This window comes from Mustela lutreola, chromosome 3 (genome assembly GCF_030435805.1).
Source record: "Mustela lutreola isolate mMusLut2 chromosome 3, mMusLut2.pri, whole genome shotgun sequence".
NCBI classification, from domain to species: Eukaryota; Metazoa; Chordata; class Mammalia; order Carnivora; family Mustelidae; genus Mustela; species Mustela lutreola.
In genome coordinates this window covers 192,648,940-192,721,028 of record NC_081292.1, presented here as the reverse complement: position 1 = coordinate 192,721,028, position 72,089 = coordinate 192,648,940, and the positions used below count along the sequence as shown (strand labels likewise).

Below are 72,089 nucleotides of genomic sequence, written 5' to 3'. Positions count from 1 at the left end.
GCTAGAAAAGGAGGTTGGCCTGGATTTTTTCTTTTCTTTTCTTTTCTTTTTTTTATTGTGGTAGGGCAATGGGGTCAGGTTGAGGTTCCTATGCAGTGTCACAAGAGAAGTTCATTCACTTACGTTAAAGAAATTCCAGGTACGAGGGGCCCCTGGGTGGCTCAGTCTGGTTACGGCTCTGCCTTCAGCTCGGGTCATGATCCCAGGGTTCTGGGATGGAGCCCCGCTCCAGGCTCCTTGCTCAGCAGGGAGCCTCTCCTTGTCCTTCTTCCTGCTGCTCCCCCTGCTTGTGTATTCTCTACCTTTCTCTCTCACTCTGTCAAATAAATAAATAAAACCTTTAAAAATTAAAAAGAAAGAAAGAAACTAACTCCAGGGAAGAGAGCACCAGAAGAGTCTCCAAGGAAGCCATGGATGCATCCAGAAAAAGAAGAGAAATCCTCAAACATTTACTAAGTCCTGCTTTGAGCTTCAGCACCTGAGGAGTTGGAAAGCAAGGTCAGCAATATGAGAGTAAGGAAAGCAGAAAGAGGACCACACCCCTTCTCTGATTGCTGCCTTCTCTTCTGTAGCTGGCCAGACCTGCCACATGCAACAAGGTGTGACCTATGGGAGGTTCACACCCTAGGTCTTTAGACCTAGACTGTAAAGAAAACCGGACATTGACAGAATTCCAGTACCACTTTCTCAGAGCAGTCCTGGTCCAGCACAGAATGAATGTGTGATAACTGAGGTAAGCAGAGCCCCCTAAGGGAGCCCCAAGAAGATGATATCCATACAGAACCTTGAAGAACAGATCACATTCCAGTTGGAAGAAAGAGTGTGCAAAGGGAACTACAAACCCATGATGGGTTCAAGGGTTGTAAGACATTTCGCATGCATCCTGTACTCTTAACCAGCCAAAAAACAAAGTTAGGAAATGAGACATAGGCAAGAAGGAGAGGGTGCAGCACCTGGTTTTTTAAAAAAAAAAAAAAAAAAAAAGATGACTTTACTTGGGAAAGAAATAAGGAACCACAAATGGATTTTCAGCAATGTTGACAAAAGAGGTTTGCATTTTTTTAATGTCCTTCTGGAAGAGGTATGGATGACTGAAAGGGATCGGATTGGAGATAGGGAGACTTAGATAAGAGACAGTAATATTCCAGGCAATGGGCCATGAGGGCCTGAACCCATTTCCACAGGGAAAACTAATCTTACATTCTTCCCACAGCATCCTGAAATCACTGCATGTCTGTGATTTTATCAGATTCACTAATTTTTACTATTTCCCTCAACACACAATCGAGTGAAAGTATATTGTAAGTCACCAATTTTTCTCTGAGAATCAAGTTACCTGTGGTTTGGCAACCAGGTGTCACCTCTTTTAATCAGCAAGAAGTGTATGTCTTCAAGGGTCAGGCACTGTCACAGTTTTTAGAAACGAGAAAGAGCCATGTTCTCATAGAACTTACAAAGAGGGTAGATGTTTTCAAAAGACACAAAATAATTTCAGGGCAACAAGAGCTGTGAAAAACAATAAAACAAGGTAGTGAGAGGAAGAATGATGGGGCATTCTGACTCTGGGGGTTTAGGAAGCTGACACCTGAGTGACCCTGAACATAATCTGAGGACAGAGGACTCCAGAAAGAAGGACTGCCTGGTTCCCTGCTGAGCCCTTAGCTAGTGTTTCCTCAGTATACTTCCTAAACCTGCATCTTGCAGGATGACTCACAAAATCGTTAACAACACAAAATTCTCTCTAGTGGCATAGAGTTTTAGAAAAATATAATTTAGAGTCATCAAGCACTTGCCTTGTAGATACCACATGTATGCCAAGATTCAGCCCATTGATGTGCTGAATAAAAATCTCTGAAGACGCATGTGATCATAATTACTCTTTCTCCTTATGTGTCGCTGATATGATGTGACTTCAACATATGATGTGACGAGGAACTTTTGCTAATGTCCTGTCCTCTTTCTCTCTAGGAATGCTGTTTTAATTAACTTTGTTCTTGGCAAAAGCGTGATCTGTCACAATTTTCCTACAAGAAAGGAATGTGAAATATGTCATTCTCTTCTCTAACCTGTAGAAATGAAATTACTTGCTTTTGTATCAGGAATTATTTTCCAGTTATTATGGAAAAACTCAATTGGTTCACCAGAGAGGACAGTGGATGCACCCAGAAGTAACAATAATTATTATTTTTATAATAACTAATACTTTTGAGTGCATGCTATATGCCAGGTATTGTGCTAAATGCTTACGTGACTCATTTATAAATCTCACAACAATAAAATGGGGAAGGCATTATGATTTGAATTTTACAGATGGAGAAATTGAAGCTTAGAGAGTTTGAATACCTTGTCTAATACCACATTGTTCTAGGAGCAGAAACTGAACTCAAGCAACCTAATACCACAGATTTGGCACAGCAAAAAAACAAAACCTGATCATCCCCCAACTATACCACACCATTTATATGGGAGTGGTATTGGAATTAAGGTGAAAGCCCTTAGAAGTTGGAAGAAAACTAGCCAAGGAAAGTAAAGCTCTAAGAAGAGGGGTTTTAAGAAGTTGTCAATAATGTCACACGACCCTTAGAATGAGATCCTTCTTAAATTGTGCACCCCTGGCCCCTCTCTTGCCTAATGCTAGTCCTGGTTCTGGGGAGACAGAAGTTGACAAGATGAGGACAGACAGGTACCCAGGGGAGGACCAAGTAGGGCATTGTGTGTTCTACTAAGATTTTGACTTTCACTCAGCGTGAGATGGGAAGTCATTGGAGGGTGTTGACGAGAGAAATAGCATGATCTAATTCAAGCATTAAACCCTTTGGCTGCAGGTTGGTCACAGGTTGTAGGAGGACGAGGGCAGAGCTGGAAGACCAGTTAAGAAACCATTGCAATAATCCAGCAAGAAGTGATAGTAACGTGGACCATGTGGCAGTGGGATGGTGAGAAGCGGTTGAATTCTAGATGGATTTTGAAAGTAGAGCTGAGAGAATGTGCTGTCAGACCAGATGTAGGATGTGAGAGAAAGAGAGGAGTCAAAATGACACCAAAGATTTGACCCTAAGAAACTACCCCAGAATGTCAAGGAATACAAAGCCTAACAGAAAGGCCATTGGATTTGGACTTCAGAGGATGCTGGCTGATCTTGGTGAGAGAATTTCCGGGGGGGCAGTGCAGATGGGGGTTGAGCTAAGTAAAAAATAAAGCATAAGGAAATAAAAGTAATAAGTATGATCTACTCTTGTGACTTGTACAGAAGAGACTTCTGGTAGCTAGGAAATCCTGGGTCAAGGGAAAGTTGTATATTCCTTTTTAAGATGGGAAAGAATTAAGTGTGGTTATGGACTTAGGACAAAAAAAATTTTATTTTTCTTTAAAGAGTGATTGAAAACACCTAGTAGAGAGGGGATGATTAAGCCAAGAAGGAGAGAGAAGGGTGGGCCCGACTTCAGCCTAGAGCACAGGCATGGGTGTGAACAGAGGAGGAGTTTGCAGGAAAGGAGGGAAGAAAAGAAGGAGGAGTATTGCTGTCACTGTTTCTAAGTGAGAGGAACAAGAAATGGAGATCTTGCTGGACAGATGATGCATTTTCTGTGAATTAGGAGATAATATCATAAGCCAAGTGTGAGACTGTTCAGAGTGAGAACAGTGACAATTTTGAATCTTCTCTTGGGGAAATGCAGCATAGGATCGTGAGTGGTGATGAGGACCCAGCAGAAACTGGAGATCATAAATATGCAGCTAAAACAACTCACATGGTTGTCTGAAACAGACTTACGTGGCAATAAAAGGCTTGTACAATAAAATCTCCACTCAGGGACATTGTGGACCTCATGCACATTTCTTAAGAACTGATAAAACATGATCTAGGGGGCGCCTGGATGGCTCAGGCAGTTAAGCACCTGCCTCTGGCTCAGGTCATGATTTCAGGGTCCTGAGACTGAGCCCCACCTCGGGCTCCTTGCTAAGCAGGGAGCCTGCTTCTCCCACTCCCCCCTCCTTGTGGGTGCTCTCGCTGTCTCTGTCATTATCTGTCCCTCCCTCAAATGAATAAATAAAATTTTTTAAAAAATGATTTTAGAAGGCCAACACCACAACTTTAAATACCTAAGAAAAAATGGTGCCAACTTTTCCATGCAAGTGATACATAGTCTACCTCAAAGCCTAGTGCTAAGATAGATTTTAGGTCAACATCAGATTGATTTCACCAAAGACCCCAAATCCCCTGCCTCTCTCACACATTGTTTTATAAATATATCTACTTCTGTTTTCAGCCTTGTGCATTTCTTCATCCAGTTTCTCTGACGACATATGTCATACAATTATGAAACTTTTAAATCTCGCCTTTATTTTTTCAATAGAGAGAATATTATTTTGTCTTTACCTAAAACATGAATCTTAAAATTCAACTTTTCTTTCTTGAAACTTTTCCAGCATACTTTAAGATTTCGTCAAGTTTTTCCACTTAAGAAAGAGATAACTAAACATGGTTGAAAACTGCCTTATCATTGCAGTAGTTGTATAATTTATTTTTTTTCCATTGGGCAATGTGCTTAGCAACTTGCACATTAAGCCTTCTATTGAGATTATATTAATATCATAAATATGCAAAACGGAAGCCACTCTGAAAGTTCAAAATAATAGCAAAAACCTTTCCCTCATATAAAACCTTTTATCTCAAGATCTCCATGCACTTTTCCAACAAGCATGAGTACCCTGCCCAACCATTTTTGCAAGGGGCCAATTAAAATGCCAACCTCACTTTATCTCCTGATTCAAAATGCTAGTAAGGATCACAAAGCAAACGCCCAAGATAATCATGATTTTAATTCTTAATGTTTCCTACGGCAGCATTTATAATCTTTAAGAAGACCAAACCTCTAGTCTGTAAGCAGTCCCAAGTGGGTGTGTGCCTTCTTTGCTTTATTCTTTAGCTATAACTGATGGAGTGTAATGGGGGTAGGGAGTGGGGGTGGCTGTAGCTCAGGCAAACTCTCACACATTGACTGGAGAAATACCCACATCTCTCACACAGAGACACCCATGCACACTGACGTAATCATGGTTAGAAATGAATCAGGGCCCTCGAGACAAGAGCTCATGACTAATGCTCTCGGAGGAGCCCATGGGACACCTGGCAAACCAGCTATGTCAGAGCCATTATCAAACAAAGCACAGGTGAGCTGTGAACAAAAGGAAAAGGGAGGGGCTGATGCATTTGTTTCCAGGGTTTGGAACACGTCATCTTGAGGCTATTCCCAGGTAATTAATCATAGTGTTTCAAAAAGGGAAACTGAGCCTTGGCCTGAGTCACACATGCAAACTCACTTTGAGATCTCGGGTGATTTCCGTTACTTCTCTTGGCCTACTTTCCTCATCTCCAAAGATGAGGACATTGTACAGTTACATCAGAAAGACTCCTTCCCTTTCCAACACCCTATGAAATATTCATGGTCGTTATTTCCTGCTCCCTCCAGAGAAGTAAGAGTTGTCACAGGAAGAAGTGGAGGGAATTGTTCTTCAAAAAGTATTTGAGGTGTTTGAGGAACTACAAGTTCCCTGGCTTGTTTCAGCACTACTTCCTCCATTTGAAATGACAAACCAGAATTAACAATGGACAAGAAGAGCCTTTCTCTCTTCATCCTTCAGTCCTGTGAACGTCCATGAAAGGCATTTGACCAACATGTACACACTTCTGTGGACAGAATCAATAGGAGAATTTCTGACAACCTCCAGCCTCCTGGAAATGCCCAATGTGGAATATTTCTCACCATAATGGCTAATTCAGTCCAGTCACCACCTTCTGAGACATTATGCCTCCAAGTGTCTCTTTCCTGAAATTGCATTCCTTTAAGAGGAGGTAATCAGGAGGACGTGACCACTGGATGACCCTGGAGCCAGACAGGGGCTCCTTACCACCTCCCTTGTCTTTGGAATATATGTTCTGCCCACCTTTCCCACTGTGGGAACTGTTCCAAGGACACAGCCTTGAAGCACAAAGTGTTGTTGAGACCATCTAGATGGTCTATGTGATGAAACCCAGATAGGGACTCTCTACAAATGTCTAAGATTGTGGCAGTGGATGTGGAGATCTACTCAAGCATCAGATGTAAATTCTCTTGCTTTAATCCTGCCACCTACCAATCTGGAGTGGTCTGCCTGTTTCTTCAGTCTTTCCTTGCCCTTTGCGAACAGGGCCAGTCTTTGAACCAACAAGCCCAAGAAGTCATTTATTAAAGAATTAACAAAACTCCATAAATATCAGTCTTGTTTTTTCACCTGAAGGAGAGGTGAAAAAGAAAAATGACCTTCCTCACATTGGGCCAAGGCAAATTTAGAACTTTAAAACAACTATAAGAATGTTTAGAGGAGAGCCAAGGAAGGACCCTTGAGAGAACCAGCAGATACTCCCACCCAGACAGTGGCTACAGTGCACATGAATGTTCCAAGCTCCCTTTTTTTTCTTTTAAGAAAGGAGAAGAAGAGGGTTGTCCCTGATTTTTCCTTTTGATTGTTGCCACTGGAAACTAAGTTTCTTCGACTGTCGAGAGCATCTAAGGTCTTAGCTACTCTTTCCAGATGGAAGAACAAAGGTTCTATCAAGTAACTGAAGAGAGCTGAGCTATACCCAGCTATAGGTTGATCACATTTCAGAGTTTGCTTGTTTCCGATATCACTTTGTTCACCCGCATACCATTACTGCAGGAGAAGCCTCCTCACAATATCAAGATCCTACCTGGCTCACAACCACTTCCTGATGTTCTTTGAAAGCTGTACTGTAAAACGAAACAAAATCCAGACACATCACACCAGAAAGATGAAGCACCAAAAAAACTTGGTAAGTTAAGAGGAAGCAGGTGTCTGACTTGGATTGGGGCGAGAGAGACAGTCATAGAAGAAAAGGAAGTTGGTTTCTTCTATTTCCAGAGAAAACAGGAAATTATTTTGCTGAAGATTTAAACCAATATATCAGGACAGAACCAGACCCACCAACTTTATATTACTCCGGAAGTTTATTGTTCCCAAAGTGTTTCAGCACAGGTATTTTCCACTTCCACATGACACAGTAAGTGTATGTCTAAAACCAGCATTTGCAAAGCCAACCAAGCTATATTGACTCTATAAAATAATATCCCTAATGCACTGAAAAATATGACTTACAAAAACCTACTTTTTCAAAGAACCCTTTAGAAATACAGTTTTTATAAAAAGTGAATACTCCTGGACTCAGGCATAAAAAAATTAGACAAGATATGTAATTTAGTGTGGTTCAAAGAAATTGCATATGTATATAGAAAACAATGGCTTTATATTTAAAAAAAACTTCACTGTTCATGGATTTGGTTTTACCTAAAATTATATTATTTGCAATTGTGCTTATCCCACAAATATTGATACATGAACTGCTGTGATATTTATATATCAAGTCAACAAATATTCCATGCATTTTATATGCCCAAAATTATACCATCTCTGTAAGAGGTTTAGAGACAGGTTATGCATAGTATACATGGATTCCAACTGTATCCCCCAATGACCCAGGTTCTTTCAGGTCATAAATGGATTGCCTTTGTCTTTTAATGATCCATGTGATCTGTAGCAGAAATTTTCCAGATAGCAACCAATGGAATGAGCAGCTGTCCAGATTTGCCCAACACTGAGAGAGTTTTAGGGATGTGAGACTTCCAGTGTTAAAACTAAAAAGGTCCCAGGCCAAGTTGAATAAGCTGGTCAACTTAAAGAGTTGAGGAAAAAATGAAATTAGTTAATTATATTAGTGTAATACTTATTTTAATTCTCGTCACAAATTCCAGTGTGTGAAGATTTTTCCCACACCACCAAGTAACTCTTCAGCTGAACATCCTACAATTCAACTCAATCTGATACTATGTACCCAGGGATAGCATCGTATTTCACAGAATGAGGGCTCAGTTCTACAAGTCTACACTGCCACTTCAGATGTTCATCATAAGGCTAGATTTCTGACCCACCAGCTATAGTTTGGAGGTTCCAACGACTCTAGGTTCAATTAATTTGCTAGAGCAGGTCACAGAATTCAGAGGAACACTTTATTGACTAGATTACTGGTTTCTTGTAAAAAGAGATACCTCAGAAACAGCAAGATGGAAGAGATGCAAGCTGTAAGGGAAATGGCATGGAGCTTCCACGACCTCTTCAACCCACCACTCTGCCTGCATCTCCACATGTTCACGAACTCAAAAACTCTCCAAATCTCCCTCCTATCCCTTTGGATTTTTATGGAGTTTTCATTACAAAGACATGATTGATTAAATTACAGGCTTTTGGAGATGGAACTCAATCTCCAACTATGTTCCCCTCCCCAGAGCGGGTGTGGAGGAGTGAAAAGGAGTGGAAGTCCCAGCTCTACAACCACAGGACTGGATCCTCCCTAGCAACCAGATGCCACCTGTCCTCAATTGCTTCCAAAAGTCACGTCATTAACATTAACGGATGGCACCTCGATCCTTTCTCATCCCTTAGGGAATTCTAAGGGTTTTAAGAGCTCTATGCCAGAAACAGAGATAAGGACCAAATATATATTTCTTATTATAAATTATGACACTCAAACACATGCTTGTCCTCTCTCTCCTTCTCTCTCTCTCTCTCTCCTCCTTCCCATCCCACTGCACTGTCTTAGAATCAGAACCTAGCTTCCAGGTAGATCTAGGTCTAGGTTCCAGCTTTGCCATGCCTTTTTAAAAAATCTTGAAGAAATAATTAAACTTATCCAGTACTGTGTCCTTATTTGTGAAAATACCGAAAATTACTGGGTCATGACAACTGAGAAAACGACTGACACATCCACCACGTTTTTGTATGTTACACATGGTTATCCCACAGATCATGCAGTCATGGTCACAAGACTTCAGTGTTCTGGTTCGAGTGAGACTGTGTTCAGTCTACTCAGTGGCCAGCTGGGATTAACCCTTCCACACAGGGCATTTGCTGGGCCGTAAACAGATCAATCCTTGGTCCTTTCATTAGTATAAAGCCAAGAAATGAGTAGAGCCAAAGCAACATCCTGTTTACCCAGAGCATTTTCAGTTTTTCTGCCCCGGTCTCTTCAGCCGAGGTCCTTGCATTATTGTTTACATATGCATCACACACACACACACACACACACACACACACACACACACACACACAGGTTTTTATACTGTTGGGATGGCAGAAGCCAAGTAAAAATGGTTTAGCTCTGTTTCTTGACAATTTAGGAAGTATGAGGAAAATGATGTGGCACTCAAGAGGGACTAAACAATTGGCGAGATGGGGCCAAGGGTGGAGGAAGGCTAGTACCAGGAAGAGAACGTGCAGAAAGGAGATACTTTTGCCAGGGTTCCCTCTTAAGAGCCGCGAGGAAGCCCCCACCGTTCAGTATGTGTGACTTCCTGGTAATTTCCCTGGAGAGTCCCCCTCGGAGAACCTTTACCCCCAGATTCAAGAGGAAGCTGAGCTAGGTAAATTCCCAAGCAGGGGTGCCCGGTGGGCGGTGACCTAAAGAAAGGCTGGGACAAGTTTCCAGGCGGGTTTCCCCTTCCTGCTTGGACAGCCACAAAAGTGAGCTCAGCCAAGAAGAGGGGGGATGCCGTGGCCAGGGCCTATGGGTGGTATTTTCCTTTGTCTCTCAGCTTCCTGTGTTTGAAATGAAGGAATCTGAGGCTTTCTGTGACCGCTCTTGTTGTCTGAGATTCTTTCCTCAAGAGGTGTTCATGAATATGTGAGGATTGCCAGGAAACAGTGTGAGTCACGGCTTCTGAGCAGACAACATTGGGTTTTAGAAATTCCCAGAGATATGACTTGTTTATAAGAAAGGAAACAGCTATTCTGAGCTGCCAGGAGAAGAGGAAAACACTGCTCACTTTTTTTTAAATGCCATGTTGAAAGGTCATCCAAGTGGCCGGAGTGTCAGCAAGAGCCTGGTATAGACACTGATGTTAGCAGTTCATTTGTCTACATTTCAGAGGGTATTTTGGGGCTTGGCATTTAAAATGCAAGACCCATGGCATTGAAATTCCACTCTTGAAACCCGGAGGCACAAGCCAACTCCACAGGCACGCTGAGGGGTTGTCGGGCAAGGCTGAAGGAGCATGGCCTGCTCCTTCATTTGCAGGGAGAGATGCACCAGCGAGGCCCCACTTTTGACAACTCCCTACCTTCGTATTTCTCAGGAGGCCACTGAGTTTCAGTCCCAGGGTAGGGGAAGTTAAAATTTCCTCCACCCTTCTACTATCTCCAGCTGGGAAGTGACAGAACAGGAGAGTAAGGGGAGAAAATATATACATTTTATTTACATGGTAACAGGAGCCCCCCCAAGAGAGATGTAGCCTCAAAGAAGTGACTAGGCCTGAGGGCTAATGGATCGGGTTGAACCAAGAATAGAAATTGTAGAAAAGTAGCCATACTATTTATTATAGAGAATAGAGGTAAGCAAACTATTTTAACAAGGTCTGTTTGTATGCATTTTTTTCATCTCAGCTGCAGAGTTACCTTCTCTGATGATGCTGTTTCTTTCTTCTGATACAGGAAAGCAACATTCTGATACAGGAATGTTATCTCCTGCTTCTAGAAGGAAAAAGAATTGTCAGATTGCTCTTCTTGCCTCTGCTGCTTTCAACTCAAAGTAAGCAATATAGCAAAGCCACCTATTTTGGGGTGGCGTGTCCTGAACCTTTTCTACATATTGCGGGCTGCCCCCTCTAATGTCCTTTCTTCCTAGTGTGAACAACTGGGATGTCAGCTGCCAAGATCTGAAAGAATTGCTCAAAGCTACCGACTTTGGAGAACATGCCCAAGAGAGGACCTCACAACCTTTCACAACCTTCTCTTCTTCGTCAGTCCACTTTCCCAAGCATTGCTGTCGGCACTGAGGGCTTCAAGCTCACAATGGCAGGGTTCGCAGAGCCAGCCTGTTGCCCACCAAGACTGATTTGCAAGGAAAATATAATCCACCGAGGATTCCCGGATTCAACAATAATTAAACTAGGTGTTAGTTTCATAGACATCACATTTGATAAAATCAACACCTTTTCCTAATTAAAAAGTAAACAAATAAACTGGAAGGAGACCCCTTGAATATGATAAAGGTGCTCTTGGCTTAAAATAAATAAAGATTATATTTAATAGGCAACCCCTGGAAATATCCAAAATCAAGAAGAAACAAACACAAAGAATATCCTCTGGTGTCATCATTTTAAGATTCTCCGGCTAGGGCAGTAAGTTGGGAAACAAAAGGACCCTGGGTGGCTCAGTTGGTCATGATGCCAGGGTCCTGGGATCAAGCCCCACATCGGGCTCCCTGCTCAGCCAGGAGCCTGCCTCTCCCTCTCCCTCTACCGCTGCCCCACTTGTGCTCTCCTGTGCTCTCTGTCAAATAAATAAAATGAAAACTTTAAAAAAAAAAAAAAAAGGGATTCAGTTTGGTGAATAAGATACTGATGCATTCAAAAATCACCTAAGTCTATAAATGGTAGAACCAAATAAGTTAGTTAAAAGTGTGCTTAATTAATAAAGAGTCATAAAGTGGCTTGGAATAAGAGAAGTACCTAAAAAGAAATAGTATTCCTTATGTACTCATGATAAGCAAAGATACGATATAACAAAAGAGAAGCTATTCTAATAGCAACAAATAGAAAACACCTACAAATTCAGTGAGAAGTGGATTAAAACTTTTAAAACCTTTCATCATCAATAATTAATAGGAATAATTGTTTTTATTCAATATAAAGATTCCAAGACTTCTTAACCTTAAATATTAAAATAATTCTACCCAAAACTGCAACCAGATTTTTCTTGGAAGTCATTAGAATTGGCACTGACTGATTCTCAAGCTTGGTGTATTACCTTATAATGAGGGCTGGAAATTCTAAACAGAAAAAGACTAGCAAAACACCTTCCTCAGGATCAATCCTGTCAGATATCAGAAACTTTTGTAAAACATCCATAATTAAAACTGTGAGTCTGATATAAATAGAAAAACATATGCCAAATGAAAGTAATCAGAATCCCTGGAATAGACCTTGTTATATATATGGGTTACATCTATGGATGGCTTTATAGTTTACAAAGCTCTCTACCTGCGTTCTCTTCTATGCTTCAAAACCATGCACTGAAACAAGTATTGTTTATTATTATCCTTTTTTTTTTAATGAAACAACTGATACTCCCACATTAAGTGACTTACCCAACATAATAAAACTAAGATGAACTTCGACTTGGACCCAGATTTTCTGACCTCCCAAAGAGGACCTCTTTTTACTGGATTGTTTTCACAAAGTAACCACGACTGGCCTTTTCTTCTTTTTCTTTTTCTTTTCTTTTCCCAAAGAGAAAGAGTATGAGTAGAGGTGGGAAGGAGAGGGAGAGAGAAAGAGAGAATCTCAAGCAGACTCCCCGCTCAACTTGGAGCCCAATACAGGGCTTCATCTCACAACCTTGAGATCATGACCTGAGCTGAAATCACAAGTCAGATTTTTAACTAAGCCACCTAGGTGTCCCTTTTCTCTTTTTTAAACAATGTCGAAATTTGGGGGGAAATTTTAGACTTGTTCCTGACACCACATAACCCTCTGTTTAAAAAAAAAAAAAAAAAAAAAAAAAGCCAACTTTCTGTTTAAAGATTTCAGTACTAAAAAATCAAATTATGGAAACCTTTACCAAAAAAAATACCTAGAGCTATGAGGCTGAAGTGTTGTCTATGATGGCCCCTCACTGGACCCACTCAGGAAATAGGGAGGACTGTTCTTCCCACTTACTCCTCTTCCCAATCCACACAACCCCATCCACTGCAGATGAACTTCCCATTATTATGAAGATGTAGAAGTTCCCAAAGTGAAGTCAAAACTCTCTAGGAAACCACTGTTAAAAGAAAGTGTAATCAATCTCTTTCTGAGAAAGGATAGGATGACCGAATAATGACCAATTGCAAGCACCTATTTAGCAGTGAGAACCAACAGAAAAAAACAATACAGATTAAACAACTAATACATAGTGTGTCCAATTATGTGCAGCAACTTCAACTCTGATGTAGTGGGGGGAAAAAAAAAAGCAACCATAGACAATAAACAAATGAATGGGCATGATCGTGTTCTGGTAAAATTTTATTTCCATACATCGACAGCAGGCACCTACACTGTACTTTGATGACTCCTGTGTTAGTCTGTTTAAAATTAGTTAGCCCTTAAAAAAAAGTAAAATAAAATTAGTTCTTTAAGATACCCCTTAGATAAGAAATCAGAAGTCACAAGAAGTTACTCAGCTTGAACACTTGACAGAATAAGACAGACACAGGTCTTCTCTTCAGTGAAGTGGGTAGAACTAAAAGTTCAACTCAGGTCTTGTGACTCAAAAGCTGGAAATCTGGATGTCTTCTATGCAGAAATGTCTTTTCATGTCCTCTGCTCATTTCTTGATTAGATTCTTTGTTCTGTTGATGGGAATGCAAGCTGGTGCAGCCACTCTGGAAAACAGCATGGAGGTTCCTCAAAAAGTTGAAAATACAGCTACTCTATGACCCAGCAATTGCACTACTAGCTACTTACCCTAAAGATGCAAATGTAGTGATCCGAAGGGGCACGTGAACCCGAATGTTTATAGCAGCAATGTCCACAATAGCCAAACTATGGAAAGAACCTAGATGTCCATCAACAGATGAATGGATAAAGAAGATGTGATATGTATATACAATGGAATACTATGCAGCCATCAAAAGAAATGAAATCTTGCCATCTGCGACAACGTTGATGGAACTAGAGGGTATTATGCTTAGCGAAATAAGTCAATCAGAGTAAGATAATTATCATATGATCTTCCTGATATGAGGAAGTTGAGAGGCAAAGTGAGGGCTTTGGGGAGTAGGGAAGGAAAAAATGAAACAAGATGGGATCAAGAGGGAGACAAACCATAAGAGACTCTAATCTCATAAAACAAACTGAGGGTTGCCAGGGAAGGGGGGTAGGGAGAGAGTGGTTGGTTTATGGACATTGGGAAAGGTATGTGCTATGGTGAGTACTGTGATATGTTAATCAAAAATTAAAAATCAAAAAAAACAAAAAGCTGGAAAGTGTGTCGTCTTGTTGGACAGTTGCAGGAGGTGGAAAAGGACCCCAAACAGGTTGAGTTTAATGAAACAAACACTTGTTGCACAGAACCAGGAGGAGATGGGGTGCATGATCCATGTTGTGGGGCATTTCAGGTAACAGGAAGTTCTGGGCACTCTCCTCGACCTCAGAAACCCCGCTCCCATCACAGACACGAACTCTGCTCCTTTGAACGCAGAGTGCCCTGGGGTTGGGAAGAGAGGTGTGTGCTTGCATGTGTGAGAAGTGAGGGCAGATGGGTAGTTGTTTACGGAAACCAGGAAATCCCAAAAACTAAAGCAACCCAGAGCAATTCATTTAACGTCTTTGAGCCCAACCTTCTTTTGTATAGAATGGAAATGTCTTTCCTCGGCCTCTTTTTTTTTTTTTCCCCAGGATGTCAGAATAATAAAACAGAAAAAAAAAAAAAAAAAAGAAAGAAAGAAAACTGTGCAAAGTTCATTGGTACCTCAGGGATATGTGTCATAAAATGACACAGTCCTATTGTCACCGGATATCTCGTGATTTCAGCTGGCTCCAGCTCTTTGCATTTCCCTTTCGGCAGGAAGCTTTGCCATCTTTACATTGAACGCATCTCTGAGGAGGGACCAGCACTATTAAGCTGGTACTTTGACAACCACATCGACAAGAGACCAGGATATATGACATATAAAGGTGAAAGGACAGTGATGAAGGGGAGCAAATGAGCTTTTAAACAAGCCTGCCAACCATCCAGGTAGTTTTCATGTTGCTTCCTGTGAAAAATCTTGACGTATTGGTACATTGCTATGAGTTATTTCTTCATATAACTGGGTATAGTGGCCTAACATTATTTGATCTTGTAGAGTGTTATCTGGGGCTACCGACTTATTTTATTTTAAGCTCAATGACATTTCATCAACAGTTAACCCAACATGAGTAGCTAAAACTCACTTCAGTACTGTACAAGAGGCCCAGGATTTTGCTGCTTTATTTGTGTTTCAATAGACAGCTCTCTGGCATTCTCTATGTTGGTTAGTTTCTGTTTTTACCCACCCCTGTGTGTTTTGAGCTACATTTTTTTAGTCCAGTATTACATATTACTTTATTCATTTCACCACAGGATTTATTTATCACCTGAAAATTAATTCACTTCATTTGCCCACATCAGCTTCATCCAAAAAGGCAAGACAGTTACTCCCTGGGAAGGTTCCATGCTGGCAAACCTTGGCCCTGGGCTAGAACAGGGCTCAAATTGCAGGCAGGGCTCCTGTAGAAACCTGGGCAAATTCTCTTAATCTGAGACTGAGATCCTCATGGTGCCTGGAATTTTATAATGCCTTCTGGAAACCCAAAAACTATCAATCTTAACTTCAATTCAGCTACTGAGGCTGTGGTCTTTTCTACTTAAAGCCACAAAATTGTTTATGCTCTGGTTGGAGTTTAATTTTGTCTTATTTTAAGCTCTCTTACTTGATTTCTGCCCAATCAATAAGATAGGCCATACATTTAATCTGCTTCTGTCATCAGGACAGCTGAAAATCCTGCTGATTTTTCAATTTACTATGAGTAAGTTCAGCCTGTATGTAAACTCAGCCCACTTTTCATCAGCTCTATGACAGCTTTCTCATCTGTAATATGAGAAACCACCCACCTAGGTCACAGAGTCATTGGAAGAATTATATAATAAACAAGGCTGCATTGTATTTGGTGATTGGCAACATACATTTTCTTAATAAAACAAGAACAGCATATGCCTCCGAGAAGAGAGACGCCAGATTTCTTGGTTGGCCTCTTTGCTGCAGCACGTGGTGGGTGCTTGACAAGAATTATTCAATCAAGGCAATCATATTAATTAATAAGGATAAGTATTGATTTTTTTGCGGTTCTGGACTTATAATTTAGCTTTCCCTTTAAAAAAATTTTTATGAGAGGGGAGGGGAGTTGGGGGAGGGGGCAGGGTTATGGACATCGGGGAGGGTATGTGCTATGGTGAGTGCTGTGAAGTGTGTAAACCTGGAAATTCACAGACCTGTACCCCTGGGGATAAAAATACATTATATGTTTATAAAAAAATAAAAAATTTTAAAAATTTTTATGGAAGTATAACACGCACACAGAAAACGGGTTTACGTGTAGCCATGTAATGAATTTTCACAAACGAACACACCTGTGTAACCAACACTCAGCTGAAGAAACAGAATATTTCCAGCATCCCGGAAGTGCCCCTGTGTGTCCCAATCCAAGCATTGGAAAATCCCAAAGAGATCCACTGACTTCTAATGCTGCAAATGATTTTGCTTGTTTTACCATATTTTTTTTATACATGCAATTATTTAGTATCAGTACAGACCTTTCTGAAGCTTCCTTAAGCTTCCCAGGTAAAGAAGGTCTAAACCCTGAAGAAGTTTGTCTTTTTTAGGCTAACTTGAGGAAGGAGGACAGAAGGCTGGTGAGAAGTAGGGGAACCATATGATCTGTCGTCCAAACTGGAACCCTTGTGAAAGTGAAAGGAGGTGCTATTCACAATGATGCTGGGACCAAAGGCATACACAGGGACTGTCTCCAGCAAACCAGGACATGTAACCGCCCTGGTAAGATGGAACAGTAGAAGGCAGCAGAGACACACTGGTGAGGAAAATCTATCTTCAAGGTCTTAATACAGAATTCCCTCACATCGCCTGAGATCTCTGCAAGACTAGGGACGATCGGTCCATTTCCCAGAGAGTGCGGTCCCTGCTAAAACTCAGGTCGACAAGTATTAACTGAGACCCAGCTCTGCGCGAGGCATCACAACAACAGGAACATAGCTCAGGGACTGAACCTACCCACGGGAAGCTCATGCTTAAACAGTGGCTAGAAGACAAGTTCACAAACAGGTAAACCATAAAGAAGCTGCCAATGGAAATATGCAAAGTACTGTATAGATTCCAAGGGTGTATACAAAGTGTTATACATATTCCAAGGGATGAGAGATTGTGTCCACTGGTAGACATGGAAACAGCACCATGGGGGAGGTAGCAGTTAAGAAGAGTTTAGATAAAACTCCAATGGTTCCCATCTGTGACTGCACATTAGAATCTCCTGGGGTGGGGTGTCTGGGTGGCTCAGTGGGTTAAAGCCTCTGCCTTCGGCTCGGGTTGTGGTCTCAGGGTCCTGGGATCGAGCCCCGCATCAGCCTCTCTGTTCAGCAGGGAGCCTGCTTCCCTCTCTCTCTGCCTGCCTCTCTGCCTACTTGTGCTCTCTCTCTCTGTGGCAAATAAACAAATAAAATCTTTAAAAATAATAATAATAATCTCCTGGGGAGATTTCAAACTCTGAATACCAAGGCAGTACCCCCAAAACAATTAAATCAGAATCTCTGGGAGCAGGATCCACGCCTAAGCTCTCCCAGGTAATTCCAGCAAAGAATCAAGTTGGAGAACCCTTATTCCAGAAAGAAGGGTCTAGGCCTTGGCTGGCAGGGAAGGTAGGAAAGAATGGAGACTGGAGAGAACAGCTGTTAGCTAGAATATTCCATCTTTGATAGGCGCACAGACAGGGATCATCCCTCGGGAATTAAATATGGAGGAAAAGCAGCAGGGCAAAAATAATTTAACCCCCTTCAGGAAAAAAATTAATTAATTATGAAACCATTTGCTAAGGCCAATAACAGGGATGGATGGGCAAAGGATGCACTGAACATCAAGGGAACTCAGAGTGGTAATAAATCCATCATAAATCATACAAGCCATCTGATAACTCCTGTTCCTCACATTAGCATCCCATTAAGTGGCTATTAGGAGAGCAAGCCGAATGAAACTGCCTTCCTGGCTTAGCACTAGCAGCCAGGAGAGAGTTAACAAGCTGCAATCTTTCACTGGCTCCTTTAAGGGCTTGAGCTCCATTTGTAAAGGATGGTGAGAGGCCCCAAACCTTGACCTATCATGCTCATGCTGCGGGAGTTTGGGGGGGCCAGAATTAATCACAGCAGGGACACAATTTACCGATCAATACCAGCCAATTAGAAGGCTCCCTGCAGTGGAGAGTTCCCTTGGAATGCCAGATGACCTTTGCCCTTGACTTTTTGTGGGGGCAGATGCTGCTTTATTGCAGCAACTGATAAGGATGGTATTGGGGGGGGGGGGGTGCGCAGACATTTCACATCATGCCAGCCCCACCAGGGCATCTTGAGGCTGAACTTCTTTTGGACTTACCCATGAGCCACCTGCCAGTGGAGTCTAGGGGAAGATAGGGATGGAAATTATATCAGTAATCAATTTACAGCCAGTGTGCCACTTTTCCCATGAACTTAGCCATGACCTTCAAGAAGCCATTGACAGCAGATCTTTTCAGTGACTTCACTAATGCATCTCCTACTCTGCTGCTTCTGCTATGTGAGAGGGGAGATTCTGGAGCACAGACGGAGGGGGCCGACTGTTGTCCCATCAATTTGCCGATGGCCCACAGCAGAACCACCTAGAGGGAAAAGCCCTGGTAGCCACTACTGTGTCCTCTGATCTGGCTCAGACACTCAAACACAGCTTGAAAGTAGGCCCCAGAACCTTCCATCCCCCCATACTTATGTGATGGCTATTTGCCATCACTGTTCTGAGTTGTATTACTTTTTTTATCAGTTTTCGAAGATCTTGGCCACAGAGGTGATATTCCCTAGGACACAAAAGTTTAGAAGAAGAAAAATAACTAGATAATTCTGGAAAGTTTTCTGAAGCTTATCATTTTTTTTTTGTCATTTATTTTCTCATTTTTATTTTAAGGAGAATAATCTATTGTTTAGAGCGTTTCCTGGAAACTCTAGGACTTTAGGCATAAGGCCCCAATCTCCTCTTGGTTTCATCCCTTCTTGAATGATTTCAGTCATGGTTACTTCAGATGTACACCTAAGGAGCGCTTCCCAACTCTCCTCCTAAGTAATGCCCAGCTTCCTGCTGCTAAAGAATCGTGGTTGTAAAATCAGAAAATTCAAACAAAGTTTTGAGCTGACTTTAGTTCAGTAAAGGCCTGGAGCAAATCATACTATGATTTCCTCCCCTACTCTTACTTACCCCAATCCACAGATCTCTTTATCTAAGTCACGCTTGATGTAAACAACTTCCTTCAAGGAAAAAACAAACTTTTGGAAGATCAGTATAAGAGTTGTGAAGGCTGTTTTAGGGATAGCACCATAGATTTTGCCTTAGAGAGGTAGGAGAGGGAGCGTTTCATGAACTCTGATGCATGTGGATTAGACTCAAGAATCCTGGAATATTTAAATGCACCAGTGGGCAGTAACCACCCTCTTTCTGTCTCTGCCTGTACCATCCAAGTACTAACCAGGCCCAACTCTTCTTAGCTTCCAAGATTAGGAGAGATTGGGTGTGTTCAGGGTGGTCTGGCTGTAGACCTGGCTCAGCCTTCTCATCTACTAAATCCCTACGTAATTAACTCTCAAAGCCCTTCCCCAAATGTGCAACAGTCGACTCCGCCAAAATGTTAAAAAAAAAAAAAAAAAAAAGTCATTGAGTCTGGTGAAGATTATCAGGATTCTCTTACTTTTTCAACTTTTCTGTAGGTTCAACATTTTTTCAAAAAACAACAGGTGCACCTCTTACTGACAAAGCACTTCTTCCTTTGCTATCAGTGGTCCATGGATTCACTATGATATTCAAAAACTTTTTTCATACTGATATTTGGCACAGGAAGGGAAGCAGATTATTAAACTAGTTTTTAACAAATATGGAGGTTCTTCATGAAAAACTAAATTCCCCTTTATCAAGAAACAGTCCCTCAAAGGAAAATAATCCATGTGTTCAAAAAAAACAGTTCACCAACTTCCTCATGAAGAGAATTAAAGAAAGGTCTTCCTTCTGTGATAACAATTCCTGTTTAAATCACCTCATCAAAAGACAGAGAGTTCTGGAAATTAAGCAAATCAAAGAAGATGACAAAATGGCAAATTTGCAGGAGAAAACTACTTCTCCAGATATGGGAAAATTTCAGAAATAATTTTATTAACTACATTAACTAGAGAATAGGTTTTCTGCAATGTGAATGACACCAAAATGTATAATTGGCTTAATTTTGTCTAAGAAATTTTAGCTAAATTAATATTTTAAATTTCTTGATTAAAGGTGACCAGCTATATATGTTTTTATGTATATCTACGTATACAAATACACACACATGCACACACATATATATGACATAGCCCATGTATAAATCTAAATACAGATTATTAGCTTTATTTGCCACATTGTTTACCATTTTTTGTGTCCAAAAAAAGATTCTTATATTTTTTTAAGATTTATTTATTTGAGAGACAAGGAAAGCACACCACACAAACGGGGGAGGGGCAGAAGGAGGGGAAGAGAGAATCTCAAGCAGACTCTGTGCTGAGCATGGAGTCTGACTCGGGGCTTGATACCAGGACCCTGAGATCATAACCTGAGCTGAAATCAGGAGTCAGCTGTTTAACTGAATGAGCCACCCAGGCACACCTGTGCCCAAAGAAAGATTATAACAAACTAACAATAACTGTAAAGCTTTATACTTGATGGAATCAACAAAAATAATAGACAGTCTTGATAGAAGTCCATATTCTAATACAAGAATATCTAGCAATTTACATATATTTATGTATTATATGTATTTATATATTTGTTTACTTAATTTAGTATTTTTATTTTTATATGAAATTGCCTAATACTTCATATCTGAAGAAAGCATTTAAAAAGTATAAGAAAGAAAGATTAGCAAAGGATGAGACTGTCACAACTGCGTATCTATAAAAGAAAAATATTCAGCACCATCACGTATTTACAACTTGATTAACAAAGCTAATAATCCGCACTCACAAGCATGTGATCCATGTAGCACAGGCTATTATTGAAGTAATAATTATGAGTAACTTTTCCTAAATGTTGATGGAGTGTCAGGCACTACCTTAAATACTTTGTATATATTATCTGTCTCATTCAACCATCATTTGCAGAAGCAGCTCCTGAGACTAGAAAAAGTGCTACGATCCACCCAAGATCACGTGTGATAAGGGGTCAGGTCGAGTTTCAAATCCAGATGTCTTTCTTCAGACCCCACACCCATGATCACGGTGCATGCTACTTACCAGTGGTTATCAGTGGCCCAGGATGAGAGAGTGAGGACCCTTTTGCATAAATCACATCCCATGACATAGAGAGTATAACTTTTACCGTCTTCACTTGTTTCCCAGACAGAAAGGGCCAACGTAAGACAGAAACTGCACAGAACAATGTGCAACTGGATTGCTTAGTTTGGGGAGTTATCATGGGACCTCAGCTAGCAGCCAGCTCTGCTTCCTAGGAATCTAGTACTCAGGATCTGAAAGTTACCACTAAAACAGTGGGATTGGGGCAGATAGATGGGGCCCTGGAGACCAACATCGTGCCAGGAGAAACCCCAAATCCTTCTCCTCTCAGAGGAGTAGCACATGGGAGAGAAGGGAGTCCTTCACCAGAAAACTTGATTGCAACATATGACTTCCATCAGCAGCATCTTTGCCATCACAGCCTACATAGTACGTCAGGCTGGAAGCAAGCTGTGACTTCATAAATGTTTCATCTTCTGCTGTGACTCAACTACAAGGTTCCCTCAAGCTATACATCCCCCCTCCTCGACAATAGCATCAGTGAGGCAGTTTATGTATGCAAAGGGCTATTCTTTAGAAAAAAAAAACATTTTTATAGAGCTACCCTATGACCCTGCAATTGCACTACTGGGTATTTACCCAGTAGTGAAAAGAAGGGCCATCTGTACCCTAATGTTCATAGCAGCAATGACCACAATTGCCAAACTGTGGAAAGAGTCAAGATGCCCTTCAACAGATGAATGGATAAAGAAGATATAGTCCACATATACAATGGAATATTATGCCTCCATCAGAAAGATGAATACCCAACTTCTGTATCAATATGGATGGGACTGGAGGAGATTATACTGAGTAAAATATGTCAAGCAGAGAAATTCAATTATCATATGGTTTCACTTACTTCTGGAGCATAAGGAATAATATGAAGGACATTGGAAGGAAAGGAAAAGTGAATTAGAAGAAATCGGAGAGGGAGATGAACCATGAGAGACTGTGGACTCTGAGAAACAAACTGAGGGTTTGGGAGGGGAGAGGGGTGGTGGGTTGGGTGAGCCTGGTGGTAGGTATTAAGGAGGGCATGTATTGCATGGAGCACTGGGTGTGGTGCATAAACAATGATCTTGGAACACTGAAAAAATAAAAATAAAATTTAAAAAAATATTTTTTAACTGATCTATCGTTTCCAACACACCCTATCTACAAAGTTGCTGTGTTTCAGGTCACTTGGGTTATTTTAATCTGTTAAAAAAAAAAAAAAAAAAAAAAAAAAAGCTCACTTAAGACTTTTGGACACTTCAGACTTCTTTCCTTTGCTTTCATGATTTTCTGTTCTTTTTCCTCCTCTTGGCTTCATCTCAGTTCAAAAGTAAAATTTTAAATCCTGCAAGTAGAGACTGTAACAACTTCCAGATTGTGCCCAGCACTGAGCTACCCTCAGGACATTCCTGGTTTTATTTTTTTTAATGTACATTTTAAAGGCAAACATTTAATAAATTTTGAGTTTGAAAACCTTCAAATAAATCAAATAGCAAGAGAAAGGACTAGGTCATGAGAAGAATGGGAGAAAAAAATCAAAGAAGGATAAGAGAAGTCCAAGAGAATTCTTGAAATAGAGAGAGTGTGTGTGTGTGCGCGTGTGTGCACACACATGCACATATTATTCTTTGTAACAGTGCAAATGTTGAGGTACTAATCTAAGAAATGAGAAAAGTAGTAAGCTGATTTTAAAATTCTTTTGTAAGGCAAGACTTTTTTTGAGAGCGAGAGCACACATGAGTGAGAGCGCACAAGCAGGGGGAGCGGCAGGTAGAATGAAAGGGAGAAGCAGGCTCCCCGCTAAGCAGGGAGCCCCATGCGGGGCCCGATCCTAGGACCCAGGATCAAGACCAAATGCTTCACCGACCGAGCCACCCAGGCACTGAGAAGGAGAAAGGAATTCTAAAACTCAGCACTGTTCTCTGAGGCACCTGTTTACACCACGAAGCTCTCACTTCTGCCGGCACCTTGCCTACAGCTTGTCATCTGGTTTCTCTGTCCTTAGCTGCCAGGAGGAGGTGGTGATGCTTCCTCTAATTCTCTTCCTTCTGGTCTTCAGTTTTCTTCCTCCTTCTCTTCCTTCTCCTCTTTTATCTCCTTATTTTCCTTCCTTTGCTTGTCATTTCTGTTGGGTAGAGGGTCTTCCCTGACTTGCTTACAAACATAGTTTCTTTTTTTGGTACAAATGATATTTTGTTTGATCAAAGTAAGATCAGTGAATTAAAACTCCCTCTATGACTGAAGTTTCTTCCACTGAGATCTACAATGGAGCCCCTAACACACGGCAATGAACATGGGAGCAAAGTCAAAGCCAACACCAGTTGTGTCCACTTACAGCCTTACCTGAGTACTTCTGAGAGATGGCGTAAATTCACTATGAAATGTAAACGGCTAATGTTAAATCTTTTGCTGAAGCAGGAATTAATGAAGGGGAGGACAGATAGAAAAGGGTGAGGAGCCCTTTAAGAAGGGAGCTCTCGGGACCCCTGGGTGGCTCAGGGGGTTAAACCTCTGCCTTCGGCTTGGGTCATGGTCCCAGGGTCCTGGGATCAAGCCCCACATTGGGCTCTCTGCTCAGCAGGGAGCCTGCTTCCTCCCCTCTCTCTCTGCCTGCCTCTCTGCCTCCTTGTGATCTCTGTCTGTCAAGTAAATAAATAAAATCTTTAAAAAAAAAAAATAAAGAAGAAGTAGGGAGCTCTCAGAGGAGGTAAAAAATATGCAGAAAAAAAAAAAAAAAAGAGGCAAGAACACTGAAGAACTGGTGGGCCTGGATCTCTATTTTGCCTTGAACTTGCCCTACTCTTCAATTCTTTAATGTGTGAACCTGTCCAGTTACATTCATTCAAAATCAGAAAAAGTAAACACCTATCTCAGAACAATGGGAAGCATCTACAGAATGCCAGGGAGTCAGGACCTCATTGAGCCTCAGGTTTAGGCCAGCCAGCAACCCCCCTCCCCGACTCAGCTCCTGAAACCCCCCACCCATGCCCATCTCACCTAGGAAGCTGGGCAGGGCCGAATTTCCAAGTTCATCACAGGACAGTTGTTGGGTGCTGCCCCACCTCTTGTCCCCTGAGCAAATGGGCATTCCTGTGTGACTTTTTTGTCTTAGGGACCTTCAACATTGTCTGAAATGCAATGGTCCTATTTTTTTCACTTTTCCTGTCTAACTCCAAAAGTCCATGACAGGAAGCAATTTGTCATTTGCTGAGTGCGAATTTGAATGTGGCCCTGTCTGGGGTGGCCAGTCAGCTTGTGAAACCAGAGTATCTCCTTGAGACCCTGCCCCTCCCCCTCTTCATGTCCTCTCTCTCTCTCTTTCTCTCTCTAAAATAAATAAGTAAATATTTTTAAGAAATCCTACAGAAGGACCTACAACTATTCCCATTTTACAAATGATACAACTGAGCTTCAGTGAGCTTGAGCTAGTAGGATATGAACCCAAGCAGTCTGTCTTCAGAAGCTTTGAGCTTAACCATACATTAGAGTGTCTTTCTCTAAGCTTCTAACCACTATATAATGCCTCTACATGGAGTTTTCACAACAGACCAGAAGTTCCTCCCATGCAGCTTGTGTTCAGATTTATTCAACTTCGTAAAATGCCAAGAGCAGGCCTATAGGAAGATGATCAATATATTTGGAAGTAGTACATAGAGGGGCCTCTCGAGCCGCACCCTCCTGCACCTTCCCGTTATATGTGTGGGGTCACGGCTACCCACAATGTCATAGGAGAGATATGCTACGTAAGGCTCTCTAATGTGATTTGGTATCAATAAATGTTCATTTTTGCATATGTGAACCGTATTGTGACTTGAGGAGTTCTGGTAGCACTTACCTGGAGCTACCATGTCAATCAATGGCTTTTAGGCCATTGAATGGATGGTTTATCTCATCTTAACCAGAAAGTCAGTCTCTCTCTCCCACTCTCTCTCTCTCTAACACACACACACACACACACACACACACACACACACATACATATACATACGTGCACTCCATCTGCTTCCTTCTTGATTAAAATTAGACTACACTAGGCACAGCTCCCAAACATCCCAGACAGGATAGCTGACCCAACACCTTTTCCCCAAGCCTGCATCCTTACTTCTTAAACAAAACCAAGCTTGGAGATTAAATGGGAGCTTCCCTCGTTGTCTCTCCATATTCCTACCCTGGCAGGCTGTTCCAGTTCCAAACACCTACATTGTTCGTTCTGGCTATTTCTGAAGCCTGACTCTCAACCCAAAAGAAAGTTATAGTATCACCCTATGTACATCAGCAAGGCAGTCTTGATTGCCATTCAGTTGGCTCCTCATGGTGATGATACTTTTAAAAGTGACTACAGCCCCTTTAGGAAATTTCAAATGTATTTGGAGTACAAGAACAGAACACATTTTGTAAACTTATGTATAACAAAGTCATTTCTGCACCAGCTATTGCAACGGACCAGAGTCTGCTTATTTCCGAAGTCCCAGGATGCCTTAACAATATTTGTCTCATTATCCCCATTATTTTCCTCCCCAGGGAACTGTCCCTAATAAACTTTGCGATGTCTCTTCTCCTGGCTAGTTTTAATATGAGCCAAGGGAAAGATTTCAGGAGAACACGAGTTCTTTTCTGCCTGGGCTTGCAAAATTGCCTTTTGCTGCAGATGCGTCTGTTAGTAATGATTGAGACAATCTGTGTGGTGTAAGACAACTTGCCAAATGGTTACTTTGAAAAGATCCTCTTCCAAGGCTCATTGAACCCTGAGCACCTTTCTGTGACAACGGGATCTTGTGAGATGATGCCTTCTCACTGGCATGACTATCCTAAACATCACTTATACCTTGGAGCCACGAGGACCTTGAGGACTTCAGGGACCCCAAAACTATAATTACTACTTGGGGACTACTTGGGTTTCAAGTACCATTTCAAGTTCTCACCTCCCTTGAGGGGGCCCAGGATGATTGACTTTGATAAAGATCCTCTTCGAGAGGACTAGAATCCGTCAGGACTCCTTACATGGCCAAGAAGACCTCAAATCTAAGCCAAATTTTCAGGAGGCTGAGAACCTCAGAAAACCCCTAAATTGTTTCTCTAACCCATTTCTCCTCTTATCTTTGTACTTTAGTCTGAGCATTAAATCAGCAGGGTTTCCAGCTAGCAATTTAGAGAAGCCTGGATATGAACAACTGACCCCGTGGGCTCACAACAAAACCGGTGTCATCTTTGGATGTCCCATTTCTTTTGTAGCTCTACTTGCCAAGTGTTAGCTGATACTTAAGGCCACCCTGTTCAAGCCAGGGATTACAGACTCTAAGGAATATACGATGACATGCCGGGAGAACAAGAAGCCACAGGATAAACATGGTACATTTTCCTGGAATGCCAGTAATAGAGGAAATGCCATTATTTTAGAGCATTACAAAGTAGGGTAGATGCAAACTTGGAGTAAAATGTAAAATTCATGGACTTTTAAAATAAATCTTAAAACTGCAAATAAATTTTGAGCTCAAGGCAAGATCTTCCAGCTTTTTCCCCAGATCTCGGGGGGCTGATGTTTATCTCCCTCCTCCCTTATGAACATTTTGATGGGTATTTGAGAAAAAAACTCTCTTTATATACCTCTCCCAGAGCCCAAAGGCATTTTTAAGAAACTTCTAATGAAAAAAATAAAAAGCAAATTAAGGAAGAAATAGAGGAAAAAAAGAAAAGAAAGAAGTCCTTACAGAAGTCTTCATGTATTTGTGTATTTCCTTGATACACCTTATTTTATGAAGGTGTGAGGTCCAGAAAGATTGACTCATTTGCCCAATATCACATGACCTTAAGTGGCAAGGCCATGGCCGGCAATAAGTAGTAACAATGAGATATGGAGAGTCTTTTCCAAATCCATGCCATTGCCCACAGTCAACCACACACCGACCTTTGCGGAAGTACCTGCTGGATTTATGCCCACCGATGTGGGCTGCAGCTCGACCAGCCTGCCCAAGGAAGCATCCCTTCCATGTCCCTAACACTAGCCACCTACCAGACTCAGGTTTATTTTATCAGGCAATAGTTCTCTTTTTCTCTGGTTTTAACGAAATATAATTGACATACAACACTGTATTGTTTTTAGATGTACAACATGATGATTGGATACATGTATATATTACAAAATGATTATCACAATTAGTTACCATCCATTGCCTCACATAGTTACAATTTTTTCTTCTTGTGACAATAACTCTTAAGATCTACTCTCTTAGCAACTTTCAAAAATATGATAAAGTTATTTTTAACTTTCATCACCATGCTGTACCTTAGATCCGCAGAACTTATTTATCTTATAACTGGAAATTTGTCCCTTTTGACCACCTTCCCCCAATGCCCTCTTCCCCCAGCCCTTGTCTCTGGCAACCACCACTCTATTCCCCATAGGGGTAAGATCATACAGTATTCGTCTTTCTCTGTCTAACTTATTTCACTTAGCATAACATCTTCAAGCCATCCGTGTTGTCTCAAATGGCAGGATGTCCTTCTTTTTATGGCTCAATGTATAGACAACTATATACACACACAGATGTATGCATAGGGCACATTTTCTTCATCCATTCTTCTACAAATGGACACAGGTTATTTCCACATCTTGACTATTATAAATAATGCTGCAATGAACATGGTGATTCTCAGAAGGTATTTCTGCTGACCTCAATTCATCCCTCCAACCAGACTGGGGATAGTTTTAATGAGACAGACCTGCTATTCTTGGTCAGTAGAAAGGATGTCTTTGATGGAACCACATGGAAATTAAATATGAACAACCCGAGGATGTGTGAACATGTTGGCTCTCGGTCTCTGGTTCTCTCTTATGTCCCTCTCTGGGTCTCTGAATTGTGAATCTACCATTCTGTTTCTTCCTCAGTTTTTATTTCTGTCTCTGTATCTTTGTTTCTGATTATTCTCTATGTCTTTCTCTTCTACCCATTTTCTCTCTATTCAATTTGAAAAATTGTATCACTTGCTTACAAGCCTGAGGATGTAAGCATCACAATATGTAATTAAAATATGTAATGCAACTGACAGTCCTGGTATCTTGCTTGGTTTGGTTGCATATTTATTTAATAATTGTAACTTGATTTGAAATATTTCAGCCTTGGCTGTGAGATACTCTGCATGTGCTGCTTAGTTTAATTTTCCACTCTAGGAGCTATCAGTGGTCTTATCCACACACTTGGAGTGCTCAGTTAGCATCATATCTGAAAGGACCTCTGTAGAAGCACCTTCTTTCTGGGACACCCCTTTCTGGGACACTGGGTGGCTCAGTTGGTTAAGCATCCAACTCTGGCTCAAGTCATGATCCCAGGGCTCTGAGATCAAGCCCCGCATTGGGTTCCCTTCTCCACAGGGAGTCTGCTTCTCCTTCTGCCCTTCCTCCCACTTGTTCTTTCACTGTCTCTCTCTCTCCCTCTCTCAAATAATAAATAATCAATTTCTTGCCCCATTGGTGGGAATGCAAGTCAGTGGAGCCACATTGGAAAGCAATGTGGAGATTCCTCAAGAAATTAAAAATAGAGCTACCCTATGACCCTGCCATTGCACTACTGGGTATTTACCCCAAAGATACAGATGTAGTGAAAAGAAGGGCCATCTGTACCCCAATGTTCATAGCAGCAATAGACACAGTCACCAAACTGTGGAAATAACCCAGATGCCCTTCAACGGATGAATGGCTAGAAAAGATATGGTCCACATATACAATGGAGTATTATGCCTCCGTCAGAAAGGATGAATATCCAACTTTTGTATCAACATGGACAGGATTGGAGGAGATTATGCTGAGTGAAATAAGTCAAGCAGAGAGAGTCAATTATCATATGGTTTCACTTACTTGTGGAACATAAGGAATAACACAGAGGACATGGGGCGATGGACAGAGGAGTGAGTTGTGGGAAACCGGGGTGGGAGAGGAACCATGAGAGACTGTGGACTCTGAGAAACAAACTGATGATTTGGGAGTGGAGGGGGGTGGGAGGTTGGGTAAGCCTGGTGGTGGGTATTAAGGAGGGCACGGATTGCATGGAGCACTGGGTGTGGTGCCTAAACAATGAATCTTGGAACACTGAAAAAATAAAATAAAATTTAAAACAAAATAAATAAAAAATATCTTTATTTAAAGTGCTCTATCTCAATCGGTATGCAAGGTAGCATAATGAATTTTAGAAATCTTTAAAATGACTTTATTTAAAGCCATTAACTGAGTTAATAGTTTTTTAGTTAGTATATTACAAAACCTTCCACATATTTACAACACTACTCTTTAAATACATCATTTTTCAGAAGTGGAATGTGAGGTTTTATTGGTGAAATTAAATGTATTCAAGAAGTACAGCTTGGCTAAAACATTTAATTGTCTCCCCATCCTTGTGTAAAGAGTATCAGAATCCAGCTAGAGCGGCAACCTATAGTTTTGAGATGGGGCTGGGGCTTGACCTCGGAACAGCCCCAGGTCCAGCTACCGGCCAGAGGATTTCCAGTTGCCTGAACTGTAGGAGAACAGAATCCTGCCTCTGGACTATTGCCATGGCCACCTGAAGCAGACCTTCCACACAGGTGGGGACAGACACAACTAAAAGGACAGAGGCCTGGGGTGTCACTGTGTTTGCAGAGCAGGTCATTTGAGCTATTGTATGCCTGCCTGCTCATGCGACTGATAAACCTTCCTTGTGGGGCCAGAATTTTCTTGAGATCTGCTTCCATTATAACCCAGTAGAAAGCCTGCAAGGGAGGAATTAACTCTCACTCTCACTCGTCTCAAATATCTCCACAGCTTCTGTCATCTACCAACAGGACTTCAGAGCTGTGCGTTAAAAATTGGTTTAGGTCAGTTCAGAGCAACAATATAAGAAAATAAGCAAGGGCAGTTTTGTTTCCTATTTCTGGTGCTTCCAAGGGACTCGGAACGGTACTCTCTGGGGAGAGTGATAGGACAGAACTCTGCACTAAGAGCCTATGATGGGCATCTTGGCTCACCATCTCTACCATGAATTGTCCGGATGACCTTGGGCTAGTCATTTAACCCTCTGAATCTCAATTGTTGCATCTGTAAAACAGGAATAATTGCTTACTTACAGCAATCGAGTTTTAGAAGTTATTATTCAAGGAGGTGGCAACTTTGCCTTTGGAGAACAGTCACCTTCCACAACTTGAAAATTCTCCAACTCTTTTTTAATTATTGGAGATTCTAATTTTTGTGAGTAGCTATAATATACTGAGCTATAGTCACATGCCACACAATTCAGACATTTAAAGTATACAACTCCATAGTTTTTACTATATTCAGAGTTATGTATGATTATCACCACAATCTCCGAACATTTTATCACCCCAAAAAGAAACCCCATATCCTTTAGCTATCACGCCCCGGGGTCCCTGTCAAGGGCATTAGACAATCACTGATCTACTTCCTGTCTCTACTTTCTGATATCCTTGATATTTCATAAAAATGAAATCATATATTATGCAGACTTTTATGATGGGCTTCTTTTCTTCTTTTCTTAATATAATGTTTTCAGAGTTCATCCATCCTATAGCATCTGTCAGTACTTCATTCCTTTTTATGGCCAAATAACTTTCCATTATATGAACGTAACACATTTTATTCATCCATTCATCAGTTGATGGACATTTAGTTTATTTCTACCTTTTAATTATTATAGGTAATGTTTCTATGACCATTTCATGTGCAAGTTTTTGTGTGGACGTATGTTTTCACTTCTGAGTGTGTGTCTATGAGTGAAATTGCTGGGCTCTACTGTATATGATATCTCTGTGTTCTATCCTTTGAGGAACCAGTAGATACTGTTTTCCAAAATGACTGCAACACCTCACATTACGATGTATGAGGGTCCCAATTTATCCACATCCCGATGATACTGGTTATTGTCTCTTTTTTATTATAGAGAGTGTGACATAATATCTCATTCTGGTGTTGATTTGCATTTCCCTGATAGCTAATGATGTTTAGCATTTTTTCTTACAGTTTTTGGTCTTTCAGTTCTCTTCTTTAGAAGGATGTCTACTCATGTCTTTGGCCCGTTTTTAAATCTGACTTACCTCGTACTGAATTGCCAGAATTCTTGATGTATTCTACATACAAGTCTCTCATCAAATCTATGATTTGGAAATATTTTCTCCCATTCTGTGGGTTGCCTTTTCACTTTCTCAATAGTGTACTTTGAAAAATAAGTTTTCAGTGTTAGAGAAGTCCAATTTATCTATTTTTTCTTTTGTTGTTTGTGTTTTCAGTGTCTTTTCTAAAAATCCATTGCCAAATCCAAGGTCACAAAGACTCCATGTCTTCTTCTAAGAGGCTTATTGTTTTAGCTTTTACATTTAGGCTTTTGATCCATTTTTGGTTAATTTTGTATACAGTGTAAGGTAGAGATCCAACCTCACTTCTTTGCGTGTACCAGCACCATTTGTTGAAAAGTCTATTTTTTCTCCATTAAATGATCTTGGCACTTTAATCATATATCAGCTGGCCACAGATCTGTAGGTTTACTTCTGGACTCTCATTTTTGGTCCATTGGTCAATATGTTAGTTCTTCTCCTGGGACCGCACTGGCCTGATTACTGGTGCTTTTTAGTAAATTTTGCAATTGAGAAGCACAAGTCCTCCAACTTTGCTCTTCTTTTTCGAGACTGTTTTGATTATTCTGGGTTCCTTGTATTTCCATATGAATTTTCAAATCCTTTTTTAAAATTTGAAAAAAAGAAAACTATTCTAGTATTTGTGGGCTGTAACATCTATAACTGGGTTTTGATTTTTGCCTTCTGGAGATTTAAAAGCAAAGAAATCCAAAATTTCTATAGTTCTGTGGCTTTAATATAGTAGGAATTCCCCCCTCCCCAAACAAGCTCATCCAACTGAACATTCTTTAAATTTCCTCTTGCACTAGTTATCTTCTCATTCTCTAATGAGACCCTTTAAAATTGTTCAGCTTGAGAAGTTTTGCCTGCTAAGAATGGTCTCAGACACTTGGTACATCTTCCTTAATTCGAAGCTTCTAGAGGTTGTCACTGGTGAGTCAAAGAAGCGGGGGCAACGAGCAAGAATTCGCCCAGTCTCAATTCAGCAATCTGAAGAAAAAGAAAATTCAGGCACCATTCTCTGAAACTGCTCTCTTGTTTAAAATTCTCGATCCAGGCATCACCTAATAAAAAGCTGTATGCCCTTAGCCCCCTCTTCCACCCCCACTGAGTAATGCAATGGTCTCAAGAATCCATATAAAAACCCCTCTCAAATGAGCACATTGAGAGGCAAAGAAAATGGTGTTGAAAGCAAGGGAGACCTGCAGAGAGAGAGGAGGAAAGGATAGAGAGCAAGATCAGGGCAGAAACCAATAGCAACAAGGAAGGGAAGAGAATGAGGAGGGGAAGGGGAATGGGAACTCAGAAAGGGGGAGAGAAGCATATGGCAGGTATCAATTATTTACCATTTATGTACAATAAAAAAATGCACTTTAACTACAGGAAGAGCACCAAATCTACTCAATAACCATTTAAAAGAATATGGAAATAAAACACAGCCATTTAAAGGGCTGTAATAAATGTGCAATGCTCTTTGTAATGCCCCTAAAAGAATACAAGTGTTAAGCCATAGTAAATTACACTTAAAAGTACGTGTAACATAAAAATGAAATTAGGAATACAAATAACCTCACACTTAGGCATTTTTTTCAAAGACTCTTCAAACAGTTAATTGGAAAAGCCTCTAAGGAGCATAACTTTTCTTCTCTCATATTCTCTTCTCTTAACAATAGAGCCACGCGAATGGCAGGAGCAAATAAACATAGGTGATCCAGAATGCATGAAAGGGCTGCATGAAATCGTCTGCCCTAGAAAAAGAAAGGAAGAAAATAAATAGAAGGCACTGCCAGAATTTTTCCTTTCACTTCTCTTTTAAAGATTTATTTATTGGAGAGAGAGCACGCACGAGTGGGGGGGCCAGAATCCCAAGCAGACTCCACACTCAGCATGGACCCTGACACAGGACCCGATCTCATGACACCAAGACCATGACCTGAGCTAAAACCAAAAGTCAGACACTTAACCAACTGTGCCAACCAGGCACCCCCAACTTCATTTTTCAGAGGACCATATGAAACCCTTTAAACAAGGGTCACAGGGGCACCTGGGTGGCTCAGTGGGTAAAGCCTCTGCCTTCAGCTCAGGTCATGATCTCTAGGTTCTGGGATCAAGCCCTACATGGGGCTCTCTGCTCAGCGGGGAGCCTGCTCCCCGCCCCTCTCTGCCTGTCTCTCTGCCTACTTGTGATCTCTGTCAAATAAATAAATAAAATCTTAAAAAAAGGGGGGGGGGGTCACAAAAATATGCAGATGGCATCACAGCCTGTTTCCCAAATGTACATTTTAATAGCTTCAATATTCTCCTGAAAATGCAATAAGTCAAGGAGGAAATGCTATTAACTTCATGTGCCCATTTTTCATGAATGTCTGCTGTGTCATATAGTCACATTTCCAGTAAACCAGTCCCAGCACGGTCCAGCCTTAAAGGGGAGAGGATCAAAGAGTTTGGTTCTAAGACGACTGCAGCCATTAGATACCAGAGCAAAGCAAGGAAGTGGGGTGGGGTGCAGCTGCTGGCAAAATTTGCTCTGCCCCAGCCTGTAAATTCCACATAAAGGTTCTAGACACAAAGAAGAGTTCTCGCCTCAATCAATGAGTAGCACATTGTCTTTTCAACCTACCCAGTCAGTCCCCAAATCTCTTCCATATTTGGGACAGAACACATGACACCCACACAATTTCATCAATATTACAGCTTGGATTGCCCAAGAAGCCAACTCTGAGACAGAGATGAGTATACAGGACATTCTTAGGGTGTGCTCTTGGGATCCAACACCTGTGGAAGAGATGGAAAGGTCGTAAAATTGGGCAGAGGGAGAAATTGGACTATGGTGCAGCTTCATTGGACAGCTCAGCCAAACTTCTGGGAAATTTGGAAGATGGCCTGATCCCTCAATGTTGCCCCCGCTGATGGAGAGGGCCCCCACTATCCCTTCAGCACGGGGCATTAAATGCAGCTCCCCAGAAAGGGGCTTGACCTCGTCCAAGGCTTGTCACCACATCTGGGACAACCCAGAAGGGACTGAGAACTGAGGGCAGCTGCCTGCAGCACGCTCGTCGCTGGGGGTGTAGGATCTTCAGTCCTGAGAACGGATCTCCAGGTCCACTGCAGTGAGTCCACAGAATGGACCTTTTTGGGGTTCCTCTATTCATTCAGGAAACATTTGTGGCATCATTTTAATGGGTGAGGCACTGATCTCTGATGACTGATCACAGTAATGTTTCCAGCCTGTCTTTGGGCACAAAACACAATGAGTTTTATACTCGTTGCCTCCCTGAAGTCTCTGTGAGGCAACACTCATCTAAGAAACAAGGGCTCATCTAAGAAAACTGACAATGGTGCAAGTAACCAACCATTGTCTTTTACAGGCGGGCCCTCCAGTATTTATATGAGAAAGGCATCTTAAAGAGACGATGGCAAACCTCACCTAGAAATATAAACAATCCACTGACATGGGGTAACAGATGGACAGGAAACAGGGAGATGTAGGCAATGAGAAACTTCCTGAAGCTCTGTATTCTCCAACCACCCCCCATCCTGTCTTCTTTCTATCTCTGCAGATGCTGGAGGGCAAGATCTAGTCCATAAATTATTCTCTGACCCCATTTTCTAAATTTCATTAAAAACATTTTTTTCTCCTTTATCTGAAAATTCCTCTTTCAACTCTTACAAAGACACTCCTGGGTCTGTCTTATTACCCAATAAGTAACCTGCTACTGTTCGCAGGGACTGTAATCAACCCTGTGCTGCTGCCCTAACAATACACCTAAGTGTGCCGCAGACCACAAGCACTCACCCTCTTGTGTCATTTCACTTAATTAATAAGCGGAACGAAGATTTCAGAAAAGGGAAAAATTTGATTATGCAGCATTGTAATGGCACTCAAGTCGGCTGTAAAGACTGAGCGGGGTCTGCCCCTTAAAATCTCCATTTGCTCCACCGTGGTGCCATGGAAATGTCAGCTCAGACCCCCCACCCCCACCCCCACCCGAGGTGACCTTTAGCTGCATCTCTCAGTAATACTAAACCATTAGTCATGCCTGGGTCAGTGATGTGTCAATAACAGAATAATTATTGAAGAAAGCCTTAAGAGGAAGGACAGCAGTCTCGATTCGGGATCAGCTCAATCCGAACCGGCACCACGGCTTGTTGACTAAATGAATGCATGTCGGATAAATGGCCCCTGTGCATCTGGAGACCTAAAGACTGTTGATTCCATTAATCCAGGGGGTTATTTGTAGCTGCTAAACACCTTTTTAGAGCAGTAAGTGGCATGCCTTTTACTCCTGCTAACTGCAACCCACTCTTCTCCAGGAGAACAAATTCACTGTACTTAATGGCTCTGGCATTTTAAAAGGAAGTCCGTCAGCAGGGCCATCCAGAACACCTGCACCTTTTGCAGGGCACTGGCTGCCAAGAGCCTCTCCCCACTCCCAGGAGAGACCATCTTGAGACCCCGAAATGAGAGATGCCTCCACATTCTATGCCAGACCTCTGAGAGAAACTAAGCGGTAAGGTGCTATTAAAAAAAATGAGGGGTTATGAGAGAGGTGGTGTGGCTTAACAGTTACAGTGAGGAACACAAGACACAGACACTCATACTCACACACACACACACATACACACACACACGCACACGAAGAATGCCATGTGAAGCCTGGAGTTCTGCCCACCACAAGCCAAGAAATTTCCAGAAGCTGGGAGAAAGACCTGGAACAGATCCTTCCTTGGCACCTTTAGAGGGCGTGTGGCCTTGCTGGCATCTTGATCTTGCACATTCTGGCTTCTGGAAGTGTGAACAATCAATGCCTGTGATTAAGCCACCCAGGTGCATTGTTGGAGTAGCCCAAACAAACCAAACATTGAGGCAGTAACTTGCAGCCAGCAGACCTCATATAGAGTTCTGTCCTCAGGATTTACTTGTGTCATCTTGAGCAAATTGTTTAGACTCCTTTTCCCTCTATTTCCTATAAGACCAACACAATAAATACATGGTTTACCTAGCTCACAAATTTATCATGGGAATCAAAACTTTACATATGCAAGAGCACTTTCCAAACTAACAAAGCATACATGCTATCTATATGACATTAGTGTGTCCAATCCAGCATTCTGTACGGTGGAATCTTCTACCCAAAGGTATATACAAACTGAGATCTCCAGGTTTCCGTAAAGAGAGAGCAAAAGGTGTTCCGAAAATAAATAGACAAACAAACAAAAAACACAAAAATCTCTGTCCCTTACCTTCTATGCAGTCAAGATAGATTTGAGTAGGGAACAGGGAACCTTTGTGGGCAAAAAGGAAAAGTCAGCTCTAAGGTCACTTCTTCCTAATACTTTATCCTAGGTGAAAATGACACACACCAAATAGGCACCAGCCAAGAGCAAGAGCCCAAGATCTTTCTCTCCCACTGGAGCGCAGGGTTCCGGGGAAGGAGAGAGAGCTACGGAGAGGGGAGGTGGTGATGCAATGTAAATGCTCAATGGAAGCTTATGTACTATGAGAGTTTTTGTTAGAGGCCATATACAATATTCCTGTAATTCTTGGTTTCTTTTAATAAGCAGGTGTTTCTTCTATGTTCAGTTGCAACCAAAATAAACTCCACGGTCCCTCAACTCAGCTATTAAATGAAGTTGCACTAAAAACAACAACAGGGGCACGTGGGTGGCTCAGTCAGTTAAGCATCCAACTCACGATTTCAGCACAGGTCATGATCTCATGCGTTGTGAGATTGAGCCCTGCCTAGGGCTCCACACTCAGCAGGGGGTTTGCTTGAGTCTCTCTCCCTCTGCCCCTTCCCAAACTCATGCTCGCTCTCTCTCTTTCTCTCAAATAAATAAATCTTTAAAAACAACAACAATGAAGTCTAAGAAATAAAATGGCTTTAAAAGGCAATCCATTGATAGTATGTACTCTTGATACCATATAATGAAAATAGCACTTTACCTCTGTGGTCATCTTCCTCAAAACCTGTAATCCTATCCAATCATAAGAAAAATATCAGACAAATTCCAATTGAGACATCCTACAAAATACCTGTCCAGGACTCCTCAAAACTGGCAAGGTCACTAAAAATGAGAAAAGGCTGAGAAACCGCCATCACCAAAAGGAGTCTGAGGAGACATGACCAGTAAATGTAATGAGAGATCCTGGCTGAGATCCTGGAACAGAGAATTGGATAAAAATGAAGGAAATCTGAATAAACCATGGACTTTAGTTAATAACAATGTATCAATATTGGCTCACTATTTGTAACAGAGATACCATACTGATATATGTTAGTAATAGGGGAAAGTGGGTACTTGGTCTCAGTTTTAATATAAATCTAAGATTGTTCTCAAAAATGGAACCCATTAAAAAATTAAAAGGGCAATCCAAACTTTGTTTTCATGTTTTGAAGAGTACTAAAGGAAATTAAATTTATGACTCACAGAAATTCTTCAAAATCCCCTTTCCTCTTCTTTTCAGATATTATACAACCTATTATTTCTCCAAAGCCGTTTGCTCTCTCACACCTCCCCACACGCGTGCATATACACACACACACACACATGCACACACTGTCTGATACCTAGGAACCGTGCAAGGCTTCTTTGTCTCTCATCCTTCTTTGCTGATAAAATACTCTGTCACTGTTACCCTTCTCCATCCACATGCTCTCCCAGAATGCACCAGCTCTAAGACTTTGGCTCCCCCTAGCCAGTCACAGTCCCTCTAGAAACCTGCATGACCTCATGGTTCCCTGCATCTGTTCTTCCTTGCTGCCCACGAAAAAACAGCATGAGGTATTCCTGGAATATGTCATCCTTCTTTAGGTCTGTTGGATTTTCTAAGTGGAGATTTCTAGTGGAGAATTTGAAATAAATAAAATATTCAACCTCAATATATGATAAAGAATTTGAAAGTCAAAAAGTAGAAGTCATTAATATCATTCCCTTACTATCTACATGTTTGAACTAGTGTTGAGTTAAAAAGAAAAAAAGGTGCTATTTTGATAAATCTCAAAGATAAGCAGAAGTAAAGATTATATTATTTAGACATATAGTTAGGTGATAGAACTGTTTTCTGAAGAAGCAACAGGGCAATAAAGACAAAATTTCAGATAGTGTTTATCTTCTGGGGAAGAGGGTAATGCTCTTGGTCTTACTTTGGATGCATATTATTTTGTTTCACTTACATTTTATACACTTTGGTTTGTATCAAACAAAAATGTATTTTTTAAAGACAATAAAAACCCTAATTGGAATACCATATCAGAATACCATAAGCAGGGAAAACAATTTTGGCTTATTTAAAGAGAAAAGATAATAATTAATTAAAATTTTAAAAGATAATAATTAATATTATCTTATTAATAAAATATTTGGCGGCTCACAGACAGAGGGATCAGACACCCAGCCTTGGCGTGGGGGTGCAGCCAAGAACTCAGGCTGCAGATCTAGCCCTGAGAAGACACCACTACACATCAACATTACAGCTTATTATCTCCAAAGCCACCAACACAAGACACTGACAACAGCATATAGAACCCTGCTGTGTTGCCCCCTCAGAACTGGATGGAGAAGGGAGGGAGCTGTTGCCACCAGGTGTCCTCTGGGCCCCTGTTTCTTCATACCTTCTAGCTCTAGTTCCAGCTCTGGGTACATAAGCCTGACTGGTGGAGTCCAAGTCATCTGCCTTTGTCCTACCTGCATGGGAGGCTGGGAAAGTGCTTGGCTTCTACAGTAAAAAGCAGACTCTGCTTCCTCAAAGACTCATAAAGTAATGAAACTCCCACACAGAAACAAAAACTTGAGATTCTGGGTGTCGAAACACCTGAAAAAGTCCACTTCTTTAGCTGTTCGACACCAACATACATCCTTCTCCCCATGCATCTGCTGTATAAAAATATGACTGCTTGGGTGGCTTAGTCCATTAAGTGTCCTACTCTTAGTTTCTGCTCAGGTCATAATCTCAGAGTTGTGTGATCCAGTCCCACTTCAGCTCTGCACTCATCAGGGAATCTGCTTGAGATTCTTTCCCCCTTCTCTTCCGTCCCCCTCTGTTCCTCCTCCCTAAATAAATAAATACATAAAATCCTTAAAAATATGACTACTGGGGCGCCTGGGTGGCTCAGTGGGTTAAGCCGCTGCCTTCGGCTCAGGTCATGATCTCAGGGTCCTGGGATCGAGCCCCGCATCGGGCTCTCTGCTCAGCAGGGAGCCTGCTTCCCTCTCTCTCTCTCTGCCTGCCTCTCCATCTACTTGTGATTTCTCTCTGTCAAATAAATAAATAAAATCTTTAAAAAAAAAATATGACTACTTAACACAATGTAACTATCCCTCATATAATCAATAAAATGTCTACCTTCTGCCCAAAATGGGACAGGGAAGGCATCCAACACCCAAAGTCTCATTGGGCCCTGGACCCAGCTTCAAGTGTAAGGTGTCAGAGTGTCCATTCTTATATTAGTTCTATCATGATCTTTTCCTTAGACTTTGTCACCTCTAAATCAAAGTATTCAGCTAACTCCCACCAACATACCCCATAAACATAACAGAAGAAACAGAAAGATAAAAGTGGGAAAGAGGAAGAAAATTCAAGTATAAAAATATATGTCTAACCAAATCAAAAATACTCCAGCTGGTCATGAGTCCATAGTAGGTATTTATGACACTCCCCACTTATTCTAAGGTAGCTTTGCTTTTAGCCAGAATCTCAACTAGGGATTCTCGACTTTATGGAGCGACCCAGAGTCTTCCTCCTGAGGGAGCACAGGATGGCCTTATTTGTGGCCCTATTTGTACAGGATGATTAAGTCTTTAACTTTTACCGCTGGGTGTCTTCCTCGTTCTTGACTCCCTTGTAGCCATGATCCCATTTTCCTTCTAGAGTCAGGATCAGTCAACCCAGGATTGCCATAGCTCCCTCTTCGGGCTTTTCACCCAGTGGCGTGAGGTTGTAATTAGAGTCTCTAGACTAGCAGTGTTTTCATGAGTTTATTAGCTCTCCAGGCCTACTATACAATTTACCACAAAGTTGGTGGCTTAAAAGAAAAAAATATATTCTCTCACAATTTCTGAAATTATGGATGCTTTTTCTGGGGATTTCTGAAATTAAGATGTCAGCAGGGCCAGGCTCTCTTCAAAGGTTCCTTGGGACTCTTCCATCTTCTGTTGGCTCCAGTTGCTGCTTGACTTAAAGCAGCATATCACCAATCTCTGCTTCTGCATTCACACGGCCTTCATCCCTTGGGTCTCTGTGTATTAAATCTCATCCTTACTTCTCTCACATGGACACTACTCACTGAATCTAGGGCCCACTCTAAATACAGAAAATCTCATCTTGAAATATTTTGTGGATCCTTTGTGGATAACTACATCCACAATGACCTTATACAGTCATATGTGACCAAATACAGTCATATTCACAGTCAAATATTCATATTCACACATCCACAGTCCTAGGAGTTAAGACTTGGACACATCTTTCAAGCTTATACAATAAGGACACATAATTCTCTAACTCTGGGCTTATTCTGAGATTAAAATCATATTCTCATTCTCCAAATCCTAACCAACAATCTTCTATTCTTCTTACTCATCCTGCCCAACCTGCAAATCTTTTACCTGTCCAGGGTTCTGGGTGGATCGTCATCTCAGGCTCTTTCCATCCAGAGGGCAGTGAGAGGTAACACACAGAAACTAAGGTGCATGGACCAAATCTTCATCATCCAATGGAGACGGGCCACAAAGAGGAGATACACTAAACTTGTTGCTACTCCAAAGAGATGAGACTACAAATATCCCACACGTGTGATACTATTCAAGATGCCCTCACCCAGTCAGCAATTGTTAAAGATTAACATTTGTGAACTGCTCAGCCCTAGGACAATTACATGCTGATTATTGTGGAGACGTAAAACTAGCATACACCCCTCCCTATGGACCAGGACTTCCTCTGAATATAATAAATTTTTCTAGTATAATCATTCTGAAAAAAAAGCCCATCCCCTGGTCTTAAATAATTGAGGCCTGGGTTTCTGGAAGGATGGTTTTCAATTTCCAAATACAATCCATTTTCTGTTATATTGCATTCCATACTTCTGTTATATTGCATCTCTCTCAAAATATGCCCCAGACAAGGAGAATTGTTGCCCACCCCCAAAATACACATTGGGCCATATTCCAGTGTCACATAATTTTGCACTAAGAAAATACTTAACTGCACTTTTCAGGTCAGCATTTTTCTTCTAATCTTCAAATTTTAGGAAAGTGAGACCTAAAATATAACTGAGACCTTTTTTGTTCCATTACTTCTGAACTGGGAAGACCTTATATACTCCTCCTTTGTAGTTCTTTTTTCTTCACTAAGAAATTTCTCACTCATGCTGTTTCTCTGACAATCAATTCATTGATCTTTACTATTCCACGCCAGGAATATTTGAAATGCAAATAAGGTCACAGGTCTCTTTTCCATCAAAAAAAGGTCGTTTAGAAACACTAAAATAGTGCAGTTCTATGAATCCCCCATATTTTACTGTATGTTCATCCTAACCTTTCTTTTTCCTTAATTTTTCTTTATGTCAAAGCAGAAAAATAAACTGCTAAAAAAAAAAAAAAAAGCTTGTACTAGTTAATCTTTCAAAATACAGGAAATCACTATACTGGAAGAATCTTTATTCATTTGACTGAAACCCTTCAATTTCTTAGACACTAAATATCAGCAGACTTAGCAAAGCTCTTTGTATCTATCATCTACTCATGCATCATTCATGTAAAATGTGACCTGGGTCCCATTAGTTGACTAGCTGATCTGAATCTTTTGGGTTACTCAGATAAGTCATTCCTAGTGGTCCTCCTTTTAAAATTAATGGAATAGAACAGAACACATGCTACTTAAAAGAATGCCCTGCTGGGAATTTCTCACTAAAGTAAAGCTAATTCTTTTCTGTATTTCCCCTTTCTTTCTCACTCTTATTTTCGCTTTCATTCCAAAGGACTGTATTTCTGAATTTATTTCAGATCCAGGAGTAAGAAGATCAATGTCAAGGCCCAGCTGGGACTCAACATACATGAATTTGAATCAGTAACCACCCTCTAGTACAAAGCCTTCTTCTCTCAAAGTGCTTTCTTTCTGCTCAAGGCCTTTGGTAACACCCCATGAGAACGATGACCCCGTCACTCCTTGGAAGCCCTGTTGATCAGAGCCTCATAGATAGTCAAGGCTTTCCCTATAACACCCTACACGTCGGAGTAATTGCTCATTTCCTTATTTGCCACACAATTATGACTAGCTACAGATGTAGTCATAGCTTTTAAAAATACATGTCTTGGGAGATTTAAATATGGTCACCATCCCGCTTAAAAATCCGTCAACGGTACCCCATAAATTTCCACCAGGGTTCAAATTCTGAACATACAACATCCTCGTGGTTGGTTGCTGCTGCCTACCTTTCTACCATCATCTCTCACCTCTCCCACATGTACATTTTATTTCCACCAAGCTACTTACTGTCTCCCATTCTTCTGCATTTATGATACCTAGGATGTTCTCGGCCCCTCTGTCATCAAGCTAACTCTTACTCATCCTCCCGTGTCAGTTCAGTCCCCAGGGAACTTTCAAAATCTACATCCTGATCTAGAAATCCCTACTCTAGGCTGTCAGTTACCTTGTACATACCTCTAACGCAGTGCTTCTCACACTGCTGTACAGAAGCTGCAAATTCACTTTCCTGTCCTATACTCATCCAGAGCTGCTTCATTCACTTGTCAATAAAATAATAACTTGACCAAGAGTTGTGTTATATTTTTTCATATCTTCAATAATGGAACTTTTTTAATTAACTAAGGGATTTATCATATGGTGCAGGCTGAAGAACAATTCACACTATTCAATTAAATGATTTATATGTAAAAGTTATTTCAGTTTTAAAATTAAAAAGTTATTTTAATTTTCCTATATGCTTCTTTAAATCCCAATGGAGACTCTGTAAAGCTGCATTTAGCTGCTGTCTTATGATTTGGCCCCCTCAGCCAGGAGCAAAAACACCACCCTACTGCAGAATTATCATATTACTCTGTATTTGGTGCTGTAATGTCTCCCTCATATCTTCAAACATCATTGTTTTTGCCTGGTTTCAGCCCCCTCTGTGATCCTACTCTATTCCACCACTTTGCTAGTTTCTTGCTAATTCTTCCCTAAGACGAAACTCAGTTGCAAGTGTCCAAAAATGCAGGTCAGACCATCATAAACAGACAAACTAAAAAACAGGCAGGAATGATTTTCCTGGGACATATAACTGAGTAATTAAGGGCACACAGCTAGATCCAGAGGTTGAAATGATTGCATCAGGAATCTGCCTCTTTTCCTCTTCATTGATTTTATTCTCAGTCAGGCTTTATAATAAGAAGAGATGGCCCCATATCCACACCTCCAACCTTACAAGCAAATTCCTAATAAACTGCCACATTCCTGAGAGTTGAAGCAGAAGTCCTGAAGGGAATCTAATTGGCCCAGTCTGAGTCACATGCTCATTCCTAAACCAATCACTGTGGCCAGTGGGATGCATTATTCTGTTTCCCTCTCTCTTTTTTCTTTTTACTCCCTCAATGTTCATCTATTTTGTTTCTTAAATTCCACATATGAGTGAAATCATATGATATTTCTCTTTCTCTGACTTACCTACCTCATTTAACATAATCTCTCCATAATTTGGAGTGCATGTACCCCTTCAAATCTGTGTTTTTTGTATCCTTTAGGTAAATACCTAGTAGTGCAATTGCTGGATTATAGGGGAGCTCTATTTTTAAGTTTCTGAGGAATTTCCATACGTTCTCCAGAGCAGCTGCACCAGTTTGCATTCCCACCATGAGTGCAAAAGGGTTCTCCTTTCTCCAGAGATGTGTTATTCTGATTGGCTAGGCTGCTCCCTCAAGTGCCAACCCTTAGAGTGAAAATAGGTGAGCCCCATTCAAAGTACAAGGACAGGAAAGGTGAATTGGGAGATATCAGAGGGGGAAATAAACCATGAAAGACTGTGAACTCCTAGAAACAAACTGAGAATTTTAGAGGTGACAGGGATAGGGGGATGGGTGAACCTGGTGGTGGGTATTAAGGAGGGCACATATCACATGGAGCACTGGGTGTGGGGCATAACCAATGAATATTGGAACACTGTATCAAAAACAAATGATGTATTTTATGGTGACTAACATAACACAACAAAAATAATTAATTAATTAATTAATTAATTAACTTTTTAAAAGTACAGGGACAGGGTCCTCCAGAAGACAGAGGAATTCTATCACCAGAAAAGGGGAGGGGATAAAAGCATTCTGGGAAAACCAAAACTAGAGACATATCCTATATCTCCCTTCCTTAGAGTGTTTCCAAAAAAAAAAAAAAAAAAGAAAGAAAGAGGAGTATTCCCTAGTACCCTCTAAACATTTCTACCAAAGAGTTCCTAATAACAAGGGTCAGTCAGGATTATAAACACATAGACACACACACACACACACACACATAGAAGGGCATCTGTGCACATGTGTGTATAAATGTACATAAGCATGTACACAGGTATACATACATATATTTCTGATACCTGGTAAAGGCTCACTTCCTGGCTTGTAGGTGACCATCTTTTCCTGGAGTCCTTACATGGTAGACAGCAAGCACAGCAAGCAAGTTCTTTCATGTCTCATCTTATAAAGGCGCTAATCCCACTTGTGTGGGCTCTCCCTTCGTGACCTAATTACCTGCCAAAGACCCCACCTCCTAATACTATCACAATGAGGGTTAGGATTTCAATATATGAATGGGGGGCTGCATACACATTTAATCTATAACAGGATCACATTCTTTTTTACTTCCTCATTCAGTTCTTCTCTCCCTGACACACCCAAGAACTCAATAAATATGTGTGGAACAGATGAATGAATGAATTACATTATAAGTTTCTCAGTTGTTCCATTGAATATGAATGATTGCTCTTTTGCTCTTTATGTAGCTTGTACTACATTGAGTAAGATGGTAAAGAAAAAAAGTTTTTGAACAATGCAAACATCTAGCAATCTATAAAATAATTTTCCTCTGTATAATAATATCAGTATTACAGCAATTTATATACTCAATATTATGGTCAGAATTCTCCCTTGCAATACAACTTGTAATTTTAGTTAATTTACAAATTTTGTGCATGGCACTGTGCTAAGTGCTTCTAATATTTCATCAAGAGACTAGCATAAGGAGAAGGAAAGACTAATTCAGGTATGATAGCTTTGTAGAGTGAAAGGCCTTCAAGCCAGACTTTAGGATTATTGTAGTAGTCCAGGGCTGAAGGAGTATGGTGACAGTGAAATTGAAAAGAGAGAATGGTGGGGTGCCTGGGTGGCTCAGTGGGTTAAGCCCCTGCCTTTGGCTCAAGTTATGGTCTCTATGGAATCGAGCCCCACATCAGGCTCTCTGCTCAGTGGGGAGCCTGCTTCCCTCTCTCTTTCTGCCTGCCTCTCTGCCTGCTTGTGATCTCTCTCTCTCTCTCTCTGTCAAATAAATAAACAAAATCTTACAAAATAAAAAAAGAAAGGAGAGAATGGATTAAAAAGAGCAAGGAAAGAGCAGAGAACTGGATTAATCAATCGCTATGGAGAGACACATTCAACATTTAAAGTGTCATGAAGAGAGAATGATGATACCTTAATGAGGCTGGAGAAAGAAGTGGGGTGGGAGATATTTTGATGAGTTAGTTTTATACTCATTAACTTTGAAGTTATAGAAACATTTAAGTCGGCAATGTCCATTAGATAGTTGATAATGCGGTAATGACACTTGGAAGTTGACTAGAGATTCAGATTGGGACATTGAAGTATGATGGGCACCAGTAAAATCCAATTTCTTCCAAATCCTGAGCTGTGTGTCCATGTGTTTAGATGGGTCATCTCCAGAGTACCCCAAAAACAGAAGGTTCCTTCAGCCTAGGTTCTTCTTACTTTTACTTGAGTCATTTTCTACTTTCATAACCTGTAATAGGTAAAAATAATTTTTTTCAAGAAAAGAGTAGATATCATCTTCAAAACCACCATGCCTCCTCAGTTACCACTGTTTTTTTACTGTTCACTAGAGGTACACCTTCCTCAGCAAGTCTACATCAGCACACTTATCCCATTCGTGCATAATCTCTATCTATATTCTAGTTTAAGGAAGTTCATTAAGTTGGATCAATAAATATTTGTAAGGTATGTAAAGTGGCTCAGGAATTGTATTCATATTGAGGAAAAAAAGATGATTAAGGTTTACTCTATTCTCTGAAGGAATGATTAAGACCTACTCTATGCTCTGAAGGAATGAGTCTGTTAAGGAGACATGCAAACAAGTGGGGAACGATAATATGTGGAATAAAGGAGGAAGAGACTTATTGTGCTTACAGGGTTTAGGCAAGTCTTATTTTTAAAAAGGTGCCTGCAAGGACACTTGGAGACTACCAGAAGGTGAGAAGAAGCAAGTCTTTCCAGGCAAGAAGTTTATGTGGAAGGCACAAAGATGATGACCCACATGGTCCATTAAGACAAATGAAAGAGACTCTTTTGGTGATTGACTGAGACATGTGATGTGAGCCAGCTAATGGCTGGAGGTAAGATTTAAGAACATGGACCAGAGTGCATGTCTGGATGCCTTCAGTTCGTTAAGCACCTTCCTTCAGCTCAGGTCATGATTCCAGAGTCCTGGAATCTCCCTTTCCCTCTGCCACTCATGCTCATTCTCTCTCTCTCTCAAAAATGAATAAATAGGGGTGCCTGGATGGCTCAGTGGGTTGAAGCCTCTGCCTTCGGCTCAGGTCATGATCCCAGGGTCCTGGGATTGAGCCCCACATTGGGCTCTCTGCTTGGTGGGGAGCCTGCTTCCCTTCCCCTCTCTCTGCCTGCCTCTCTGCCTGCTTGTGGTCTCTGTCTGTCAAATGAATAAATAGAATCTTTTTTTAAAAATTAATAAATAAAATCTTGAAGAAGAAGATGGAGGAGAAGGAGGAGGAGGAGGATGACAATGAGGAGGAGGAGGAGCTGGAGAAGGAGAAGAAGGAGAAGAAGAAGGGGAAGAAGAGATAAACCTTGTTTGGTGATATTTTTAAATTATAGGTCACCAACTATGTACAGTTGAGTGCTATCACAAGTAACTCTCATATCACTCAACAGTATATACCCTTGGAGCACTGAAGACTATTTCCAATCACAGAAGTTTTCTATGAACCTTCTGGCCATATGCCACTGTCCCAGATTCAGTTTATGGAGTGGGGTCACTATGATTTTCTTGTTGATCTAACCTGTTTCCCCTCCCAATCAGAGTCCATTAGCTCGTATTCTATCTATCCTATACCCTTTAAACTCCTGTCATATATTAGGATTAACTGCATGTGACAGAAACTACTTCAAACTAGTTTAAACCAAAAAGTTGAGCTTATCTCATAAAGGCATAAGAATAGCTTACAGAAATTCAAGACAGAAATGCATCTTGGCTTTAAAAGAGGGCAGATCCAGGAACCAGAGAAACATCCAAAAGAATCTCTCCATCTCCTATCTCCTTCCATCTGTATGTTTTAAATTGAGGAGTGAAGCTAAACAGGTACACTCTGCCTCTTGGGTGCATATGGCATGGAAGAAACGGCCACCACACAGCAAGGAAGCTTTTAATGGCCCAACTCCCCAGCAAGAATCTGTCTCTCCATCATTCTCAATTCCAGATCCCCAGGGAAGGACTCAGGTCCAGTCCATGCTAGGGGCATACCCTTGGAACAATCTATGTGACCAGAAAGTAGGGTCCCCTTGTTAAAAATGTATTGTGGGACCCATCACTGTGGCCAGCTGGGCCATTTGAGGGTTCACTTGAGCTGGGCAAATCCTCTAAGGTGGTGTCCACACAGGTCAGAAATCCTAACATCACAGTCACTTGTACAACTACTTCAGAAAAGACCCCTCAGACTTTCCCCCACACAGGTCCTTGACTGGCCTTCTCTTGGATATTCTGGGGAATATCTTAATTTTCATGAGACGGGCTTCCCATATCAATCACCATAACCAACATTCTTTCTCTAGCCTTCTGCCTGTTTTCTCCGCTTAACTCTGATCTTTAAACTAGGTCTTTGAGCCCCATCTTGCTTTTCCCTCACCTGCTCCAACACAGAAGTCTCATCCTCCTATCATGAAATCACCCACTCAAGACAATGCATACTTTCATCCTAGATAGTAGGTTAGGTGGTCATAGAAAGCCACATATAAATCTCTTGTATTCATTTTTTCATTAACTCCACTGCTCCCAAGCAGTCGGATAAATCTCATTAAGAAAGATTGGGGTGGGGGGGGCACCTGGATGGCTCACTCAATTAAGGACCTGCCTTTGGTTCAGGTCATGATCTCAACATCCTTGAGACCATGATTAAGTCCCATGTCCAGCTTCCTGCTCAGCAGGGTCTGCTTCTCTGTCTCCACCTGCCTCCCCCTGCTTATTCTCTCTCTCTCTCTCTCTCTCTCTCTCAGTCAAATAAATAAAGTCTTAAAAAAAAAAAAAGATTTGGGGGAAAGCAGTTATTTCAAATAGACTACAGGCAATTCTCGTTTTGCATGCTCTCAGGCTAACTCACCTCAAGGCATATCAAAACCATCTCCTTTCTTTTGCACAATTCCATGGTAACAATCTTGGTTACACTGAACCATGTAAAATGATAACACACTTCCTTATGCACACATTTCAGTTAATGTAGTATCTTGCAAAGTTAGGACTACTTGTGTTCTAATTTGATTTATGGACTAGTAGACAAAAAATTATCCCATGTAGTCATACATCCAACCCTCCAAGAGTTCCCCCATTCTGTTCAGCTCCCTCCTCAAGACACAATCTTTTCAGCATCAGAAATTAGAGAGATTGGTGGATGTCAAAGCCCGGAAGTTTCTCAGGCTACCTTCCTGCTCATTTATCCTGTCAATTTTCATTGTTACTCTTTTATTATTATCAAGTTTATGGGAGAAAAAGATGGCATCATATTAAAGCATAATTAGGATAATAAACGGGAGCTGTGGTTTGTTTTTGGAATGATTCCAGTTGGGTAACACACATAATCACCTCTAGCTAACTGCTTGATGATAATGACTTTGACAAAGTGGCATTATTTACTGCTAATGGATGAGATGATGATTTATTACTAATTACTCTCTTTTTCTACAATTTTTATATTATGTTAAATGAAGAATTACCATTGAGGTAATAAATATTCACCAGAAAAAAAATGTCTAGCAGCAGAGTTCATGAAACTAGACCCTGAGAGAGGAGCCATTTTAATTATCCACACTAGATGTTAGAGGGAACTGTGGGCCTCTCTCCCACCTCTCTTGTGAACTTCACTTTCCTTCCTTCAGTAGTTTCCCACCTCCCCTCCAGGTCCTTCAAGTCATTCCATCCACCTGCTTAGTTTCAATCTGCCCATCTCCTGATAAGAGGTTCATGAAAATTCAGGCAAAGACACTAGTTGTAGCACAGGCACCTTCACTGGGTTAGTCTGGAGTTCAGGAGTCTTCTGGAAAAAAAAGAAGAAGAAAGCAAAAGTCTTTCTAGATGCAAAACACTAAAGAACTTAAGGTCGATTCCTTTGCAGGAAAATGAATGTGCAGAGAAAGTCAGGGTAACAGAAGTAGATATAATTAAATGTAAATGAAGGGTCCTAACTCTCATAAACAGTGGTGAGACATCTGGGTCAGGATGGAAGTGACATTAAGCAGTTAAAGATGCCCCTTTGGGAAGAGGGACAGATGAAGATCAAGGTGGTCTGCAGTCAGGGTAAACCAAGTATGAGACTTGATGAGCTGATGGGAGAACTCATGCTGTATTGCAACGCAGAAAAGGACCCATAAACAACGTTCCGTGGTCGATCTTGAGTGTAAGGGTAGGCAAAGGAACCAGAAATGATGCTAACCTGAGAGACAGGCTAGACTGAAAGCCCTTTGAGACAAGAACCATTTCTTTATAGTCTCTACAATGTGTAGTGCAATATCCAGAGCACAGAAAAACACTCTGAAAATGTTTGTGGACCGATTTTTAAAGCATTGACTAAGGCAGTGAGGAGTGAAATTCTCTGTCTGCAAATCAATTAATAACTACCTTTTTTAAAGTTTGCAGACCACATTTGTAAAAAGATGCTATATCTTTATTATCGGGAAATGCAGTATCATCAACTTAAGCATTGTCCTTTTATTTCCCTTCCACGAGGGGTTTTCAGTACAGGCTAGAATTTCATATACTCCATAATTAGCACACACAGCAGTATCTGATTTTAATGTTGTACCTGTGATCAAATTTTATTGTTGAGGAAGTTGCTTTTGAGGTTGGATTATGTTATTTTCTCTTGACTGAATGTATAGACCTCTTATTGCAAAATGTGGTTTCTTTTGGCATCTTTTAATATTATACCAACAATAGATATGCAATACTTATTATACAAATATATGATACACAAATATTAGACTAATTTGATTTGGATTCTATTTTCAGATCATAAACACATGAATTGCTTTATTAAGTAACATTAGGTAAAATAAATTTAGTAATATTTTGAATATTATATATTTATGTGTCCCCACTGGGCGGTCAGTAGAGGAGAACGCCCAACCCCCCACCCCAATCCTTAGGATCCACTAGATAAGCCTATATTACATGCTCTATAGATCTGAAGAAGTCATGTGTGACCTGGGTCCTGAAGGATGAGTAGAAATGAACCAGGCAGAGAAGAGGGGCAGGATATCCTAGATAGAGAAAACTGCTTTTTAGGGCAGAAAGTCTTACAAGAGACAGAGCACTTAGGTAATGATGGAAAGGTCCTGGTAGCAAGAATATATGGTAAAGTTGTTTAGAACTAAACCATGCTTAATATTTGCATGGACGAATTTTAACCTATTGGTCTCTGGAGGCTCTGAGGCTGTATTGGTCAGGATTCTCCAGAGAAACAGAACCAATAGGATACACATATCCTATACATAGGCCAGAGAACTGGAGTACCTATGGTGTAAATCCCAGTTCCAGGCAGGGGAGGAGTGTCCCAGCTAAGCAGTCAGGCAGAGAGAGAGAATTCTCCCTTCTACCACATTTTGTTCTATTCAGGCTCTCTGTAGATTGGGTGAGACCCACCCACACTGGGGAATACAATCTCCTTTACTCAGGCTACCAGTTCACATGCTAATCTCACCCAGAAACACCCTTACAGACAAGCCCAGAAATAATGCTTAGCCAAATACCTAGACGTGCCAGGGCCCAGTCACATAACATTAACCACTACAGAGGCTCACAAAGAAAATGAGTATGACTGTACCTTCCTTTAGAAAAATGGTGCTGGCACAATGTGGAGGGTAGAGCTGAAAGGGAAGGATGCTGCGGAGACTACTTGAGAGTTACCCCGGTGAGAAAGTCAGAGACGAAGCGTCCAGGAAGGACTGGATGGATCCAGGGATGATTCTGAATAAAACTAACGTTGCTGGAGCACCTGGGTGGCTCAGTGGGTTAAGCCTCTGCCTTCAGCTCAGGTCATGATCTCAGGGTCCTGGGATGGAGCCCCGCATTGGGCTCTTCGCTCAGCAGGGAGCCTGCTTCCTCCCTTCTGTCTCTGTCTGCCTCTCTGCCTACTTGTGATCTCTATCAAATAAATAAATAAAATCTTCTAAAAAACCAACGTTGCTTCTTATTTACTAAAAAGTGACCCCAACATTCCCAATCTGACCCTAAGTGTGTGTATGAAAATTTTCGTATGAACTTGGTCTATTTTTTTTTCAATAGCTGCCCCCCAGGCTTTGTATTCCAAAGAACTTTGGGCTAAATTGAGTACAGAAAAACATGTACCATAAAAGAAGAAGAAAAGAACTCTTGGAACACCTACTAAGTGCTGGCTTTAAGCTAAACATTCCCACTTATCCTCATAAAAGCCCCGCAGAGGTACATATTATTATTACCCTCTTCTTACAGATTGAGAAACTGATGACAGAGAAAATTAATAACCTGAGCGAGGTCACACAGCTATAAAATAGCAGACCCCAAAAGTTCAAACTCAGGGTTTTGGTGTTTAAAAGAAATATTTTTCCATCCTCTAATGTTGCTTCTCAGTAGAATAAAATATGTCTTCATAAAACTCTACATTCATGTGAGCAATTTCATCAAAGAGAATTCAAAAGGGCTTTGAATTTCCACCCTGGAAATAATAGGGAAAGAAATTAAATAGTCATTCTAAAATTCTGAGTACACACAAACCTCGAATGCTTCAGGTTTCATTAGCAGCTTTAAAACTGGCTGGCAATGCAGCCATTAGAATTGTTTTGTGCTGGTTCATTTGTATTCCCCAGTAGTATTATTAATAGCAATAAAAATTACTCACAAACAAAATGCACCACTTGTGATGCATATTCACATTTAGTCGGAAAAGAACTATTTTAAAAATTCCAAGCAACATGGGTACTTCTTTAAAAGCTTGCAGAAATGGATTTCTAATAGGATATAGATTTGGGTTTTTGTTGGATTAATATATTCCACCAGGTTCTTTCAGGAAGGTACAATGAGGATTTAATGCAACAGAGATGGTTGTTTTACTGGCTGAAAGATTGATCAGCACAACTGAATCCTAGTGATTATAGAGTAGTACCAACCTTCCTGTATCAACTCTCCTTTATGGAGACTAAAAGGACTAAAAGATCCTCTCCATTCATTCCATAAATATGTATTGACTGATTTATATGTGCCAGTCATGCTTTGTGTGCTAGAAATGTGTACAGCAGTGAGCAGAATAGTCAGGAATAGAGTTTACAGGACACAGATGAAGAGTGGAGAGGAAAATGGATAATAAGCAAGTAAACAAAGCATAGATGACTCCGCAGTTGGTTCATGGCCATAAGGACAACTAAAACGGGTGCATGGTGAAGGACTGTATTGGGTAGGTAGGCAGGGACTCCTGAGAAGATAGTACTTGAACTGAGAATTGGGAATTAAAGAGAACTACCTGAGAAAAGGCCTGGGGATAAAAGTTTCCAGGCAGAAGGAAGAGCACACAAAAGTCCTAAGACAAGGATGAGCTTGAGATTAGAAGAGCAAGAAGACCAGTGTGGCTGGAACATAGTCACAGAAAGTGTGTAAGAGGTATTATAGAGGGCACGGATTGCATGGAGCACTGGGTGTGGTGCAAAAATAATGAATACTGTTATGCTGAAAATAAATAAAAAATAAATTTAAAAAAAAGAGGTGGCTGGAGGAGTGGACAGGAGCAACTCATGGGGGTGATTTAAACACTTTGTGTGGGGGGCTGACTGGCTGTCCCCCAAGGATGTATGCTGCGCTTTCCAGAGTGAAGGATGTATGCTGTGCTTTCCAGAGTGAAGAGCTCTACCTGGACATGTTTGTCCTGGAAGTGTCTTCCTGCCAGAGACTACATTCCCCAGCCTCCCTAGCTTCCAGGTGGGGCCATATGATCAAGTCTCACCAATGGAATGTGAGGAGCATTGGAATGTGGTCTTACTAGTGCCACAGCAGTCACGTGGTGGGTGTGCCTTCTCCACCCACTCATGCCCCCCTCTACACTCACCCCACCCCATCTGCCTGCTGGATGCGGAAGACTCTCGGGCATCCAGCAAATGGCAGGACCACAAGATAAAAAGCCAGGTGCTTGAATCACCATGTAGAGGAAAAGTGCTCAAAACCAGGATCACCTGCCCTGAACTATTAGCCTGGAGTAAATTAAAGTGATTCTATGTTAAGCCACTGAAATTTTGAGTTTCATTTACCACCACAACTAAAATCACTTTGATCAATATACTATGATAAGGAGTTTGGATTTTACTCTAACTGCAAAAAATGCTACTAGAAGGTTTTAGAAAGAAGATGAAAGTGACCTGGTTTATTCTTTAAAGAGCAGTATGGCTGCTGTGTGGAGCCTACTGGTGAGAGAGAACTGAGAAAATGTGGAGCTTTCCATCTAAATGCGGGCAAGAATTAACTGAATTGACAGTAACAGCAGTGGAGAAGAATGGACAAACTTGAGATTCACTTTGGAGGTTGAGCCAAGGATTTTCTAGCTGATTGGATGTCAAGAGTGAGGGAAGGAAGAATCATAGGAAACTCCTTGGCTTATGGCTTGGTCATACCCTCTATTAGGATAGCCTGAGGAGCACATCTGTGGGAGACATGCTGGGCTTTGTTTTGGCAGTGTTGTTATATCCACTGTCCAGATGAGAAAACTAATTTCATGTTTAGTAGTTATAAAAAATTTAAAAATCAAGTACTTACTTATTTATAGCATGTAGCCTAAAGGAAATGCTCAGTAACTTGTTTTACAAGTAAGAGTAAGAGGAAAATGCCAGAACTATATTAAGTGTGGAATTAAAGGCACTGATTATTAAACTTTCCATTATTGAAAGTGTAGCAAAATTAAATAATAAAATTAAAAGCTATGGATTATATGGTAAATGATGAAACTCTAACTAACAGTACAAATGTTCGTAGAAATGTTGACTTAGAAATTTTGTTTTTAGAAAAAAGTAGTTACAGGGTCACCTGGGTGGCTCAGTCAGCTAAACTTCCAACTCTTGATCTTAGTCTCAATCTCAGGGTAATAAGTTCAAGTCCCACACCGGGCTCCATGCTAGATGTGGAACCCATTTAAAAGTAAATGAATAAAAATTGTTAAAAAGCAATCATATTTTTTAAGCTTGTCTTTGTCAGTTCTCACAAACCTGAATGCATATTATGCAAATGTTGCAAACTATTAGAGGCCTGAAGGATTTTAAAACATACTAAGTAAAATCTTCTCAAGTTAAAAATAAAACCACTTGGTCCCATAAAAATGCCTTGTCCAAGGTAATGAAACTACGAATCCAATCTCATCATTAGGACATCTTGAAACCCTGTTAGAAACTAGTATCTCTAAACCCCAAAATCACTCTCCCTATGTTTCACTGTGTAGTGGGTTTTCTCAACCAAATGATATTTCAATGAAAATAACTGTTCAGCTGAAAGAGGAATCAATATAAAGAACACTGAATTCAGGGCGCCTGGGTGGCTCAGCAGGTTAAAGCCTCTGCCTTCAGTTCAGGTCATGATCCCAGGGTCCTGGGATCAAGCCCCACATCGGGCTCTCTGCTCAGCAGGGAGCCTGCTTCCTCCTCTCTCTGCCTGCCTCTCTGCCTACTTGTGATCTCTGTCTGTTAAATAAATAAATAAAATCTTAAAAAAAAATAAAGAGAGAGAGAATACTGAATTCAAATATCAGTCAACAAATTTAGATCTTATTTTTTGTCTATCTAATTCCTGTTTCCTTAATCATATGCTTTGAATTTGGTAATAATATGTGTGCTATTACACTAAGAAAACAAATACCTGGGATTTCAAAGTGTCTTATTTTATCTATAAGAACAATATAGAAGAATCTGGAATAAACACTGAGAGAATGTATACTTGTGCTTTGTTTTTCATTAGAAAAACATAAGATTTCTAGTGTCAAAAATTGTTTTTTGTGTCAAGACAAAGCGTTAATTGGAACTTCACCCCATATTCCAAAGACCTTCCCTAACTAAGACTATCTAAGGACTATTTACGAGGTGGTCAAAACCCTTTGGCCCATCACCCATAGCCGCCTGCTGGCATAAAAGAGAAAGATTCTTTTTTTTTTTTTTTTAAGATTTTATTTATTCAGAGAGAAAGCGAGACCAGGAGAAGGGACAGGGACAGTGAACGGGAGTCTCTAGCAGACTCTTCACTGAGCACAGAGCCCAACATGGGCCTCAACCCTACAACCACGAGATCATGACTTGGACAGAAACTAAGAATCAGATGTTCAACCAACTGGGCCAGCCAGGCACCTAAAAGAAAGAGATTCTTTATAGAACTTCATGGAAGTGGATTTTCCCATCCCTGTCCCTTGGAAAAGGAAATGGGGGTCCTTTGCCTCTCCACCCACCCCCAGCCACACAGAACACCCTGCTTTAAAAAAAGGGGGGGGGGGCTTCAACACCACCACTTGCATACAGAAGACAGGCATCTTAGTCCATGGCTGGATGATCTTAGGGAATGGGGCAAAAAACTGTTTCTGAGAGTACCTAAACTATCTTTCAAGATAGCATCTATCCCTGGAGAATAAGCAAACTGAGAAGCAAGCTTCACTTTGACCAGCTGACAGCAGGATAAAGATATCCTGGACCATGTGAATACCACAGAGGGGAGCCAGACTGGCACCATCTTGACAGAGCTCTGCCTACAGGGCGCTGGGGACCCAACAAAAAAAGCTCAGTGGGGTATAGAGCCAGAGCAAAGAATTGAGAGGGTGTCATAAGAGGTCAGCCAAAGAATACATTCCCCATGCAGGACAACGATCCCACAAACATTCCTGTGTGAAACCCAGTTTTGGTTCATCTGCCGCACAGAGAACAATGGCTCCAATTATACCAGTAGCAGCTAAGTTGGAAACTGTCACCATCTATCTCTCCTCCCTATTTAGCACCCGAACTCTGTAAGAGTCCAGAAGCAGCAGCCTTCTGAGTGGATACTAGGAATGAAGGAACAAAGTAGAGAATGAGGGGGAGACCCAGCCATGCCTCACTGCCCAACTACAGCACTGAGGGATCATGTCTTCTCTGAGCAGTGAGGTGGGGGGGGAGGGTGCTGACAGGGAGTGTTGGGGAAGGAGCTTCGATTAGATGAGGGATTGAAGTTTTTATATTGGATTGGGCTGTGCTATTTAAAACTTAAAGATGAGCCTGTTGGTTAACACTTTGACTAAAAAGCAGTCAGATCAGCCCAAGTTGTCACTAAGAAGGCCAAGAGGGGAAATCTGACCAAATATGATTAAGGACAGTCATGGCAGAAAAGTAAATGTTGTCTCTTGGTTAAACTCTACCAAGTTTAGCACATTTAATAAACCAGTTGAAAGTAGTAACAAGAAAACCACAAACGAGATGCTGAGTTAAATACAAGGAGCATATCCATTCATAGTCCATGCATCTAAGATTCCTTTCCAGTCAAATCCAGTTTCAATATACCTGCAACAGGGGGAAATGAGCTTATAAGAGGCCTAGGAATGGCTTATAAACCATTTAAATATTAATTATAAAAAATATATTTGAGAGTTGCTTTTATGTGAGAGCCAACTACTGCAAATGAAAAACGACCAAGCAACTGACGTAACCAGCAAGGCATCTTTATTAGCCATCGTCAATGTGGAAAGTGGTAGTTAAAGGCATATGAAGAATTAGAAGATATGGTTCCTATTCTTGGAATCAGCTGGATGAAATAAAATACTAGAGAAGAGAATAATACAGCAAAGTAAGTATAATCCAGGGCAATAATAAGAGTGAGAGACTATACTCACAGACAGAAATGCACACACATGAAGGTAGAAGCCCAGTGAAAAAGACTTACATGGTGACAAGAGAAGCAGATCATCCAGACAGAGGATCTTGAAAATGCTTTCCTTTTTATTTTATTTTATTTTATTTATTTATTTGACAGAGAGAGATCACAAGTAGGCAGGGAGGCAGGCAGAGAGAGAGGGAGAAGCAGGCTCCCCGCTGAGCAGAGAGAACCCGATTCGGGACTTGATCCCAGGACCCTGAGATCACGACCTGAGCCGAAGGCAGAGGCTCAACACACTGAGCCACCCATGCACCCTTTGAAAATGTTTTCCTGATGTAGATTATAAAAAGCTCAGCTACAAAACTCAGATCCATGGTAGTCAATGGAGATTTCCATTATATGAGCATCTGTTGGCAGTCTCATTATGGAAAAAAAATGAGCACATAAGAAATTGTTAAGTAGCCTTGCTGAGAATTTTACTGCTAGGAAGGATACCATTGGGAAATGGTTAGCAAGGATTTTTTTCCTTTTTTTCTGATCCAAAAGGAACAGTCACTTGGCAATCTAGACCTGTCAAGATGCTTAGGGAAAGTGGCAATGGTATGGTGGTATTTTAGACCTATAAAAACTAAAGGAAATAAATGGAAGTAGCCTGGACTTTAAGAAAATAAGTATGCCTAAAGCTGCATTAATGAAATAATGAAGACTGAAGTGCAACCTAATCAGAGAAACTATAGAGAATTTAGCTGACAAATGGATTTCTTTGAATTCAAGTTTGATGAGGACAAGGAGCCCTTTGTCTCTGAAACTCGGGCAGGAACTTTGCTCTCCACAATGAAACATGGCTTTGAATTTAGGTCTACCTATAAGACAATTCCTTGGTCTGGATTTCTTTTTCAACTACCTTTGCAATTCTAAGAAGACACTTCAGGGTATGTGGATCGGTTTGGTGGCATAAATGATGCATCTTTGGGGAGAAGCCTTTCTGCCTAATTTCCAGAAGTGCCGGTCATTACATAATTACCCTGTGCTTACTTGTTGCATTTTGGACGTGCTGTCCATAGTCAGGACACATTCCAAGAAGTTCTTCCATTCTTTGGGCAGGACAAACCATTTGAGAGAGAGGAAGAGAACACTCTGAACATTAGGGAAGGCTGTTCAGGTTAGATTTTTGACAGTTAGTACACATTAAGTTATGCTGACCCAGATATTCTGACTTCAAATGTTTTCCACATCCACTAGAAAATCCTGATATCAGCAAGCATGTGGCTTGGCAAGCTAGGAATATGAACCTGAGGTCCCATCAGGGTTCTTCATCATTTTAACATGATTCAGCTGTAGTTCGTAAGGCTGTACTCTTCTCCCACTTTGGGTGTGATCCTTGTTGGTACTTTCCCTTATAGCAGATACCTACACATGGTATCAGTCAGTGATACCTACACGTGGGGCCTTGATTTTTTTATCTGGCTGTTTACAGTGAGGAAGGTGATACTCTTTGTAAAGGGGTAGAGCCAACATCTAAATCATAGCTCTGAGTCCGATTATTTTCTGAAGAAAATAATGCTGTACTTCGGCAAAACGAGTTAGACTGTCCTTTTTACCGCAAGATGTAAGCTGTAGATTATAATGGACCTCTGAACAGTTCAAACCAAAATTATAACTTCTGATTAAGTAGTATGGCCTGGCCAGCTGAATCACCACTGTGGAAACCCATCCCTGAAGAATGTGGAGCCCAAGATGACATTGGTCACCATTGTGTGTAGAGACACTGTGATTCTTTTAATCCTTTTATTTAACTCTTTAGTGACCAAACTCTCCTCCAAATTCTGCAGCAAAAGCCCAATCAAAGCAAACAAGGAGGTGTGACCAGTCAGGAAATAACAAGTTCTGGGGAGCAATAAGCAGAGTTCATGGATTCCTTCCACAAATGTTTATGAGCATGTACCATGTGCCAGGCACTGGGAAAAGACCAGTGAATTACACACATGAGACTTGTATCTGATATGTCCAGAACCAATTATGCACTGTCCCAACTTTAGATCCCTGCACATTTGCACTTCAGATGTGATGAAAACTAATAAATGAACCACTTAGGATGTTTTTTATTGTAAGTAATAGAAAACCCAATTCATACCCTCAATAACAATAAAGTTAATTATTGGGTCATATAACTGAAAAGCTCAGAAATCATATAGACTATGGGGTTAGTTTCATTAAGGCTCTGACTCCAACGTTAGCTAATTCTCTTGACCTGTCCTTCCTCCAAGTGTCAGCTTTATTTTCAAGCTTGGTGACATGACGGTTAATTTTCTGTGTCAACCTAACTGGCCACCGGGTGACCAGATGAAATATTATTCCTGAGAGTGTCCATGAGGATGTCCCTCATGAAGATTTAGCATTTGAATCAGTAAAGCAGATTGCCTTCTACTACATCTGCGCATACCAAACAATCCACTGAGGACCTAACTAAGAGCAACAGGCAAAGGAAGGAGGAATTTAACTCTTCCTTTCTGCTTCACTACTTGAGCTCGGACATTTGGTCTCATCTTCTTCTGCCCTGAGATACCTACTACTGGCTCTTCTGGTTCTCAGGCCTTTGGGCTTAGACTGAATCATACCACCAGCTTTTCTGGGTCTACAGCTTGGAGATTTCTCAGCTTCCAAAAATCTCATGAGCCAAATTCCTATTAATTAATTAATTAATTATGCCTAAATTTTACATATATAAACACATATAAATTCTTTCCCTATATATTTTATAGTAACATAGCTATATCGTTATACATATCTTCTCTTGGTAATGTTTCTCTGGAGAACTCTGAATAAAACAGTGACAAAATGGAAACAAGTTTCAGGCTCCCATTTCCATACCACATCATCCATAAAAAGACAGAGAACCTTCCAAACAATGTTCTAAAGTCATAGGCTCTCCTCTGAATCAATCACAATAGACAAAAGGTTGATTGATTTAGGGCATTCAGGGTCCATGCCTGAACCTGGCAGTGGAGGGAATCCCAGCCAACTACACAACTGCTCTCCCAATGGTGAATGAATACGTGCTAAGAGAGAACCTCTAAAGTGAACCTGGGCATTCATCTCCAATGGCCAGTATTAGGAACACAAGATTTACCAAATGCTTCCTCCTTGGGCAGAGAACTGGTAAGTTGCAGATAAGGCACACACTCATCTCTGTTCACAGAAATCTCAGAATATGCAAGAGAGTTGAGATGAATTAATTATTTCTCAATAACATTTCCCTAGACATCCTGTAAAAGGTAAAAGTTATAATATCTGCTTCTGAGAACCTTAAAGGGTTTTCCAAGCTCATGACTCCCTCTTAATGAGATTCTGTCCTTCATTCACAGGCCTCAATATTTGAACAAAGTGACCTTGAAAAGTTGGCCACAGATGGCTAGTTTAAACCAAGAGTACCTGATTCAAAAGCTGCAATCTATTGACTGCCCTATAAGAAGGTCTAGCATAACAGCTCAGGGTGACAGTTATTCTCTATACTGGATGATGACTAATTGCCCCAGTCAGATCCTCACAGGGAGCTTGGATATAAGATCCAGATGTTAAGAAGTATAAAGAAATATGACCTTCCTTGCAAGCTAACAATTTAGCCTGGCATACTTTTACGGATATGGCAGAAGACACAAAACACCTGAGTCAGAGACAAAGACTTATTACCCAAAGCACAGCAAGTACATGAGCTTCATGCCTGCCCTGGTTCTCCTGGTCCCCCCACCCCCACCCCTCTGAGTCCCAAAAGGTTGACCCAGAGCAGCTACGTAATGCAATCTGCATCTCAGCTGAGGAAATCAGACTTGGGAAACTTAAGTCTTTTATATTGAGTTACTAATGAACCTGCCCTATCTTTGTCCCTGAGAGAGACATTACTATACTGAACAGAAGAATGCAGAAATGCAAGAGACCATGGAGAACTGTCTCCCAACAACAATATACAATAGAAAGCTGTAGAAACTGAGAGATGTACAAAGCATGGGCACCAAGTACTGACATGAGGCAGCAGAAGCCACAGGTAGAAAGAAAATAGGAAAGAAAACTCTTTCATAGCAACAGGAGAAATACGTAAAAAAAGAAAACCTTCGGGGCGCCTGGGTGGCTCAGTGGGTTGGGCCTCTGCCTTCGGTTTGGGTTGTGGTCTCAGGGTCCTGGGATCGAGCTCCGTGTCAGGCTCTCTGCTCGGCTGGGAGCCTGCTTCTTCCTCTCTCTCTGCCTGCCTCTCTGCCTCCTTGTGGTCTGTCGAATAAATGAATAAAATTTAAAAAAAAAAAAACCTTCATGGACTGGAAGCTTTATGATATTGATAAATATGAACTAGAATCATACTCCCTCACTGAAGTAGAATCATGTAGTATTTGTATAGCAGTTACCAGTGAGTGTGGGCAACAATCAATCCTGAAGAACATTTTGACTGAGAGTGGAATTTCTCACATGGTCCACTAAGGTACCCCCTCATCATAGGTCAGTAAGTCAAGCTAGAATCTCAGGATTGCTGGTTTCGTGGGAGATTGTGTCATGTAGATATGGGCTAAATACGGCAGGTGATTCACCTCAGAAAGTTAAGCTCTGGAAAACCATCTCTATCACAGTGCCATTTCTGTTAAAGAAATTGATTTTGCACTGTTTTTAGCTTCCTACATTTTATCTCTTACTTTGTATCTTAATCCAACCTTTTTCTCTAGACAAGAGGTATTTATTGTTATTTGTCAGTAGCAATAATAGCCAGGTGATTCTAGATATATCCTTGTTAAAGTCCACACAATTATCTCCAAGGGGAGTACATATTTATTTTAGACATTACCTTGGCCCCTGTTTTGTATTTGTCTAGTTATGCTTAGTTCATTGTACTTTATCTGCAAAAACACAAATATCTCACATTTTTCACATTATGTATACACTCGAAGCAGGCATCTTGAGTTGTTACTACCTCTTATTTATATTAAGTATTTTATTCACTTCCACAACAACAACAATAAAAAAAATACTTCCTGTTCATTGATAATTAGATGTTTTGCTTCATTTGGATTTCCTCCAAAGTCTTCTGTTCAGATTCAGCTCTTATAATTAATTATCCTCTTGCTGAACAACTGAAAACTGAAGTCTGACCAAAGTACATCTTATCCCACACAGATGTCCTAGTTATTCCACAAAAGGTTAATTAATCATAAGAGGTGCTTTGGAGCAGGAGGCGCTGGAAGAAATTCAGACCTAGTTTCTGGCAACATAGAAAAACCACCATCGTGCCCGTTGTTATTGAGCTCACACTGAGAGAATCATTTCAATGCAACAAAAATTCAACTGCACAAAATAGCTGGTGGATATAATATCATGCCTTAGATAATGGAGCATGCCACTTCCCAGTCACTGATGATTCAGAATCCCAGACTGCCTGTAAGGGAAGGTCAGCCCTGTTTATCCTCATTTAACAGAGGTGCCTGAAACTACTGAATCACAACAATGGCAAAGCAGTCTTCATTGTTCCCCTCTCTTTGGCTGAGTGCCATTTCATTTATGAATGAGCCCTCCTCTCCAGCCAAAACAGTCTACACACAGTCTTCCAAATACACCTTCCACTTTTTCAACCTGTGGTTTTAGTCAAGCAAATCCTTCCAAGTCCAGGAATAGCCTTGCCTTCTTCCACCATCTAACCAGAACCTATAATTTAGTCAAGAGCCATTTCAAATACTTCGTCCTCATAAACTTGTCCCTAGGACATTCTAATCCACAGGAAGTGTTTCCTCTTTTGACAAAGGGGCAGCTGAGGTACAGTAGAAGAAACAATGTCCTGGGCAAGAGAAAATATATGCAATATGGAGTCCATTATGTGTATAGCTTTGAGCAATTTGTCTAACTCCTGTGACCCTATGCTTTCTGTTCAATAAAAGAGTAACCAACTATTCTGTGGGTTTTCTCATGAAAATTAAATAGAATAAAGTATATGAAAATGTTCGTCATGTACCGCTCAGCACATATTTCTTGGCTTACCTGATCATTGACCATTCTTACATTTTCATTTTTTTGTGTTTTTCTGCCCTTTAATAAAAGATGTGACAGAATGTCACTGGGTGGTCCTTAAGGTAGTAACCATCAAAGTAGGCATCCTTAGGAGAATAACATGATGGTTCCATTTTTTCCAGGAACATGGATGTCATAAACTGTGTTTTAAAGAAATATGAGAAAACATTTCCTGACCTTGGGAAGGAAACTATTTGGGAGAGCAGAAAAGGAAAAGAGGTCAAGACTCTGAGACCAAGAATCTTTCCATGTCCAAGCATTGGAGGACCCATTTGTGGTATTGGAAGTAGCTGCAAATTGAACAGGAAGAGAGTCTACTACAGTGACTCAGGCTGCCAGACAGAGGATCCATAAGAGATAAGCTGGATTCTGGCTCCCCTCACCCAGGTCAGGTGTACTTTTGCCACCAGCACACTCTCTAGACAGTGAGAGAGGCTGTGTATGGATATCTAGGTCCCTTGGGAGTCAGAAAGGAAGGCTCTGTATTCTGTAGGAGGAGGAGAAGTGATGCTCTGGTAGCAGCTATAAATTTTCCCGTGTGTCTCATAAATGATAAGTATGCCTTTTCTCCCTAATTGGACTCTAAGCTCCTGGGGACCAGAAACTTGTTTTACATTTTTTTAATATATTTTCTTCAGGACCTGGCCCAGAGAGTAGAGTCCAGTTTGCTTCCACAGGCCTCTTTGGATGAGCCATTTTTCTCCTTCCCTCAGTCTCCTATCCCTTGTTTATTGTTTATCAGGGCTTAAACCATATTAAAGTGGATTCTAAATCAATGTTGAAGGTCCTAGATGGCTAATGTTTTCCCTTGCTGAATGATTAACTTCATTTCTCTTGGAAGCTCCTCTGAAACAGAGAATCAATGAGTTCAAAGCAAGGAGAGAGGACAAAGGAAGCGAGAAAGAGGCAGTGGTATGTGACTCTGGCCTGAGAGCAAAAAGTGTGACTTGTCTTTCAACAAGATTCTGTGAGCAAGATGGCAACTCTAGTTTACAGAGACAGCAAGGAAGCAATATTGCTTCTGGGGAGAGTCAGATCTTCATGACCTCCTTGACTACCATGTTTATTTAGTTCTCTTGTAGGAGTCCATCTTGAATGGGAAGTATAAGGAAGATTTCCTTCCTGTCCAAGATGTCAACCTATAAAACACATTGATTGAAATAGATAACAGTTTGCATTCAAAGCACATTTATTCAAGGGTTCAAATCTCTTTGCAATAGAAATAACATTCTTCATTCTTCAGAAATAATAAGGTACTTATCAATTATCTTCATTTTAAAGATGCCAAAACTGAGTCAGTAAAGTCAAATATCAAGTTCAGCCGAATAGAATTAGAACCCAATTCCATCCTTTTTATATATATAATTATTATAATTATTATCATTCAAAGGCATTTCTGATGCTAACACAGCCCACTGTGCAGAATTCAGCCAGCACCTGAAATGCAGCCAGGGAGACAATGTTTAATAAAAAATAATTCTGAGACCACAGCATTCCCAGTTTTTGAAAGCCTTAAAATAAATCCCAAATTTATTCATAATGGAAATAAATCACAGAATCCAAGGTAAAAAATTATTTCCACAGCTGCTCCAATAAACATCAGAAAAGGCCTTGCCAACTCCTGACTATTCAGGCTACTGTTGTACAAAAGAAGAGGTTTGTTTTTTGTTTTTTTTTTTTTCAAAGAATAACCCTTTCTGGTCCTCATGAAAAGCTAATAAGCAGGCATTGTCAGGTTCTAAAAAGAACATGTTCAATTTCAAGTCTTCTCCCAACCTCCTGGTTATATTTACTCATTTTCTCGATTAGCAGGTGTTTGAAGCCCTGAGAAATGTTCTCACTACTCTAATTTTATAGTCAATGACATACATACAAATATAGAGATAGAGATCAAAAGAGATATAGAGACAGATATTTATCTTGTCGATCTCCCTAACTAGATTGCTAGGCTGTTCATGACTCCTAACTGGAGTGAGAGTCTTTCTATAATCTCCCAGGTAGATAACTACTATGGTTTGCTCATGGAGAGGCCTGCAAAAATGCATGTTAACTGATGACTCAATGTAGATATCCAAGCTACTTCTAACTGGATGAAAAAGTAATGGTGAGCTCAAGAAATCATCCCACCCCATTACCCTTCCAATTGTAAAAAAACAAAACAAAACAAAAACAGTGCTCCAAATTACAGAGACAGTAAAAAGAGCTCTCCAGGCGAAGGGTTTCCAGGGGAAGAGAGTACGGTGGGTAGGAAGGAGTGTGGGGATTATGCACAGGTGGAGCACAGACGATTTTTAGGTAATGCTTGAACGAGGCAGGGATTAGAGGTGCAAACCTCCCACACTGATGAAAACCCACTTTGACTCCCTAAAAACTTAACCACCAATAATCTGATCTACTGTTGACCAGAAACTTTAACGATAATATAAGCAATTAACACGTATTTTTGTATGTTCTATGTATTATATACTGTATTCTCACAATATAGTAAACTAGAGTGAAGAAAACGTTATAAAAATCACAAGGAAAATATATTTATGGTAATGTATTTATCAAAAGAAAAAAAAAAGTCTCTGTATAAGTGGACCCGTGCAGTTCCAACCTGTGTTGTTCAAAGGTTCAAATATATAATGATGAATACACGTCATTGTGCATTTTCCCAAACCACAGAATGTGCAACACCAAGAGAGAACCCGTATAAACTATGGACTCTGGGTGACAGTGATGTGTCAATGTACATTTCTTCATTCTAACAAATGCATCACTCTGGTGCGGGATGCTGACCATGGAGGAGATGTGCATGTGCAGGGCATGGAAATTCTTTGTACCTTCCTCTCGATTTTGCTATCACCCTAAAAGCACTCTTTTCAAAAAATGGCCTTTTCTTTTTTTAAAGAAAAATCGTTTTTCTTTAAAAAATAAATAAAATAAAATAAAATATTTTTTTTTATTTATTTGAGAGAGAAGGAGAACATGCAGAGGAGAGGGAGAAGCAGACTCCTTGCGGAGCAGGAAGCCCAGTGTGGGGCTGGAGCCTAGGACCCTGAGATCATGATCTGAGCCAAAGGCAGCCGCTTAACCAACTGAGCCACACAGGCACCCCAGGCTTTTTCTTTCTTTTTAAGTGCTCCTTCCTAATTCTATGCAAAGGTGGAATAGCAACCCCTTGGGCCATAGTGGCAGATGTTGGAGGTTTCCACTCAAAGATTTAAAGTGAAAGAATTGCAGCTATAGTGGGTACCAGAGAAATCTGGATGGAAGGGACTAATTCTGTCTCTTACCAGACGGGTGTACTTGAGCAAGTTACCTAAATCTCTCTAAGCCTTACCTTCCTCATCTGTAAAATAGGTGGGACAGCCGCTTTGCTGCGAGGATTAAATATTGTGCTGACATGAATTGAGCCTTCAATTAACGTGAGTTTCTTGGTCTTTCTGACTCCTTCTCTCCCAAGGCACAGTTTTCCCATAAAAGTGCAGGTGAGGTAAATCACTATATGACTTCCCCTTCTCTCCATCACTGTATTTCTCGACTTCTAAAAATCCACGTGCCCCTTGATCATGCAAAGTTGATCTTTCCCAACCTCCCTGTTGAGTTTTATAGCTTGAACCGCCCCCACCCCCAAGACAGGCTGGAAAATTAAAAAGGCAAAGAGGACACAAATATTCCCCAAACGTCTCTCTGAACCACAGGGAGTGCAGTGGACAAGCCCACATGTCTGCGTGTGGATGAGTGTGGGTATGTTGTAGAGCGAAATTTTCATTTACTGTTCTCAGGTTACTAAGCCACTGCCATAAGAATTCAATTATTCCCAGAAGTCAGAGACAAGTCGAGTCAGCTGTTTTGCTTAAAGGAGCAAGACACAACTTAAAGCCCCAAACAAAAAACTTGGGAAAGAAGAAATTGTTTCGGTGGCTAAACAGTCACTAACGTTCTTGCCAGCAGTCTGAGATCAGCTTCTGACCACCTGGTTATTTTTAAAAAAAAAAAGCAAATGACACATCTCTTCGCTTTGTCATTGATCAGTAAGCCAACAAGCTCCGTGCCTGCGATCGTCTGCACTGGACAAGGCGGACCCAGGGAGGCAGGAAGGGAGGGAGGGAGAAGAGCCGGGAGGAAGTGAAACAGGTATTTCGTAGACTTCCTTTTCTTTTTATTCTGTCTGCATCCTGGCAGGAATCTGCCAGACTTGTACAAATGCATTACCCAATTTGTACCATTTGTCAGACAAAGGGAGCCTTGGGGCCCCAGGTATCTGTGGCATGGTGCAGGTGAAGCAATGGCCAGAAAACACATCCATGATCATCTGTTAGTCGGGAGCAGGAAGCAGGGAGGCGGCCATGGGTACAGAACGCCTCCAAAGGAGTCTGAGTGCGAACTGTCAGGGAGACTTTGAAAAAAGTTTTTTTGCTTTGTTTTTTTAAAAGGAAAGAAAAAAAATGTGATATGCAAGATAATTTTAATATATGTCAAGAAAGGGAGAGCTCTATGACCTACCAGCAACTGTATGTCTTGGTTACCTTTTGTCCTATTCTGCAATTTCATTTTCTTGGTATAAGCTACATTCTTCTAAATTGATTTGGTCCAATGCCAATCAACATACACGCGCATATATAGCCATATTTAAAGAGACTAAATAACCTTTTCAGTCATAAAATCTGGGCAACAGTAGATATCAGACATCTCAGGGTAACCTTCTAAGATTTGCAGCTTTTCTCTTTCTGACACATACCATTTAACACATGTAGGTCATTCTCTGGCAAAGAAAGCAGAGATCAGCAACTGCCTTATCTGAAAAACTCATAGGCATTAATTTCTAACAAAGCTAACCTATCGTGTGGCAATACAATACACCCAGACATCCACAGAGGTGTGCGTGCACACACACACACACACACACACACACACACACACTGCAATTCTGCTCTACAAGCCTGTAGTGCTTCCTGCCTGGGTCTGGGAGAAACAGACTAAACACACTCACCCACATTGACGTTTTCTGTACAACAACCTGATTGGAACCAGTCTCACTTTTCATTCTGTTCTCTGAGCCATCTTCCAAAAAGAAAATCCACTTGTACAAGGCAAGTGTGGAGCAACGTCTATAAATAGATACTGGGGCTCAATGAACTCTTTGTCTTTGACCTGATTAAAGGCAGCAAAATTGGGAAACATAGTGGTTCCCTCTTTTAACTGTGTCTGGTTGTCATTTCTCCGTGTTTACTGCTAAGGATATAAGACAAACCAGACAGACCCAGTGTCGCTCTCATCGAATTTACAGGGCGGTGGCTGAAACAAACAAGTCAAAGGCAATTTCAGGACAGTGTGATAAGCCCTGGAAGAGGAGTTAAGTAAAGGATGCCGCTGGAGTGCAAAGGGGACCGGCTACCCTGGAAGGTGATTCAGAGTCAGCCTGAGGAGGGACTGGAAAGGGAGACCATAGTCAGGAAGGAGAGCCCAGTAGGTGTCCCAGTGGTCTCTGGGCCTGAGCTGTATGAATTTCACAGGGACCCGCTGACCTGTAGGGCTGATCAGATCATGGAGGCCTTCTAAGCTATGATAAAGGCTCCATGGGGAATCCAAGTGGTACTTTAAGCAGGCGATTGACATGATAAGATTTGCTGCCTAGAGGGAGCATTTTGGCAGCCCTGGAGAGAATGCACTGGGGAGCCAGACAATCAGAAGTGGGGAGAGCCATTGGAAGCCGGGACAGGGACCCAAGGGAGGACCAGCGGTGGCCTGCCTTACAGACCAGGCCAAGAAGCCCAAGACAAGTGGACAGATTTGAGAGTCAACTCTACTTTCATTAAAAAATTTTTTTAAATATTTTTTAATAATTAAAAAATAATTTACAAAGAAACAGAAAACGATAAGGAGAAAGCTGAATCTCCACCTTCCTTCAAAGAGGTGATCGCTTATAATGCGCTGTGGGGGTGGGGGGGGCAGAGACATTTGGCCAAATATTCTTCAAATACAAATGATCATTTCCTATTTCCTCTTAGAAAATGGCCACATCTCGCTCATCTTCTTCACTGGAATTCTTGGTAATTGGAAGAAATATGGCTCTGTCATTACTTTGAACACAGAGCGGTCACACCGCTCTCCTGGCCAGGGGCAAGTCCTTTCGTAACCCTCCAGCGGGTACTTTCCACCAGCCCTGCACAGCTACGGTTTCACTCCTGGCACTTGTTCACCATTCCACTTTCTCAAAGTGAATGAGTGAGCCAATGGCAATCAATGTTCCCAATAAAAGTTTTAGGAGATAATTACAGTGATGGGAAATGTAGTCATTACAATAGTCATGCTGGGTTTGTTGTGATGCTACAAATCACACCAAGTCTTCTGATTTCATGTAAATTGCAGGTACCTTTCCTCCTGTAGGAATCTCTATTAATAGATAATATCATTATGCTAATAGCTGCTTAAAGTATAATTTAAGAATTTCAAGTGATCTAAGCCAGATATTTTAAAACACTATAATAACCTAACAGATATGAGCCAAAAAATAAATTTTATCACATTTAAGGAAATTATTTTTAAAGAGAGACACCTGCATTTTACCCATAAAAAAATATATAAAGTTATACTACTTGGAGCTAAGTGATGGAATGTATGTGTATTTTTTTCAATTATTCAACAAAACATGAAGTCTAAATGTTCTGCTACCTGAGCTTCCATTTATCGCTAATCTGTGATGGTTTATATACACACAATACAATTATGGAATATGCATAGTATTCTGCCATTTATTCCTTTATTCAACAAATATTCATTAAGCACTTACCTTATGCCCAACACTATGCTAGGCACTTAGCATCCAAGAAAAGAATAGAACATACTTACAGTCCAGAAGGGGCAACTTACATTCAAATATTGAAACAGGTGCCAAATAGAGTCAGGAACAAGGTACTGCAATGCTATAAAGATGTTCTTAACTTGATCATGGAGGGCCTCCCAGAGGAGGTGATTTTTAAGACAGGTCTTAGAAAAGTCAAGAGTTTTGCAGACAAATTCAAATAGTAAAGGGATAATCCAAGAACAGAAGAAAAGACTACCCAAGAATACAGAGGTCTAAACGGGAACAGTGTGATCTGGGAGTTATAAAGGCTAGAGTTCAAGGCCCTTTAGGAAAGGGTCAAGAGAAGCCTGAAAAGGGCTTAGTGTATCATACCAGGCCACTGGAGCAGAGAAGAAGGGTAAATAGATTATCTCTGACTTGCTCTTTAGAAAAAGAGAATCTATGCCTCTAAGACACCATTTGTGTATTTCATCTATTACAATTAACCGTATAGCGACCATGTTTTCCAAATCATGACACAGGGTAGACTATTAGAAAATTAGATTCTTCTTAGAAATTCACGAAATTCTCCCTTCCCTCTCACCCATTCACGTTGCTAACGCAGACTCATCCTTTAGGCTTCAACTTTAGCATTACTTCATTAAGAAGTACTCCTTGACCCCTCCAATTACTCAGTGACCCCACAGCTGTGCCTAGCCACATTGGGAACATGTTGTCACCTGTACGGGGTCATGTGCAGGCTGCTGAAAAGTACCCTCACCTTTCCTGCACTCCTTATACACACAAGTGAAAACATACATACACATACATACACATAAAGTGTTGAAATTCTCAACACTTCCTAGGGGCTTCGTAAGTGTTATCTGGGAGACTCAGTTAATTATCTGGTTTACAGTTTAATAGGAAATAATTTATTCAATTAACTCTAGCTTCACAGTCCTCACTTAAAATCAGGCATAGAGGAACTCTATTTGGAGTGGTCGAAGAGGGGCGTTGAGGAGGTAGGGAGAAACAGGCTAGCAGGAAAGACTAGAGCAGAGGTCCTTAGTAAAGGGACAGTGAGAGGAAACAAAGGGAGCCCCAGGAATGGAGGACCGTCCAGAGGAAAGAGGTGAAAGTCATTGAGAACTATCTATGAGATGGCCCAGAGCTTCAAGTTCTACATGGAATGGAGGACCGTCCAGAGGAAAGGGGTGAAAGTCATTGAGAACTATCTATGAGATGGCCCAGAGCTTCAAGTTCTACATGGAATGGAGGACCCTCCAGAGGAAAGAGGTGAAAGTCATTGAGAACTATCTATGTGATGGTCCAGAGCTTCAAGTTCTACATGTAGAAATTTCTAGAGATATCCAGTAGCCTCACAAAATAGAAGCCGCAGGAGGATTTCCTGTCTTGATCTGGTCTTCTCGGCTCATAGGAAGTAGTACACTGTTCTAATATTATCATGTTTCCGCCACTACATCACCCTTCAACTGTTCCACCACTACTAAAGCAGTCCACCACTACTAAAGTCTGCGGCACTCCCACTGAGCAGTTTGCAAATGTCTGAAGCCCCACTCAATCAGGACATCACCAGCCATCCATATTTAGGGATTTTAA

General features: G+C 40.9%; 1 long non-coding RNA gene across 2 annotated transcripts; it reads right to left on the bottom strand.

Annotated features, from left to right (window-relative positions):
* Nucleotides 1-29,355: 29,355 nt before the first annotated feature.
* LOC131827522 (uncharacterized) lies at nt 29,356-68,760 on the bottom strand. 2 transcript variants are annotated; one of them, XR_009352042.1, is made up of 3 exons: nt 68,676-68,760; nt 61,763-61,918; nt 29,356-32,310 (listed from the first exon to the last, which is right to left on the bottom strand). It is a non-coding gene; the product is annotated as an uncharacterized LOC131827522 (long non-coding RNA). The 2 variants fall into 2 exon arrangements; XR_009352043.1 differs by lacking the exons at nt 61,763-61,918; nt 68,676-68,760 and adding exons at nt 32,895-33,068; nt 33,941-34,087.
* Between the last annotated feature and the right edge of the window lie 3,329 nt (nt 68,761-72,089).